General features: G+C 45.3%; 1 protein-coding gene across 1 annotated transcript; it reads right to left on the bottom strand.

The window, feature by feature from the left end:
- Positions 1 to 29967: 29967 nt before the first annotated feature.
- Positions 29968 to 68503, bottom strand: ZFAND4 (zinc finger AN1-type containing 4). Its single transcript, XM_065407814.1, has 9 exons — positions 68320 to 68503; positions 59205 to 59280; positions 59031 to 59098; positions 54279 to 54465; positions 44050 to 44197; positions 42054 to 43235; positions 41371 to 41425; positions 35899 to 36013; positions 29968 to 30824 (listed from the first exon to the last, which is right to left on the bottom strand). Exons 1-9 carry the CDS (start codon positions 68501 to 68503, stop codon positions 30689 to 30691), a joined length of 2151 nt encoding a protein of 716 aa, XP_065263886.1. The 3' UTR covers positions 29968 to 30688.
- Between the last annotated feature and the right edge of the window lie 3586 nt (positions 68504 to 72089).

The raw sequence follows: 72089 nt of genomic DNA, 5'->3' as shown, positions 1-72089 counted from the left end.
CCAAAAAAAAAAAAAAAAAGGCAAATACAGTACAGTACTGTGTTAAACAAACTACTACAAAAATAAAGGGAAAGCAGCAGTTTTCTTCTGCATAGTAAAGTTTCAAAGCTGTATTAAGTCAATGTTCAGTTGCAAACTTTTGAAAGAACAACCATAACGTTTTGTTCAGACTTACGAACATTAAGAGAGTTACGAACAACCTCCATTTCCAAGGTGTTCGTAACGCTGAGGTTCTACTGTACTAGACATTTTTCAAAACCCTTAAACTCCCACAAGCATAGACATGACAGAGCCAAATATTATGTCAGAAAAGTGTACCATGTTGAAAATGCCCCTTGCCCACTGTGCCTACTACAAGTAAATTATGTTATTAGCCAACCCCTTATATTGAGCTAAGTATCACTCATTCTCCCCATATAAAAGAGTATTCTGCAGTACTGGACCCAGAGGTATATACTTCCATAGTAACAACAAGGAGTCTGGTGGCACCTTAAAGACTAACAGATTTATTTGGGCATAAGCTTTTGTGAGTAAAAACCTCACTTCTTCAGATGCAGTATCACTACTTCCATAGTGATACTGCAATGTTTTACAAAAAACAACAAGGAGTTTGGTGGCACCTTAAAGACTAACAGATTTATTTGGGCATAAGCTTTCGTGGGTAAAAACCTCACTTCTTCAGATGCATCTGAAGCTTTCGTGGGTAAAAACCTCACTTCTTCAGATGCATCTGAAGAAGTGAGGTTTTTACCCACGAAAGCTTATGCCCAAATAAATCTGTTGGTCTTTAAGGTGCCACCAGACTCCTTGTTGTTTTTGTAGATACAGACTAACACGGCTACCCCCGGATACTTGCAATGTTTTAGATGATCACTTTAGAATTCTGTAATGTTTCTGTTTAGCAAGATTATTTTAGCAGCCCTTAATAAATTTGGTGTTTTAGTGTTATTTGCATTAATATCACCACATTTTTAATGGGCTTGACCAGTTTCGTCCCACCTTAAGGTGGGAGGTTGCTCTCGTAGGACATTGTGTGGCAGAATTGTGATGCAACTTCATGCACCAGAATGTGCAACATTGGATCATTTGGCTTCAAAGGACAGCTGTCATGAGCTCCCTGACAAAGTGCAGTGAGTTCTGAATACGCATGCACACACCATCTCCATCATCTCTGACTAATTATATAAAAATGCAGCACAGGAAAATTTAGGCCATATTGCAGTATGATCTATTAAGTTGAGAAGCCTCATCACTGAGGACATTTAAAACTGGACACAGCCCTTGTGAATATTCTGCTGGGAAGAATCATTCATTTCTCTCTCACTCGTTCTGTGTAGAGAAAGGACAAGATAAGTGCCTACGATTTTTTCTTCTCTAATTTCTCTGGGATTCAGCTCAGTTCCCCTCCTCCCTTCCACCTGCATTTCCTGTGCTGTGTGTTTTCCCATCTGTTCATTCTCCCATGTATGCATCCCTAGCAGTAGACTGAAAGTGACTAAAATGCTGTTTTCTGAAGCCCTCTGTGTCTTGCTGTGTGTGAGCCCATCAGAGAGCAGGATTCATGCCCTCTTGAACTGCTGCTCTGCTTCTTGTTGCTCAACATGGAGGAGATCAGCTTGGACCAGGGGCCCCGGAACAGGGGGGCCAAGGGGCCATGCCTCCCCCCACAGCTTTTTACCAGCCATAAGGGTGAGTGATGGGGTGGGTTGTTGGGGGGAAGAGGCGGCACGGGAGCAAGACCTCATGGGCAGAGGCAGTTTGGAAGCGGGGTCTTGGGAGAAGGAGCGGTGCGAGGGCGGAGGCTCAGGGGGATGGGCGGAGGCTTGGGGAGAAGGGGCGGGGCCTCAGAGTGGCGGGGCCATGGTTCGGGTACCTGTGGGCCCCCCCCCTTTTAGGGCGCGTCCGCTGCTCTTGGCTTGGTCTCTGGGAGGGGAAGGGGGAGAAGGGAACATGCAGGGGAGAAGAAAGGAATCTGTGTGGTGACAAGTAGGGAAAGGGCATGCCCTGCCTGGTCCAGATTCTGATTCATATAAAAATGGCTTCTGGTTCTGATAGGAAAAGAAAAATGACCCACCTTTACAGTAACTGACGTTCTTTGAGATGCGCTGTCCACATGGATTCCTCTCGGGCTGTCCACACACTCCGTCTTTAAACCACGATTTGAGGACTTCAGTAACTCAGACATAGGTTAGGGGTTTGTTACAGGAGTGGGTGGGTGAGATTCTGTGGCCTGCGTTGTGCAGGAGGTCAGACTAGATGATCATAATGGTCCCTTCTGACCTTAAAGTCTATGTGCTTGAGAGATCAGGGTACAGTATTTTGGCCAGCAGTGGCCGCTGAGACTGAATATCCTCATGTTCCCATACAAAGAACATAAAGGGTGGAGTGGGCCCAACTGCCATTCAGTTTCTTCACCAGTACAAAATCCAGGTGTTATAGGACACTGGAATAGTGGGGAATGAAGGCAGGGCATGGAATACATATGGACAGCACACCTGAAAGTACTCCAGTTACTGTAAAGGTAACTTTTCTTTTTTCTTTGAGTGCTTGTCCATATACATGTTCCACTTTTGGTGACGTACAAGCAGTCAACTGCTATAAGAGGGTGGATGTTAAAACAATCAGACTCTGATGCTTCTACCAAGGAATACTGTTTAGTAGAAGTATGGACTGAACTTCACATAGCAGCTTTGCAGCTGTCTGAAATGGGTACCCTTTAAAAGGAAGCCACAGAAGCTGACTGAGCTCTATTGGAATGTGCCCTGATCTGAGCTAGGGGGATCAAAACTAGCGATGATCATCTGTTACAGGATACAACCTGATCCCACTTGGATAGTGGGATTGTTGGCCCTTCGTTCCTTCAGCAAATGTTATCAACAATTCGGGGAAGTCCTGAAAGGTTTGGTCTTTTTCAAATGAAAGGCTAAGGCCCTGCAAATATCTAAGGCAGGGGTAGTCAATATGCAGACCACACAGGGCAAAGCCGGACAACCAGATGCTTTTGAATGGACCCCAAAATCTTTTTATTTACTTATCATTATTGTTGTTATTTTCTCTGGAGCCTGGACCTTGACTATACCTTGACCAAGAAATTTGAACCTTGACAAAAAAATAATTGACTACCCGTGATCTAAGATGTGCAGCCTAGCCTCTCCCGATTAGTATGTGATTTAGAAGAAAATGTTGGTAAATGAGTCATCTGGTTTAAATGGAAGGCCGTAACTACCTTGAGGAGGAAGTTGTGATGGGGTCTGAGCGATACCTCATATTTATGGACTACAGTATAGGGATGTCCCTCCATAAGAACCTGTACTTCACCCAGTTCTTCTAGCTGATGTAACTACTACCAAAGAAAGAGTTTTAATAGACAAGTGCAATAGAGAGCAGGTTAGTAGGCATTCACTGGGGCCCCCATTGAACCTGCCAGAAACACACTAATGTCCTAAGGGGTGTGTGTGTGTGTGGGGGGGATTCCTTTCACAGGAAAAACCTGGATAAGGCCCTTAAAGGCCACAGTGGGGTAGGAAACTACTCTGTACCTTTCAGTGGGAGGGTGGTATTCAGAAATGGCTGCCTGGTGCAACCTAATAGAACTATTATTAATAGGACTATAAGGTGGATAGAAAGCTGGCTCGATCGTCGGGCTCAACGGGTAGTGATCAACGGCTCCATGTCTAGTTGGCAGCTGGTTTCAAGTGGAGTGCCCCAGGGGTCGGTCCTGGGGCCGGTTTTGTTCAATATCTTCATTAATGATCTGGAGGATGGCGTGGACTGCACTCTCAGCAAGTTTGAAGATGACACTAAACTGGGAGGAGTGGTAGATACGCTGGAGGGTAGGGATAGGATACAGAGGGACCTAGACAAATTAGAGGATTGGGCCAAAAGAAACCTGATGAGGTTCAACAAGGACAAGTGCAGAGTCCTGCACTTAGGACGGAAGAATCCCATGCACTGTTACAGACTAGGGACCGAATGGCTAGGAAGCAGTTCTACAGAAAAGGACCTAGGGGTTACAGTGGATGAGAAGCTGGATATGAGTCAACAGTGTGCCCTTGTTGCCAAGAAGGCTAACAGCATTTTGGGCTGTATAAGTAGGGGCATTGCCAGCAGATCGAGGGACGTGATCATTCCCCTCTATTCAACATTGGTGAGGCCTCATCTGGAGTACTGTATCCAGTTTTGGGCCCCACACTACAAGAAGGATGTGGAAAAATTGGAAAGAGTCCAGCGGAGGGCAACCAAAATGATTAGGGGGCTGGAACACATGACTTATGAGGAGAGGCTGAGGGAACTGGGATTGTTTAGTCTGCAGAAGAGAAGAATGAGGGGGGATTTGATAGCTGCTTTCAACTACCTGAAAGGGGGTTCCAAAGAGGATGGATCTAGACTGTTCTCAGTGGTACCTGATGACAGAACAAGGAGTAATGGTCTCAAGTTGCAGTTGGGGAGGTTTAGGTTGGATATTAGGAAAAACCTTTTTCACTAGGAGGGTGATGAAGCACTGGAATGGGTTATCTAGAGAGGTGGTGGAATCTCCTTCCTTAGAGGTTTTTAAGGTCAGGCTTGACAAAGCCCTGGCTGGGATGATTTAGTTGGGAATTGGTCCTGCTTTGAGCAGGGGGTTGGACTAGATGACCTCCTGAGGTCCCTTCCAACCCTGATATTCTATGATTCTATGAACTCCCCAAACTCCTTAGAGAAAGGCAAGTAGTCCAAGATAGTGGGGATCTGGGCTTCAACAGGATGTAATTAATGTCCTTCACATCAAAGTCCAAATCTTTTCCACTTACCAGCTAAGTTTATCTGGTAGAATTTCTCCTACTTTGGATCAAATGTTGTGAACGTTGGAGGAGCATGATCTCTCTATGCCTGACATGCAGCCAGAAGCCAAGCATTGAAGTGGAGGGAGGCTGGATTTGAAAGTACAATGACCCTATTTTGTGTAATATTAAGTCTGGTAGTAGGGGTAAGGGTCTTGCAGGATGACTCGCTAGCAATATCAACTCTAGATACCAAAACTGCCTCATCCGGGTGGGAGCTATCATGACGACCCTGGCAGTTCTTGCCTGATCTTTCTGAGTACCCTCAGAATGACAAGTGTTGGTCGGTAAGCATACGTCAATCTTGAGGACAAGTGAATGAAAAATGTGTCTGATAGAGATCCTTGGCTTAGACCCCCTCTGGAGCGGAAACAGAGACACTTGCCATTCTTGTCTGTCACAAACATATCTATTGATGGATGACCCCATTCCTGAAAAACATGATGGATAACAGAGTCCTTGACTATCCACGCGTGGTCGGATGAAAAAGGTCCGCTAGAGATTCTGTAGACGTGGGAGATGAATTGCCATGAAATATACCAGGTGCCAGATGTTCCATTGTTCATCTGCCTCTTGATATGCCCCCCTGGACTGTTAATTCAAACATGTTGAATGAATAGTCCATGTTTGAATCAATGGTAGTAAAGTAGTACAAGCTTTGAGAACTACTTTGAGCTTCAATATGTTTGTACGTAGTCAAGACTCCTCCTGAGTCCATAGACCTTGTGCCTGATGATGGTCCAGGGGCACGCCCCATCCCAGAAGGGACACATCTGTGTCACAAGCCTTGGTTGGGAGGTATGGAGAAAAGCATACTCTCCTGCACACCTGGTTGGGGTTTTTCCAACAATTTAGTGATGTGAGAATATTGTGCGGGATTAGCAGAGGCATGTCCACATGGTGCCTATGCAGCATAGAATCACTGAACTGGAAGGGACCTTGAGAGGTCATCTAGTTCAGTCCCCTGCACTCATGGCAAGACTAACACCTGAAGGGTGTTTGTCTAACCTGCACTTAAAAAGCTCTAATGACGGAGATTCCACAACTTCCCTAGGCAATTTATTCCAGTGCTTAACCATCCTGACAGTTAAGTTTTTCCTAATGTCCAACCTAAACCGCCCTTGCTGCAATTTAAGTCCATTGTGCTTCTTGTCCTATCCTCAGAGGTTAAAGAGAACAATTTTGCTCCCTCGTCCTTGTAACAACCTTTTATATACTTGAAAACTGTTATGTCCCCTCTCTGTCTTCTCTTCTCCAACGAAACAAACCCAGTTTTTTCAATCTTCCCTCATAGATCATGTTTTCTAGACCTTTAATCATTTGTGTTGCTCTTCGCTGGACTTTCTACAATTTGTCCACATTTTTCCTGAAATGTGGTGCCCAGAACTGGACACAATACTCCAGTTGAGGCCTAATCAGCGCGGAGTAGAGCGGAAGAGTTACTTCTCTTGTCTTGCTTAAAACACTCCTGCTAATACATCCCAGAATAATGTTTGCTTTTTTTGTTGACTCATATTTAGTTTGTGATCCACTATGACTCCCAGATTTCTTTCCACAATACTCTTTCCTAGGCAGTCCTTTCCCATTTTGTATGTGTGCAACTGATTGTTCCTTCTTCAGTGGAGTACTTTGCATTTGTCCTTATTGAATTTCATCCTATTTACTTCAGACCATTTCTCCAGTTTGTTCAGATCATTTTTAATTTTAATCCTATCCTCCAAAGCACTTGCAACCCCTCCCAGCTTGGTATCATCCACAAACTTTATAAGTGTACGCTCTATACCATTATCTAAAAGATATTGAACAGAACCTGACTCAGAACTGATCCCTGTGGGAACCCACTGGATATGCCCTTCCAGATTGACTATGAACCACTGATAACTACCCTCTGGGAATGGTTTTCCAACCAGTTATGCACCCACCTTATAGTAGCTCCATCTAGGTTGTATGCTGACTTCAGCCAGCTCAGCATGCAGCGTAGGTGCAACCCGGCATGCTGCATAATGAACACGCAGGAGGCCAAGTGCCCAAGCAGACTTATACAACCCTTTACAGTAGTGTGAGGATGCTTTTGAACAGAGAAGACGCGTAACTGTTGTTAGCATAGGGGGCACGATTTAAAGGTTCTGGTGGCATGCAGCAGGGTTCCGGGCAGGGCATATAAACCCTGGCAGAAATCGGGGGTGGGGGGATGTGACCCCACATGCCTTCCCTTCCACACGTTGCCTCTGCTTTGGACATTGCCTCCAATCTCTCTTGAAGTAGATAAGCTTTTGCTGTCATGGAGTCTATTACTGCCCCTTTGACTTCTATCTATGTAGGTGTTAAATAGGACTTTTCTTCGTTAATCCTTAAACGGAGGACAAGAAAAATTTGGAGAATGCAATAAACTGACCTTCCCCCTGTTGAGACTATTTCTCTCAGATGAGCCAGTCATCCAGATATGGGTAAATTATTACTCCCTGTCTTCTCAGATGGAGTGCAATGACTGCTAGACCCTTGGTGATGAAGCCTCTTGGCATTGCAGAGAGACCAAAGGGCAGGTGGCTCTGTCCCACCCAGAATCTCATGTACTTCCTGTGTGCCAGATGTAGGAGATATGGAAATAGGTATTCTGTGGTGGAAGCCACAAACCAGTTCTGTGTCTCTAGAGATGGAATTATGGAGGCTAGGGTCACCATGCTGAACTTGAATTGGCAGATGAAAAGGTTGGTCCCCCTCAAATTCAGAACTGGGTGCCATTTCCTCCCCCACTTTTCTTCGGTATTAGGAAGAAATTGGAAAAGAAACCTATGCCCTTGTACTGAAGTGGAATGTCTCTTATTGCCCACTTCTTGATGTAACAGTGAGGGGGGTCCCTGAAAAAAGATGGGGAAGGGAATGGGAAGGGGCACAGTATGGAACTGAATGGAGTATCCAACTGAGATTCTCTATAGGAACCAGCAGTCTGTTATCAGATTCCATGATTCCTTAAAAAACTGAAGACAATGCCCAAATGGTGGTGTAGGAAGGGTCTAGATACAATAGATGGATCATAGTACAACTCCTGACCAATGTGTTTGGATGCAGATGCAAAGTGGGATGAAGTGATAGCCAAGGAAAAAAAGTCTCCTTTTTGGAAACTGCTACCTTTCTCTAAGGGGCTGCAAGGCTCTCTTGTGGGAGAATGTATGGGGTGATGATCTCTGTTTGGAATAAGTATGAGGTCTTCTTGGTTTTCTCTTAGGAGTGTATAAACCCCACAACAATGCAGTATGGCCCATGAATCCTTCAACAAGTAAAGAGCCTCATTGGTTTTCATGCTAAAATGATCTAGGCTCTCAAAAGGAAGCTCCTCCATGATTGTCTGCACTTCTCCCCAGATGCCAGAACTATGGAACCAGGTTGCCCTTCTCATAACAACTGGATGCAGTGTCAGCAGCATTCAGAGCCAGATGGAAGGATGTCCTAGTAATTAAGCCCTTCTGCAACTGAAGATTTAAAACTCCTCTCTTTTACTGAGGGCATTTATCAATAAAGTCCGAAGTTTTATTGTAGTTGAAAGAATCATAACGGACCAATAACACCTAAAAATTTGTAATTCAGAATTGTAGGCTGGCAGGCAAATAACTTTTACATCCAAACAAATAGAGCCATTTTGGTTCCTTTTCTCTCAGAGTCATTCTTAGCTGCAGCTGCTTTTCTCATTAGCTGCCGCAACAACCAAGCAAGCCAGGTACTGGATATGTGTACAGATACAACTCTTGGGTGGATGGCACCTGGAACCTTTTATGTTGCTGTTGTCTGCACATATGTTTGGCAGGCTCCTCACTGATGGAAGTGCCACACACCCAGGCATAGACACATGGAGAATGACCAAAGGTTTATGTGGGTCTCTTGTACGCCTTCTGTCAGTATCTGAAGGGAATCAGCTATACATCTGAGCAGGTCTTGAACACTCTTGTAGTCGTCTGGGAGAGATGGTGTAGAATGTACCACTACCACCACATCTGGGGACAAGGATGACATAGCCATAGGTTTTCTGGAGCCTCAGCCTGAGGCTGCTTCTCCCCAAAAAAGTCCTCATAGGTCTCAGATGCATGCACTGCAAGCTGATACCCCCTTGGTCTTGGCGTATAGTAGGGAGAAGGGTCTCACCCTAGCATGTGGTGTGGAGGTGTGATCCCTTAGCTGGTAAGGACCCCAGGGGTTTCATTAAGGCCATATTGGAATGTTATAAGGAAAAAACCTGAGGTCCACAGGGAAGAGTAAGGGCATATGCTACCCTTATGCTCCCTACGAGAGCCCTGAATGAAGCCCTTGATTCCCTCTCAGACTCATAAAATCCACACAGAGGGGCTCTTGAAGAGTAAGTACAAGACATTCCCCACTGGTGAGAGTCAGAAGATGGAAACGAGCATTCCAGATCTAAGGGAGGGGCTACTGAAGCAGGGCAATCAGCCCTGGGGAGGCACTTGGTGCCAGTGAAGCAGGGGATATCGGTACCATGGAAAGGATGTATAGGCCTGTGTACAGCACAGGAAATTCCAGCTCTTCTAACACCTGAAGATCCCTTGGCACTGCAAGCTTTCCTAGTACTGAGAGGGGCAGTGCTATAAACCTCAGCTGAGGTTTTCCCAGTCAAGGAAAAACAAACAAACATCGGGGTTGATGGTGCCAGCTGCCCAGTACTGGAACACATTTTGCTGAAGCAAGTAGCATCAAGGAAACCAATGTCCTGTGGGACTTGTCCTGTAATAGCCAGTGCCGAAGTGCTGGCTGCTGAGGTAACACCCGAAGCTCTGGTCTCAGTACTGGAGGGAGCTAGCTTTGAATCCTGAGACAGTACTGGAGTCCTGGTACTGCGCTCCCTCAGAGCTCCCATGGTATCCAGTTTGGGCAGTGGAATCTCCTTAGAATGCGAGTGATGAGGTGATGTGGACCATTTATTGGGAATCCCGTTGGGGATCTGCCCAACTTTTCCAGGGGAGTGATGCTTCTTTTTCTCTAAAGATTTTGTTTTAAGAGTCTTACTGGAATCCAAAACTGGAATGACCTTCAAAGATGGAACTCTCAAAGGCTCTTCTGGCCTGAGGTGGAACATGTCCGGGGGGTCTGCCCTGCCCTAGGTTGGAGGCCAACAGCATGAAGTGGTCTCTCAAACAATTTAAATTCACCTCCCTAGCTTGTAAAGTCCTTTTAGAAAAGGACTCGCACACCAAGCATCTGTGGGAAATATGGGCTTTCCCAAGATAAAACAGGCATCTGGTGAGCCCATCATTAATAAGTATCACCACCTGGCAAGAGGGACAATACTTAAAGCTGGGTGGGTTATGATGGTTTACCCCTAAGTCCCAGCACCGTGAAGAAGATCCCAGTCAGGGAAAAACTTCCCCCAAACTATTAACTAGTTAAAAAAAATTGCAATAGGTGCCTACCCCAACTAGCTAACATTAATATGTACACAGTTCAGCTAACCACCCCATCTCACACCAATATATACCCAGTGCAGCTATCTATTTAGCACTAAAGTGTGTGCAATTCACTATAGTGGATCAAGAAAAAAGGATGCCTCATGAGATGGACACTAAGGAACTCCATTTGGCCATCATGAGCAGTGAGAAGGCACTGAGTGGCGATTGGCCCATTCCACCCATTAGGTCCTCAGTTAGGAGCACAAGGCTATTCAGGATGCACGTGAGTAGACACTGGACTCTTATCCCAACTGCATGGTCATGTGTGCACCAAGAGTGGGCTACATATGCTCAAGCACTCAAAGAAGAACCACTACTTTTTGTTGTCCGTTGCTCAGATAATGACTGAGAAAAAACAGTTACCTCACCTTTGTAACTGTCGTTCTTCGAGATGTGTTGCTCATATCCATTCCAATTAGGTGTGCGCGCGCCGCGTGCACGATCGTCGGAAGATTTTTACCCTAGCAACTCTCAGTGGGTCGGCTGAGGCGCCCCCTGGAGTGGCGCCCTCATGGCGCCGGATATATGCCCCTGCCGACCCTGCGCCCCCTCAGTTCCTTCTTGCCGGCTACTCCGACTGCCGGGAAGGAGGGCGGGTTTGGAATGGATATGAGCAACACATCTCGAAGAACAACAGTTACAAAGGTGAGTAACCGTTTTTTCTTCGAGTGCTTGCTCATATCGATTCCAATTAGGTGACTCCCAAGCCTTACCTAGGCGGTGGGGTCGGAGTTAGATGTCGCGGAGTGAAGGACCGCTGAGCTAAATGCTGCATCATCCCTGGACTGCTGCACTATGGCATAGTGGGAAGCGAAAGTGTGCACGGACGACCAAGTCGCTGCCCTACAGATCTCCTGTATGGGCACATGAGCCAGAAAGGCAGAGGAAGAAACTTGGGCCCGAGTGGAATGGGCAATGAGTCGTGGAGCTGGGACACCAGCCAAGTCATAACAGGCATGGATGCATGAAGTAATCCAAGACGATATTCGCTGCGAAGAGACCGGAAGGCCTTTCATCCGGTCTGCCACCGCTACAAACAGTTGGGATGTCTTTCTGAATGGCTTTGTTCGCTCAATGTAGAAAGCAAGAGCCCTGCGAACGTCTAGGGAATGTAGCTGTTGTTCCCTTCGCGAAGCGTGCGGCTTTGGGAAGAAGACCGGAAGGAAGATGGCTTGGTTGACATGGAAGGCAGACACCACCTTAGGGAGGAAGGCGGGGTGTGGTCGCAGCTGTACCTTGTCCTTATGGAACACCGTATACGGTGGGTCCGATGTGAGGGCCCTAAGTTCTGAGACTTGTCTCGCCGATGTGATAGCGATGAGGAAAGCTGTTTTCCAGGAAAGGTACAGAAGCGAGCAGGTGGCCATTGGTTTGAAGGGGGCACCCATGAGTCTAGATAAGACTAGATTGAGGTCCCACGTAGGGGACGGCTGACGAATTTGTGGGTACAGACGTTCTAAGCCCTTGAGGAACCTGCTGACCATGGCACTGGAGAAGACTGAGCGCTCGTGCTCACCCGGGTGGAAGGCGGAGATCGCTGCTAGGTGGACTCTGATAGATGAGACAGCTAGGCCTTGCTGTTTCAAGGACCAGAGATAGTCCAGGATGGTAGGTATTGGTACCCCCGTAGGGACAGTGTTATTTAGGGCACACCAGCAGAAGCGCTTCCATTTGGCCATGTATGTGGACCTAGTGGAGGGCTTTCTGCTCCCCAAGAGTACTTGCTGCACCGAAGTGGAGCAACGCAGCTTGGATTGAGTCAGCCATGAAGCAGCCACGCAGTCAGGTGGAGGGACTGCAGGTCCGGATGACATAACCTGCTGTGTTCCTGAGTGATCAGGTCCGGCCACAATGGTAGAGCGATTGGTTCTGTCACCGACAGATCGAGGAGCGTGGTGTACCAGTGTTGTCTGGGCCACGTTGGAGCGATCAAGATTAAGCAGGCCTTGTCTCTGCATAACTTGAGGAGGACCTTGTGGACCAACGGAAACGGAGGGAAGGAATAGAGGAGGTGGTCTTTCCACGGTATCAGGAAGGCGTCTGACAGGGAGCCCGAGGAACGTCCCTGGAGAGAGCAGAACACTTGGCACTTCCAATTCTCGCGAGAGGCGAAAAGGTCTATGTGGGGAAATCCCCACCTCCGGAAAACAGAATGAATAACATCTGGACGTATCGACCACTTGTGGGCCAGGAAGGACCTACTGAGGCAATCTGCCAAGGTGTTCTGGACTCCTGGGAGAAAATATGCCACCAGGTCGATTGATTGGGCTATGCAAAATTCCCAGAGATGTATGGCTTCCTGACAGAGGAGGGACGACCGCGCTCCGCCTTGCTTGTTGATGTAAAACATGGCCGTTGTGTTGTCTGTGAAGATCGCGACACAACGGCCCTGCAGGTGTTCGCGGAATACCTGACACGCTAGGCGTACTGCTCTCAGTTCCCCGACGTTGATGTGCAGGGATATTTCTTGTGCAGACCAAAGGCCTTGTGTGCGAAGGTTCGCGAGGTGAGCGCCCCAGCCCAGAGAGGACGCGTCCGTGGTGAGGACTAGAGAGGGCTGTGGGGCATGGAATGGCATCCCCCCGCAAACAAGGTTGAGGTTTAGCCACCAACCCAGAGAGGACAAGACCTTCGTTGGCACCGTGAGTACTGTGTCCAAAGTGTCCCGGCCTGGGCGGTATACTGACAAGAGCCAGATCTGAAGCGGGCGGAGGCGTAGCCTGGCATGTTTGGTCACGAAGGTGCACGAGGCCATATGGCCCAGAAGACCGAGGAACATGCGTGCTGTTGAGGTCGGGAAGCTTCGGAGGGCGTGGATAATAGTCATCATGGACTGGAAGCGGGTCTGCGGTAGGCAGGCCCTGGCGAGATTCGAGTCCAGGACTGTCCCGATGAAGTCTATTCTTTGGGTTGGCTCCAAAGTGGACTTTTCGGCGCTGAGCAGCAGGCCCAGTTGCCTGAAGCAGGTCATGATGAAGCGAACGTGAGACCGCACCTGTAGCTCGGACCAACCCCGAATGAGCCAGTTGTCGAGATACGGAAACACTTGGATCTGATGTCTGCGGAGCCAGGCTGCTACGACAGCCATACATTTTGTGAAGACCCTTGGCGCTGTGGAGAGGCCGAAGGGGAGGACCGCAAATTGGAAATGCTGCTGTCTGACCACAAAGTGAAGGAACCGCCTGTGTGGTGGGTAGATCACTATGTGGAAGTACGCGTCCTTCATGTCGAGGGCGGCGTACCAATCTCCAGAATCCAGGGATGGGATAATAGTTCCCAGGGTAACCATGTGGAACTTCAACTTTACCATGAATTTGTTGAGTCTGCGTAGGTCCAGGATGGGCCGAAGCCCCCCCTTTGCCTTGGGGATTAGGAAGTAGCGGGAGTAAAAACCCCTGCCCCTCAAGTCTCTTGGTACCTCTTCCACCGCTCCAATAGACAGGAGCGCTTGTACCTCCTGCAAGAGGAGTTGCTCATGAGAAGGGTCCCTGAAGAGGGACGGGGGGGGAGGGTGGGAAGGGGAGGGCGAAATAAATTGAAGATGGTGTCCAGTTTCCACCGTGCGTAGGACCCAGCGATCTGACGTTATGCGGGACCATGCAGGGAGGAAACAGGAGAGGCGGTTGGAGAAAGTCAGGGAAGGATCCTGGGAGGAGACTGGTGCTCCGTCCTCGAGCGCAACTTCAAAAGTTTTGTCTGGGCCCCGCTGATGGTCTGGGGGGCCCTGATTCTGGCCTGCTTGCAGACCAGGTTGTCGCCTCCTATTGCCACGACCATGCCTTCTAGAGAAGTCTTGCCACAGTCGAGGGTTAGGGTAAGTGCGCTGCGGCTGGGGCCAGAAGGGCCTGCGTTGCGTCACTGGGGTATGCATGCCCAATGAGCGCATGGTGGCCCGGTTATCCTTCAGACTTTGCAGTCTGGGATCAGTCTTCTCTGAGAAGAGACCTTGGCCTTCAAAGGGCAGGTCCTGTATAATCTGCTGCAGTTCCGGAGGAAGGCCGGACACTTGCAGCCATGAAATGCGGCGCATAGCCACTCCCAAGGCTAGAGTTCTAGCTGCCGAGTCAGCTGCGTCTAAAGACGCCTGGAGTGATGTTCTTGCCACCTTCTTGCCCTCTTCGAGCAAGGCCCCAAACTCTTCCCTGGACTTCTGGGGAACCAACTCTTTGAATTTCCCCATCGAGTTCCAGGTGTTATAATTATAACGGCTCAGGAGGGCCTGCTGATTAGCTACCCTGAGCTGTAGGCCACCAGTTGAGTAAATCTTACGCCCGAACAGATCCAGGCGCCTAGCGTCCTTGGACTTAGGGGCGGGCGCTTGTTGGCCATGCCTCTCCCTCTCGTTTACAGACTGTACCACGAGGGAGCAAGGTTGGGGGTGCACATACAAGTACTCATAATCTTTGGATGGCACCATGTGTTTCCTTTCCACCCCTCTTGCTGTGGGAGGGATGGACGCCGGGGACTGCCAGATAGTATTGGCAGGCCCAGCTCAACCACGGTGTGTACCGGGGAGCTTATATGCACCGGACTCAACGGCGCTTGAGGCGCCGGACTCAACGGTGCCGGAGTTGGCGCCTTCGCAGTGCGGTCCGGCACAGCGTGCTGCTCCACTGAGGCCGCCGGCGGTGCTTGCACCTGTGGAGGAGCAGCAGGTGGTTTGTGCTGCTTCTTGGGCCGCGGAGACAGCGAGCGGTGCCGCTTCTGTACCGGTGCCGGAGACGTCCGGTGCCGAGGTACCTGGCTGGTGCCGGGTCGCTCCGGTGCTGGAGGCGCACTACGGACCGACGGTGTCTGGCCTGCGGGCGGTGCCACCGGGCTAAGTGCCGCTTCCATGAGGAGCTGTTTTAGACAGAAGTCCCGCTCCTTTTTTGTCCGAGGCTTAAAAGCCTTGCAAATGCGACACTTGTCAGGTTGATGAGCTTCCCCCAGGCACTTCAAACAGGAGTCGTGGGGGTCTCCAATGGGCATCGGCTTGAGACAGGCCGAGCAAGGCTTGAAACCCGGAGACTTGGGCATGAGCCCTGGTACCGGGGCGGAGGAACGGGGATAAACCCCGATTCCCCAACTTATGTACAACTATATACACTAATATACGATATACAAACTTACTAAGACTACTCTAAAAACTGCTAAACTAATAAACTACACTAAGAACTAACTATAAGACAACGAGAAAGCTAGGGATGCGGAGGTCAGCTATGCTGCTCTCCACAGTTCCAACGACCGTCACGGGCGGTAAGAAGGAACTAAGGGGGCGCTGGGTCGGCAGGGGCATATATCCAGCGCCATGAGGGCGCCACTCCAGGGGGGCGCCTCAGCCGACCCACCGAGAGTTGCTAGGGTAAAAATCTTCCGACGATCGTGCACGCGGCGCGCGCACACCTAATTGGAATCTATATGAGCAAGCACTCGAAGAAGAATGTGGGGGCTGTTTAGGTCCTCAACACTGCAGAATTTTTATCAGTAGACATCAGAGCCCTGGGACATTATTCTATCACCTCTAATAGACACTTAGCATTTCTGAAGCTCTTCCCATGTGAGGATACCAAAGCCCTTGCCTCTCACTAGTTCGTAAGGACTGAAGATCACTTGTAAGGTAGGATTTACCCACATTTCACAGTGTAAACTGAAGACCAGCAAGGGAAGATGATGCACTTCCAAAATCAGCCGGTGGCAGAGCATAACCCGACCACATCTTCATCTAGACTGGAAAAAGCACTGGAACCATCCTGCCCTGTCAGGACGTGGACTGGATGAGCTGTCACGTATGCCTGTATCATCTCTGTCTTCTATGACTTTGTGATTCCGACTATTTAGATTTGTGCAAGGTTAAATTACTCAGCAGCCTCTCCCTTCACAGCCATAACATGCTTAAACACCACAGGAGAGTCTAGCTCTGTTGTGACTTCCCCCTAATGGTCAAACTCTACAGTGGACTTCAATGATTTGCAGAGTACACCCCCAGCATAGCCAGACTGTGTGCAGCCTGCATGGTATTGCAGCTGAGCCTCAAAGTAGGCATCTTGTGGTCTTCCTGGTGGGCCAAGACAGAGTCTCCTGGCTGCACTGGTAAGAACTGTGCTGAACTGTCTCAGCTGGCTGTCTTCTTTGCAGAGCTTTGCCACATTCTGCCATCACAAAATCCCCGCTAACATTAATTTATATCTTGTACAAAAACAACAGATGGGTACAGTAGTCCTGAGCATTCCTGTGGCACTTTCCATCTGACAGTCTCTTTGCGGGAGTATTCACTAATGCTTAAAAGCCCTAACTGAGATCGGAGACCCATTGTACGAATACATAAGTGACCGTCCCTGACCTGAAGAGCTTACAATCTAAATAGACAAGATAGACATGGGGTGGGGGAAACTGAGTCAGAGAAAGGAGTCTTTATGTGGATATTGCAGAAGTAGAGGGTTTTTGAAAAGGGTGATGAGAATGAAGAAGGACCTGGAAAACCTCATATATGAGGAGAGACTGAAAAGACTGGGGTTGTTACCTTAGAAAAGAGATGAACGACAGGGAATGTGAAAAAAGTACCTAAAACAATGAATGGACTAGAGCAGGGAGATCCTGTCTCTTAACACAAGAACAAGGCAACATTCAGTGAAACTAAAAGGTGGGAAATACATTTCCACATGTGTAACTAAACTATGGAACTCATTGCCAAAGGAAGTCATTGAGGCCAAGAACTGGTCAAGATTCAAAAAGGGATCAGTAATAATTAACAACAAAAATTTTGGGAGGGACATTAAACCCTTTGGAGTTTAGTCTAATCTCTAAGGATCAGAGATCAGGATGAGACCTAATGTTGGGGGCAGATTATCCTACATCTGCGACTGGGGGGTTCTTATACCTTCCTCTAAACCAGGGGTAGGCAACCTATGGCACGCGTGCCAAAGGCGAGCTGATTTTCAGTGGCACTCACACTGCCCGGGTCCTGGCCACCGGTCCGGGGGGCTCTGCATTTTAATTTAATTTTAAATGAAGCTTCTTAAACATTTTAAAAACCTTATTTACTTTACATACAACAATAGTTTAGTTATATATTATAGATTTGTAGAAAGAGACCTTCTAAAAACGTTAAAATGTATTACTGACACGTGAAACCTTAAATTAGAGTGAATAAACGAAGACTCAGCACACCACTTCTGAAAGGTTGCCGACCTCTGCTCTAAACCATCTGGTGCTACCCATTGCTGGCAGATGGGATACTGGACTAGATGGACCTCAGATTTGATCCAGGCTGGCAATTCCTATGTCCCTATGGTGGTAACTTTCCCAAGGTGATGTGACTACTATGGCAAGGCTGAGAAGAAAACCCAGCTCTCAGTTCTGTGCCTCCATCTCGAGACCATCCTGCCGTTTCCAAGAATATTTTATGACTCCCCCAGGTCTCGCACAGCAATGATCACACTATGGGATTTCGCAAACAGTGTAGCCCAAATAAGATCACTGTGGCATTGAGGCATTATGATGAGGAGTTTGAGTATTTGACTGGAAGCTTAGACTGGGTCCATTTAAAATAAAGCCAAGATCCACTCTTTCATCAAACAATTTCAAAAACAGTTAAAAAGAATAAAGACAGCCTGAGCACATGTGCATGTGTTTTGTGGAGGGGAACAAGGAAGGAGAATTGCCCCTTTATTCTAAAATCATGGTGTTTTGTTTAAAAAAAGAGGAGGGGGGCAGAAGAAAAAAAAAAGGATGTTTGAAACCCTGGATTCTTCCTTTTAGTCACCTTTGCATCTGGCTTCCAACCCATTAACTCCCTAATCAAATCCCAAGCAGTTCAAATAGTTTTGGTGATTAGGTATTGTTTTAAATTTCTGATTCTATGCAGAGAGAGCATCTAATTACATCAAGTATTCATTGTGCAGTTGTGATTAGAGTGTATAATCCCAATGCAAGGGTGTGTAATAGTGCAATGCTGAGGCCTGGATTAAGGAGAGGATTAGAAAATAGATTTGAAAGATGGCCCAGGAGTATATTTTAAAATACTTTCCTTTCGTTGTAAAGCTCCTTTAGTCATAACACCATAGGTTCCAAGTCCAAAAGGGACTTGTTTTTCTAAAAGATCTGCTCGAGGAATGATTTGGGGCGAGAGCTCTGGCCTGTGTTAGGCAGGAGGTCAGACTATCTGATCACAACGGTCTCTTCTGGCCTTGGAATCTGTGGAGCTTATAGAAAAAACATCCAATCTTGATTTAAGAATGGTCAGTAATGGATAATCAACCACAACCTGTGGTAAATGGTTCCAGTGATTAATTACTGTCCCTGTTAACAATTTATGCCTTACTTCCAGTCTGACAGGTTTCAGAGTAGCAGCCGTGTTAGTCTGTATCCGCAAAAAGAACAGGAGTACTTGTGGCACCTTAGGCCTGGTCTACACTAGGAGTTTATGTCGAATTTAGCGCCGTTACATCGAATTAACCCTGCACCCGTCCACACCACGAAGCTATTTAGTTCGACATAGAGCTCTCTTAAATTCGACTTCTGTACTCCTCCCCAACGAGAGGAGTAGCGCTAAATTCGAAATGGCAATATCGAATTAGGCTAGGTGTGGATGGAAATCGACGCTAATAGCTCCGGGAGCTATCCCACAGTGCACCACTCTGTTGACGCTCTGGACAGCAGTTCGAGCTCGGATGCTCTGACCAGCCACACAGGAAAAGCCCCGGGAAAATTTGAATTCCTTTTCCTGTCTGGGCAGTTTGAATCTCATTTCCTGTTTGGACATCGTGGCGAGCTCAGCAGCACTGGCAACGATGCAGAGCTCTCCAGCAGAGGTGACCATGCAATCCCAGAATAGAAAGAGGGCCCCAGCATGGACTGATCGGGAAGTCTTGGATCTCATCGCTGTGTGGGGCGATGAGTCCGTGCTTTCCCAGCTGCGCTCCAAAAGAAGGAATGCAAAGATCTACGAGAAGATCTCTAAAGCCATGGCAGAGAGAGGATACAGCCGGGATGCAACGCAGTGCCGCGTGAAAATCAAGGAGCTGAGACAAGGCTACCAGAAGACCAAAGAGGCAAACGGACGCTCCGGATCCCAGCCCCACACATCCCGTTTCTACGAGGCACTGCATTCCATCCTAGGTGCGGCCGCCACCACTACCCCACCACTGACCGTGGACTCTGAGGATGGGATATTGTCCACAGCCGGTTCCCCGTCGGAAATGTTAGCGGACGGGGAAGATGAGGAAGGAGATGAGGAGGACGAGGCAGTCGACAGCGCTTGCACCGCTGATTTCCCCGACAGCCAGGAGCTCTTCATCACCCTTACCGAGATCCCCTACCAACCGTCCCCATCCGTTACCCCGGACACCGAATCAGGGGAAGGATCAAGCAGTAAGTGCTTTAAACATCTAAACATTTATTTTTAACAGAACAGGAATATTTATATTATTAACAATGGGGTTTTCATTCAGTCATTTAAACATATAAACTTTTATTTATAACACAACAGGAATATTTATAATATCAACAATTGGTTGTTCATGATTTCTTTGCCTTAGACAACTATTTAGTCCCAACTATGTAAAAAAAATCAAGTAATGTCCGGATTTTCATGATTAGGCAACCACAGGACGCTCCACTCTGTAGTCCCTTCCAGTACAGCTAAACCAAAATACAGTCTATATGTCCGGGAATTGACACAAAATCCTCATGGGAGATCTCAGCATAGCTCTCCTGGAGGTAGTGCTCAAGCCTGTGCATCAGGTTCCGTGGCGGGGCGATCTTGTTAGGTCCACCGTGGTAAGACACGTTCCCACGCCATGACTCTATCAAGTAGTCTGGGATCATCGCACGGCAGAGCATGGCGGCATACGGCCCTGGTTTCTGCATGCTCTCCCGGAGCATCCGTTCCCTGTCGCTCTCCGAGATCCTCATCAGCGTGATGTCGCACATGACGCCCTGCTTTGAATTAGGGAGGGGAATGTTAGTATTGGGACTGCTTTACAGCCACGCGGTGGAGGCGGCAGAGGGGCAGCATACAGGGATCTTTCCCTGGGACAGCCGCGAGGTGGTGGGACAGGGGCAGAGCTCATGCTTCCCTGATTGCTGCCAGCAGAGACTGGCATTGCTTTCAATGCGAAAGGAGCCCAGTGCTACTATTAAAGTTTTAAGCTGCCACAAGTCTACGGCTTACCATGTTTGCCTGCTACAAAAGTTCAGGTGTCCTGCCCCGCTTCTCAGATCGCAACTGCAAGACCCCAGGCACTGAAGGCGAGGGCCGAAAATTCGACCTTGTCCTGAGTGCGCATGTGAGAGGTGCAGTGCATGGTCTTGTTCACAGAGAAAGACTATGTTCTTTGTTCACAACTTCATTTATCTGTCTCAGGAATTCACTCCCTTTTTCCCATTCCCACAGACACATCTGCGACTGTCTCCCAACCCAGCCTGGCATCACACTCCCAGAGGCTAGCGCAGATTAGGAGGAGGAAGAAGACGACGCGTGAGGACATGTTCTCAGAACTAATGGACTGCTCAAGAGCCCAGGCAGCCCAGCAGACACAGTGGAGGGAGAACATGTCCCAAATGCACCGAGCAATCATGGAACGGGAGGAGAGGTGGCGTCAGGAAGACCAGCAGGCGACTCAAACGCTGCTTGGACTAATGAGGGAGCAAACGGACACGCTCCGGCGCCTTGTGGATGTTCTGCAAGACCGGAGGCAGGAGGACAGAGCCCCGCTGCAGTCTCTCTCTAACCGCCCTCCCCCGCCACCAAGTCCCACACCCCCCTCACCCAAAGTCCAAAGAAGGAGGGGCGGCAAGGGCCGTTAAAACTTTCAGTCAACCCCTGCAGACTGCTGTAGCACTAGAAGGCTCTCGTTCCCCAAAGTTTGAAAAGTCCTTTCCTACCCACCTCACACAAGCCCCCGTCCAAGTTCCCCCCCCCCCGTTTCATGTGTGGTTCATAATAAAATATTTGTTTCTTTTAAGTACTGTTTCCAAGATTTTCTTTTAGAGGAGAGTCTGTCTGAAGGGGGTGAAGGGGTTTGGTAATTGGACAGGACAATCACCTTTAGCAGGGTACAGAGGCGGGGGCAGGTCCAGCATCAGGACACATACACAGTGCAGTCACCAGTTACCATGGTCAGTCTGGAAGGTGGTTTTCATGTTCTGGGGGGCGGGGGGGTTGATCTGTGACTTTGTGGCGGGGGAGGGCAGTTAGAGATCTTATGCCGCGGTCCTTATCCTGGATCACAGAGCCATGCAGCAGGGGGTCTGTAACCCTCCGCCCCCTGCCAGAAAGTCACTTGGCCGACACATACACGCAGTCCCGCCCAGGACTGCTGGCAGGCTCCGTTGAAACAACCAGTCCACCACTGCGGAGCCTGTCATTCCCGGAGTTTAGAAGCATCATTTGCATCAGAACACTAAACCCGCCCCCCGCCACAGTCTGCGTCCCCGGTTTAAAACTTTCCCGCGAAAACAGTAATAAAGACAACGGTGTTCATTAACAAAACGGAACAGATTTTATTTTTTGGGAAGGTGGTGAAGGGGATATGTATCTTGGAAGGATAGTCCACAGTAACTGGGTAAAGAAACGGGGGCAGGTTCAGCATCTGTGTCCACAAACTTAACAGTCACTGGATACCCTGCTCAGTCAGGAACCTAGCTTTCAAAGCCTCCCGGATGCACAGCGCGTCCCGCTGGGATCTTCTAATTGCCCGGCTGTCCGGCTGGGCGTAATCAGCAGCCAGGCTATTTGCCTCAACCTCCCACCCCGCCATAAAGGTCTCCCCCTTGCTCTCACACAGATTGTGGAGCACACAGCAAGCAGCTATCACAATGGGGATATTGGTTTCGCTGAGATCACAGCGAGTGAGTAAGCTTCTCCATCTCCCCTTGAGACGGCCAAAGGCACACTCCACCACCATTCTGCACTTGCTCAAATGGTAGTTGAACAGTTCTTTTTCTGAGTCCAGTGCGCCAGTATAGGGCTTCATGAGCCAGGGCATTAGCAGATATACAGGGTCCCCGAGGATCACTGTAGGCATCTCCACATCCCCAAGACTTATTTTGTGGTCCGGGAAGTAAAGACCTTCCTGCAGCCGTCTAAACAGACCAGAGTTCCTGAACACGCGAGCGTCATGAACCTTGCCCGGCCATCTGACGTTGATGTTTGTAAAACGTCCCCTGTGGTCCACCAGTGCTTGCAGCACCATTGAAAAGTAGCCCTTTCTGTTAATGTACTGGCTGCCCTGGTGGTCCGGTCCCAGGATAGGGATGTGAGTCCCATCTATAGCCCCACCGCAGTTTGGGAATCCCATCGCGGCGAAGCCATCTATGATGACCTCCACGTTTCCCAGGGTCACTACCTTGGATAGCAGTACCTTGACGATTGCCTTGGCTACTTGCATGACAACAACCCCCACGGTAGACTTGCCCACGCCAAAGTGGTTCGCGACTGACCGGTAGCTGTCCGGCGTTGCAAGCTTCCAGAGGGCTATGGCCACTCGCTTCTGGACAGTCAGGGCTGCTCGCATCCGAGTGTCCTGGCGCTTCAGGGCAGGGGACAGCAACTCACAAAGTTCGAGGAAAGTTCCCTTCCGCATGCGAAAGTTTCGCAGCCACTGGGATTCATCCCAGACCTGAAGCACTATGCGGTCCCACCAGTCCGTGCTTGTTTCCAGGGCCCAGAATCGCCGTTCCACAATATCCACAAGACCCATTGCCACCGTGATGTCCTGGGCGCAGGGTCTCGTGGTTTCTGAGAGCTCTGTGCTACTCTCCGACTTCAGGCCCTCACGGCAGTGCCGTAGCCTCCTCTCCTGATTTCTCTGCATCTGCCTCTGGTAAAGGTGGATGAAAAGCTGCGAGGCGTTGAGAACGGCCACAACTGCAGCGATGGTTGCAGCGGGATCCATGCTCGCACTGCTGTGGCGTCCGCGCTGTCACTGATCAGAAAAGTGCGCGAACTGATTTCCCGCCGGCGCTTTCAGGGAGGGAGGGAGGGCGGGAGTGATGGACGGATGACGACAGGTACCCAAAAGCACCCTCGACACATTTTTTTACCCAGAAGGCATTTGGGGCTCGACCCAGAATTCCAATGGGCAGCGGGGACTGCGGGAACTGTGGGATAGCTGCCCACAGTGCACCGCTTCCAATGTCGACGCTTGCCTCGTTAGTGTGGACTCACAAAGTCTCACAAAGTCGAATTACTGTCCTTAGTGTGGACACACACGTTCGACTTTGTAATATCGATTCCACATATTCGATTTACGTGAAATCGAACTACTCTTGTAGTGTAGACATACCCTTAGAGACTAACAAATTTATTAGAGCATAAGCTTTCGTGGGCTAGAAGTGGGCTGTAGCCCACGAAAGCTTATGCTCTAATAAATTTGTTAGTCTCTAAGGTGCCACAAGTACTCCTGTTCTTTTTCCAGTCTGAATTAGTCTACCTTCAACTTCAGCTGTTAGATCGTGGTGTAACTTTTTCTTTTCAGCAGGACAACAGGAATAAGGATAATATTGTGATTAAAAGGCACTGAAGTAGATTTGGGTGACCTGGCCTCAATTCCCAGCTCTGCTAGTCTCCATGCAAAATTAACCTGTTCTCCAGCTATAAAATGGGGATAACAATACTTCCTTTATCTTGTCTGTTTAGATTGTAAACTCTTTGGTGCAGGGAGTGTCTCTTGTGTGTGCTTATACAGCACCTAGAGCAATGGAAGTGCTGGGCAACATTGTAATACTAATAGTTGTTAGATGGTGTCACGGAGTGTGGGGGAAGACAAGGCCCTACACCCCAGCTGCCTGCGATTCACCATGACTCTCAGCCAGCCAGTAAAACAGGTTTATTTAGATGACAGGAACACAGTCCAAGACAGGTCTTGCAGGTACAGACAAACAGGACCCCCTCAGTTAGGTCCATCGGGGGTGGGGGGGGAAGGGGAAGGGAGGCCAGAGCCCCTTTGGGAGACCAGAGCCCATCTGGGCTCCTCTCCATTTCCCCAGCCAGCTCCAAACTGAAACTCCCTCCACCCCTCACTCAGCCTCTCCCCCGGCTCCTCCCCCAGTCTTTGTCCAGTTTCCTGGGCAGAGGTGTCACCTGGCCTCCAACCCCCTTCCTGGGTTCTCATGTTATGTGCTCAGGTATCCTCCCTCAGGGAAAGTCTCCCATCCCCCATGCAGACAGTCCCAGCAAAACTCCCCTGCAACCTTCCCAGGTCAATACTCCCCACTCAGTATTCAAAGAACACATTAAGAACATTGTCACTTCGTCACAGATGGTGAGTAGAAGCAACTCATATTAAGGCAGCCTATCATTTTCCATTATAAAAATTCCTGCAATCATTTTTTTTTTTTTTTTTTTTAAAGAAACACACACCTCCACCGTTTGCAGAAGGACTTTGAAATTTGGAGGAATTGTCCTGATGTCAGGGAAGTGCCTTTTGCTGGCTTCATGTACATCTGTTCACATCTGACCGACTTATAAGCTATCAAAAATCACCATTTCCTAGGTGTAGTTGTAGGGTATAGCTCATTATTGGCAGCATGCAACCCTCCTCCCTGTTCTCTAGCAGTGCATATGCACCACTCCCTGCTGTCTCATTTCAGTAATTTCACACAGAGGGCAAACTCCAGATGGGCCACAGACAAATGGATCCTCCTCCTCCTAAAGCACTCCCCCATCAAAATACATTTTGGTTTAGGGAGAAGGGCACTACTCAGGGAACCAACAAACCAGGAGATTCACTTCTACTGACTGATGCTAATAATTTTGCCTTTTTCACACCCCTTATTATTAAGCGAGATCACATTCCCAGTAGGAGATTGTTCAGTTCCCAGCTTGTGCACTTATCTCTATCCAAATATCCATTTAGCTAGATTGCCAAGATACTTAGCGAGGGTGGGGTGTTAAGGTAAGAGACCACTTTAAGAAAACTGGTTACTGGAGTAGGACTTCACAGGAACACTCCTACAGACAACTGGGGGGTTCGAGGGAAGAGGGCTGGACCCACAGAAAGCTAGTGGAGAACCCTTTGTTGAACCCACTGTGGAAGAACTCCAAAACAGAGGGGATATCCTGCCTGAGATCCATGAGTCCTGCACCAAAAGGAAAAGACAGATCACACCCTATAGTAAGCCGAGGAATGAAAGAGCACGATGAAGATCTGCTCTCTGAAAATGGAGCAGTGAGCTACCTTAGCTAATAAGACTGGAATATGAGTAAAGGAATCTGCACTTCTCTGCTGAGGTGGTGCAGAAAAGCAAAGCCACTAGCTTTAAGTCAGGCCATACATAACAGCAACAGAGCCCGCACTGCTAGAAACAGACCGATCTGCACTGTCTGGAGGTGCACTTTGCTCTAGTTTATCCCTCCATCTGCTCTCATATGGGTGACATCACTGACATCTAGTGGCCTTTGCTGTCTCACAACCATCTAGATGATTTCCCACAGGACCAGGATAGGAAGATACTCAGTGCTTGGCTGTTGTAGTACAAACAGTGCTTAATTTGTAATGAAAGAGGTGTCGGGGCTCAAGCAATTAGGTGCCAGAGCTGAAGCAATTTTTTTTTTTTTTTTTTTTTTTTACTTTCGTAAGTGACACAGCAAGCCCAGAGAAGCCGGGGCTCTGAACTGCTGGGCTCAGCCCTGGAAAGCCCCGTCACAAATTAAGCACCAAGTACAATCCACATTATCAGACAAGCAATTACACCTTTTCTAGTGCAATGGGTACAGAAAGTACCTCTGATTGACTGTATAGAAATGTGCACAGACTTTCACTTCTTCAGTTCAGCATTGAGCAAACAGTGCTACAATTTATTTTTTAGAGACACATCACTCAAAAAGATGCATGCAATCAATCTTTGAGTCTTCCTGCCAAATGAACATTCTTTCCCAGGATTCAGGTTTACTCAAAACCGCATAACAGGTGCCAAACATATTCTAGAAACTGAAGCAAGAGGCTGCAGCTAAGAGAATTTTCCATTGTAAAAAGTGAAGAGTTATAATTCTGCGCCAGAAACAAATACTATCACCAATAGATCCCAGTGGTTCCTTCCTGCAGGGCACTCATTTCCCAAGACTCTGCCTAAGTTCGCCTCTTTGTGAAACGGATTACACTGACTTCTGTCACGTTTTTGGTTTCTGAGATCGTCTTTAAATTAGCCCTTAACAACACTAGAGAAGTTGCATTCAGTGTCCCTACTGCCCACACTCCAGCCAATTAAAGAGCACCTTACATCCACACACAAGGGCTTCATGCAATTATTGGAGGCAACAATTGGCATAATTCACCCTGAAGCTGAATTGCAGTAATCTAAGTTGGTGCAGGCTCGCTCATTCATGCCAGTGCACGCAATCAGCTCCCTCAGCCAGAAAAACCTCCTCCTTTGATCAGCTGAGTCTCCTCTGCTTCCCCACAATTTTCCCTTCAAACTTTACCATGATTCAGAATTACACCAACATCGATTGAGCTTAGACAGCCCAGCAGGCATCTAAACTGCCTCACTCATCACGGCACAAGCAGGTCTAAGCCACGAGTCACGTCCACAGCAGTCAGTGCTCTCCGTTATGAGGGTTGAGGATGCCAGGTAAGGAAACAAACCCTTTGCTTCTTTACAGTGGATAAAGGAGGTTGCGTGTGTGTGTTTTACATTAACAATTCAAGTCTTGTCTACTATTGAAGCCTATCACGGCAGGAGACAGAGCAATTCCATCCCAAGGGATAGAAAATGAGATAGGGATAGACTAGTTTTTACCACTAGTCTATCCCTAGAGCAGCGTTGGCATTCCTCATAGTTCTTAGGTAAAAACCTAAAGGAGGCAAAAATAAAAGGGGAGGGGCACAAGCCAAGGTCACCTGTAAACTGCCATTGTGTAAATGCTTTATAGTACAATCTAATTACATGATCAAATAGACTCAGATACAAAAGCTAACATTTCTCTACAACAGATGTGGAGCACTGTGTACTACTCGGTGTAGTCAAGTGCAAGTCACTTATATGAAAGTTTACATGGTAAACAATCCGTCATACATTCTAACACAGGAGGAATATAGACTTTTTGTAATTAACGGTTTTATCTGCTAATTGCACTTAAGGCTATGCTGCTGGTTTAAAAGAAGGGTGTATACAGAAGAGTGCTCACAATAAGGAGAATGTAAAACTTATTGTACAAGAAACCTACATCAATAAAGATACAACACTGGAAAAAATTACTAGAAGCTATAGGTATGTAAATCAGGAAAATGTACTATATTTGCTAAACAGTAAGATCATGCAATTAAGACTAGCATGATGCACAGGTACAAAGGGGAAGAGTGACAGTTGCAGATGCAAACTTAATGTGGGTATTTCCTGATGTGGTCACTTAGCTGTACAACTTTGTTTCCCGTAACGTAACTTTTTCCGGGATTGTATTAGTTTGATTACAATGCCTTTTAGTAGAAAATATAAAGTTTAAAAGACCAAAAGCACAATCCCTAGCAGAAGCCTTCAATGCCATGTTGATGTGTATTGAAATATTAGAGTTTTCAATATTAGGGCGACTTGGAGTCTGTATTTAATGGAAAGGGCAGAGCACCAAGGTGATGTGTTCACAGTGATTAGTGTTGCTACAAAGGGGGCAGCTGTATTTTATACTCGATGTTTTTACCAGAATGTGGCCATAACTGAGCCTTGAGGTGTCAAATGCATGGGTCACTATTGCCATTCTGTGCCTTCACCCCAACTGTGGCCTTCTGAACAGCCATAAATGGGATTGGGCTTTTTTTTTTTTTTTTTTTTTTTTATTATTATTATTAAAATAGCCATTGCTATTTAGGTATCCTGAAGGACCTGGAGGCTGCAGGTGCCCTCAATAAAGGGCAATGTTACAGAGAAAGCGAGCTCTTCAACTGCTTCTTCCCTCTTCCTACCAGGAACACCGTTTTCCTTGATTCAGCTTTAGTCACCATTGAACTACCACTCACAGCAGTAACACTACACAACCATTTAGGAAGTAAGGATACCACAGCCAGTCAGTCAGTGCGGGAATTTAGAAGAAGACAGAGTGGACAAGTTATCCAAGTCAGAACTTGGCTGCATGTCTGCCGAACACCCTGTCTTCAGAAGTGCCATGACATGGTAATGGCCAAACATGGCTGGGAGTGGAGTTTTAAAACATATTCATAATAGGGCTCCTCTATGTAGCTATGGGATTAACCTGCTTGCTTGCATTTATATATATAATCTTTTCTTATAGTTTAAGTATTTGGTTTATTGTAATAGGTTTATAGATTTATATTAAAGTAAGTTCGGTAGTAATGCAAGGAACCTACAGGCCATATTCTGTATGTTGAGCTAAGGCAAAGTTAGCATATCTATGCCTGGGATCTTTCACCTAGATAGATAGATAATGGTAGAATGGCATAGGGGGTTTCCAAGTCTGTATCCTCAAACTTAACAGGTACACCACAAGGAAAGAACCGAAAGAACCGGGAGAACAAAAATAACGTGAGTGTATGATCAAATGTCATTAATATGTATGTACATGTCATCAATACATACGAACATACTAGCCTATGGAGTAAGTGAACCCTAACATTTTTGTGGGTGAGAAATGAAGTTTGGGCATAGAAGGAGGGTTCAGACACCTGTGCCCTATAAAAGAGGGCCTTGCTAGAGAGCCTGTACTTATTTTTCTTAAAACTTTCTAAGTTCCAAGGGGACTAGGCTAAGCTTGGTTTCCCTATGCTTTTGTTCTTAGTTTTGTGTATTAGGTTTTGATTTTAAATTTAAGGTAGTTTAGTAAACTCTAAGCTAGCTTCAATAGCTCTTGGCTCTAGCTTCTTCTAAGCTTTGCACCTCTCACTGAAGAATTGAGGAACCTGAACGGCCTGAGGCAAGGCTGGTCCTGTGTCTCTCACCACCAAGTTATCAAGGAAGGGTATGAGTATATTAACCAAAGCTTTGTAGCATATAATACCATATGTATCTTTTGAATAGCAGTAATACAAATGTAACTTTGTAACTCTGATTATTTTACTATTTAATTACTGCTTCATTTATCTTAATAAAAAGTCTTGAAGGCTGTATCTGTCTCAGTATGAGCTTCCTGTCCTTTGTAAATTCTGTGGAGCCCCATTCAGGACAAGAACCTTTTTATCTTCTGTTCAGACAGATTGGTGAGCCTAAAACCCATACTATCCAAATTAATATTATTAACCTCCTAAATCAGGCAACATCTAGTAGCATTGTCCCCCGAACAGACAGGGATGCTTTAATACTTAATGAGTAGAAGAAGAAATGGTTTCAGTAGGTGGTGCTCTAACACTACTTTCTGCAGCACCTGTGTGTTCCTTGGAGGTCTCCCATACAAGTACCAAGCTGACCCAGTGTGATGTTGGCATAAGATGGTAAAGGCTGCCAACAATATTGCCTGGTGTGTTAAACATCTGCTGAAGATTGGTAACACCCAGATTTGCTTGGTTTGACTGGCTTGTTTGCAAGACAGAGAAACTTTCAATACGCTCAATTTTGGCCTAGCTATTCCCAGTAAAGGGGAGTTTTACCACTGATTTCAATGAGAACAGAGTTAGGGCAATGCTGTAAGCTTCTGAGAACCCTCCCTTCCCTTCCAGCACCCTGTAAAATATTAAAAGTTAGTATGAGTTTATGATAAGCGCATGCAAACCAGAATAAAATTTAATATTTATTAGAATTTCTTCTGGTAACAGCACTCAACATCTTAACAAACCAAGTTGTGAAGTTTTAAAAAATCTAGGATTACAAAAAAAGTTAAAATAAGTTGTTCCTTGTATTTAATGGCAACAAAGGGAATTCTCTATTTAAAAAAACTGCCATATAAAGAGTACTATTTTAAGAAATAGTGTGATTACCATGATATGTTATTTGCAGAATGGATACACAGTATATGAATGCCAAACTGAACGGAACAGAAGTGCAGAAAGTACCACACTCTTTGAAGCTCTGGACAGGTGGTTCGAAGTAAGGGGGAGACTTCCTAGTGAAATAACTTAAGATACCACACAATGGACAAAACACAAGGTAGAGTACAGAGACATTACATGACACCCTCATTAGAGCACCCCCTCAAGTCTGGTTATACAGTAAATATGAAACTTAGTAAAGTGCATCTTTTAAAGACTTGTCTAGTGAAATAGCATTTTCAGATATAAAACACTTAACACAAGACGTGCAAGAACAGTTAAAATCATAGTGTACGTTTTTTAAAACTACTTTTTAAACTTTTGATTCACTAAAGAATAAAGGTGTCAGCTACAGTAGTGTTCACATTATTCTTCAATCAGATGCATCCTCATGTGCTTTTGTTACTTGGCAAATCTTTAGATATGGAGCAGGGCAAAATAAATGCAGTCGAAGCAAATGCTGCTTCTCTCAATGTAATACAATTCCGCCATGGCAGCACAGCCACATGCAGCACAACCATAGTTAGATTTTGGGAAGCTTTGGTGCACTAACGACGGGATTAGTCTCCTGCAAGTACCTCCGCCCCGCGCTCTTGTAATCGTAGGTGCAGGTGTGAGTCTCTGCATAGCGATGAGTTGCACAGAAGTTGTTTCCACATCTGAAGAATGAAGAACACAAAACGTTAGGACTCACCTTCCGAGAGCCTGTTTCTCTGTGACACTCAGAAGGTGCCCTTTCCCTCCTTTTTGGAATTACTGCTCCTCCTCCTCCCCACCCCCCATTACTGGGTCACCACTACAGCTCTCTTCCATGGGGAGACAAGGAAAAGACTGCTTTGGGTATGAGCTGGCAGAAAGGTACCCAGCATTGCTCTGGCACTTAACGCCAATCATTCCAGCTTTATAGAACCCTCCCAGAATGTGAGCAGGTGAAATTCAGGAGTTTGATCATCTTATCAAATGACTTCAGCCAACACAGGGCTTCCCTGTGTTCTTCTCTGAAGTCAGGATACAGGCTCAGCCCAACAGTGCTAGTTTCTGCTTTGACACAGTGCCCCTTTCTTTCAGTGAACCCAAATCACTAGACAGGTACTCCATGAGCCGGGGGGGGGGGGGGGGGGGAGAGGAGGGGAAGGGGCAGAAATCAACCAACCATTATTTACCTCTTAAAATCCAGCCACAAATTGGGGGGAGGGATAGCTCAGTGGTTTGAGCATTGGCCTGCTAAACCCAGGGTTGTGAGTTCAATCCTTGAGGGGGCCACTTGGGGAATCTGGGGCAAAATCAGTACTTGGTCCTGCTAGTGAAGGCAGGGGGCTGGACTCGATGACCTTTCAAGGTCCCTTCCAGTTCTAGGAGATGGGATATCTCCATTAATTATTATTTAATTATTATTATTACCATTCCATCACAGACTGGGATGAACATGGAGGCACAACTACAATTCTGCTACACGAGACAAACGTTGCCTTTCCCCTGACAGCAGCAGCAGATACGAGTTAAGAACAGGGAATGTTTTTGCCTTAGAATTTGACAGCTTGACTAGCTAAAATTCCTAGCATGACAAAAGGAAAAAGGGCACACTGCAGTCTGCTGCTTGGGGAAAAAGGACTAAAGGTGTCTTCACAGCAGTTAGCTCGAGTTGGAACGTGAGCATTACCCTTACTTGACTCCCGTCCCCACACACAAATCTCTAGTTTGAGTAAAGTCAGCAGGAGGTAGCTAGCCCGTCAAGACACCCTGACATAAGCTCTCCCCAGCCACTGCTTGTGGCCCTTTGCCAAGGCAGTGGAAGTGTAACAGCCTGTCAAAACTAATGTAAAGTCCTAAGTACTTATTTCAGGAGGTTTCTGAGTTTGCGTCTGATAGTAATGTGTTCAGCTTTAAGACCTGATTAGGCTATATGCCTACTCTATTTAGTTATCTGGGTTCTTTGCAGAATGTTCCTGTAGAATTTTATGCTGATGTATTGATTTTATAGGTCGATTCCCTGGGTCTATAATTGGAAGTTCTCTTGTGTAATTACATTCCATACTTGGTTGTCGTTCCGTTGTAATAGAGGAACATTTGGATCTTTGTAGGTTCTCAGGAGTGGCAGACCCTGTTACTGGGTTGCAGATTTCCCCCATTTTGGGGGGGGCCTGCACAACATTACACTTTCAGGCTCAAGCAGACCACTTAATCCAGGGGGTGGCCAACCTGTGGCTCCGGAGCCACATGCAGCTTTTCAGAAGTTAATATGTGGCTCCTTGAATAGGCACTGACTTCGGGGCTTGAGCTACAGGCGCCAACTTTCCAATGTGATGGGGGGTGCTCACTGCTCAACCCCTGGCTCTGCCACAGATCCTGCCCCCACTCTACCCGTTCCTGCCCCCTTCCCTGAGCCTGCAGTGCCCTCGCTCCTCCCCCCCATAGCCTCCTACATGCCACGAAACAGCTGATGGGGGAGGGAGCAGGAGGTGCTGATCGGCTGGTCTGCCAGTGAGTGGGAGGCGCTGGGAGCGGGGGGGAGAAGGGGTTAATGGGGGACTGCTGACATACTACTATGGCTCTTTGGCAATGTACATTGGTAAATTCTGGCTCCTTCTCAGGCTCAGGTTGGCCACCCCTGACTTAATCTAATTCTACAGGAGTCTCAAGATATTCCCTCAATATAGAAGCGTGTAACTTCCAAAATCTTTACAAAGCCAACAGTGTTCAGAGAATCAGTTAGGAGGCAGTGCCTCATCCTTCTGTCAGTCCCCAGTGCCAGCAGCTGCAACTGAGATTTTCTGCCTCACTGAGAAAAGTTAGGTGAAAAATCCACACCCCTGACCGATCTAGCTTTGCCAACCCAATCCCCACTGTAGGCACAGCTATGCTGACAGAAGCATGCTTCCATTGACCTCGCTACTGTTGTTCAGGGAGCTGGTGTTCCTACACTGTTGGAAAAACCCCTTTTGTCGGTGCAGGCTGCAGCTACACTATGGGGTTATGCTGGCATACCTATGGCTCTCTAGCTATGCTAGCACAGTCTTTGTGGTGTAGACATACCCTTACATTAGCCTGATCTGGTGCAGGTGTTTCCTAGGGTTTCTCTTAAGACAACTTGAAGCTACTTAGAACTAGAGTCTAAAGAACAGATTCTCCTGGACCCAAGTTTGATATTTTGGCTGACAGAACTTCTTAATGGGAAGACAGAATGGAGGTGGGGAAGCCAAAAATTGAGATGCTATCATTGTATTAGGGCAGAGGTTCTCAAACTGTGGGTGGTCTGTGTGCTCCATTCAGATGGTCCACAGATAGTTCCCTCTAAGGTGTGCGCCTGGGCGGCCGCACATGAGAGAATGAAGGGCCACCCACCTAATTAGTGGAGCTGCACAGGCATGGCTCCACTAATTAGGTGCCTGGACCCTGGAGAAGATGCACATGTAAGGTGAGGTAGTGGCCTTGTGGGGGGAATAGGGGGTAGGTGGAGGGAGCAGTAGGGCAAGAAGAGGGGGTGGGGGGGAATTTGGGACGTGCAGGGCTGTGGTGGCCAGAGAATGAGGCGACTTTCCCCAGCTCCAAGGCTGCGGCTGCTGGGGAGCGATGACCCTCCTTCCCAGCCTCAGCTCTGTGGCTGCCGCGGCGGGAGAGACCCCCCCCACTCCTTCCCAGCCCCAGCTCAGGGGCTGCCGTGGCAGGGGAGAGAGGGTACATCCATTGCATTAGAAAGGTAAGACTATTGATATTAAAATATGAGTTGTGTGTTTTTATTTGTAGAATAAAAAAATGTTAATTATTAAGGTTTTTTTATATAGCGTTTTTATCCAAAGCGCTTTACAATAGTTAGCTAACGGTACAAACAACATTCGGAAAGATCATTAAGTGGTCCACCGAGACCCTCAGCAATTTTCAAGTGGTCCGCGGAAAAAAAAAGTTTGAGAACCACTGTATTAGGGAGTTAAAGTTAAAATTCTTTTAGAAGACCTAATACAGGACAACTCTAATAAATGGGGGGGGGGGGGGGGAAGAGAGAGAGAATCACACTTTGGGAAAATGACTCAAGATCTATATGCCAGTATTTCTCCCTTGACACCCAGTGAAGGTTCTTTTGGATTTACTGTCAATTTCTTAAATTCTTTGGCTGCTTTAACTGTTTTTCCTCCGCAGCATAGGGCAGGAGTCGCAGGCTGGAAGATTCTGTTGTGGGTGGGTCAGCTTTTGTGGCCTGCATCATGCGGGAGGTCAGACTAGATGACCATATTGGTCCCTTCTGACCTTAAAGTCTATGAGTCTATTAATACGAAGCCTGATTTGAGAGAGCATGACTGAATGCAAGATACATGGATGAAAAAAGGTAAAATTTTATCTAAAGACAAAAACATCCATAGCTTTACTGATGTGGCTAAGGCCACCCAGACACATTTGCCTTCCAATCTTTCTTACTTGGAATGGAAATAAAGCAGAGAAACCCAATCAAATAATGGCTCATACATAAGGTAGCTTATTTTTATGATTTGGATTACACCAATGCTCTTTTGGCACGTCCTGCATCAAATCCTCTGATTTTTACATTATGAGGAAGTTGCCTCGGAAACTAACATTTTGTTAGTTCTAGTACTGAATTTTTGATATTTTCTTCTGCTAATTCCCCCCAACCCCCTGTTCTTTTTTTGTGACATGCACCATTATCACCTTGACCATATCTATTTGCTTTGATTTAGCACATGGATTAATGGTAAAATTTGAGAGGGAATAAGTTTAACACATTTTTCTTTTTTCCTCAGTATGTTTAGATCACACAAAACAAACAAGGAGAGCCCAACCACCATTTTAAACTTTAGTGCTTTATCTTTCCCCACCTTTAGATTGTCTGACTTCATGAAAGCTAATTAAAAACGGAGGATAAATATAAGAATGTTCAGTGGCGACTGCTGTTTTACACAAAATAGAACACATTTAAAAACAGTACGTTGCTGAATACAAAGTAATAAAGAGGTGTTGCTAGCTAGCTGTTTTGGCTTACCCCAGGGTCGAATGTAACCCTAGAAGTCAATCAGAGACACAAGTTGGGGAGGTAATATCTTTTATTGGACCAACTTCTGATGGTGAGAGAAACAAGCTTTCGAGCTTACACAGAGCTCTTCAAGCGACCTCAAGAAGAGCTGTGTTTAAGCTCAAAAGCTCGTTCCTCTCCCCAACAGAAGTTGGGGAGGTAATATTTTTTATTGGACCAACTTGTCGCTCTAAATCCTGCGACTGACACAGCTATAACACCTCTGCATACAACTTTGAAGTCAATGGCAGATTTACACAGAAGTACCAACCAAAGCAGCGTATTCTCCAAGTTGCTACAAATATATGTTCTTAAGTTTCTCTCACTGATGATGGAATCTTAGACAAGTTCTTCTCACACTTGTCTGTATTCTCCCTACCATCATGCTCTCTTGGCTACACCTAGCGAGCCAAAGTCTCCTGTGAGCCCAGACCTCTTGACTGCAAGGGCACAGGATGGATACCCCAAGAACAGAGAATACATTCTCTATTTGAACCTCATTTATCACAGTTAAGTCATGAACAATTCTCTCAACTTGTTCTGAACACTAGTTGCCTTGTGGTTTACCCAGCTTTAGAATTACTGTACTTTCCAACACACACACACACACACACACACACACACACACACACACACACACACACACACACACACACACCCTTTTGTCTGATCACAGCCACACATTTTAACCATTTGTTATATACTCAGCCTACCTGCATTCATAGCTGGTTGCCAATCCAGTTTTCTTGCCACAGAGAAAGCAGTGCTTTGTAGTTTTCTTTTTTGTTTGCATTGAACCATTCACAGGTGGGAGATGGGTTGCTTCACCTGCTTTCAAAGGTAAAACACGTAATGAACAGATTTTATAGTTACATTTGCTGTTGAACACTTGTATTTCAAGAGATAATATTCAACTAGTCTCACAGCCAGAGAACATACTTTGCCTTTACATAGCACCTTTCAAATGGGGCTCCCAGTCTGTTTTAAAAGCATCAGTTAAGCCTCACAGCATCTTAGGAAAGTGGAGGTAGGCTATGGGTCCTGACATACAAGAGAGGTTAAGCAACTGGTCTAAGTTCACATTAATGAAGGGCAGAACCAAGCAGTGCAGCTCCAAGCCTGTCTCCCTGCTGCATTGTGTATGTTTTTATTTTGTGACTGGAACAGAATGCCTTGACCACTGGTGACTTTCCAGTGGAATCAGTGGACCATTAGGATGTACCCAGTATATAGCATATGCAGCAGCAAGTAAACTCAGAGATGTTTGCCCTTTAAATATCATAATGTAACAGGTGTCTGGATATGTTAAGTTAACATTTTAAAGTTTTGCAGACATATTGCAAGGTAACAGGAAAAGTAGGCATGAAATGACAAGATACTCATTTTCCCCTTCACCAGAGAGATCTGAACACTTTAGTCAGTCACCTTGTCCACGCACACCTACTGTATGATGCCATGTGGCAAGTGATGGTTAGCAATCAGGAGAGGAAAATACCAACCTATACAGAGGATTATAAATGCATTTCTGCTGCATCCATCACCATCGTATCTGGATGCTCACAGCACAAGCCATCACAGAAGTACTTTATGTACATCACAGATTAGTTTCTAATAGCCAGTCCTTTTCAGATGCAACTGGCAGTGGACCAAATTCAGCCCTAAGCTAAGCTGACATAGCTCCCAGTGTGTGAGTGGGAGTTGTGCCTGCTTACACAAGGGCTGAGTTTGTCCCACTGAAGCAATGGCTGCTTGGCATGGAAGACTTATTTCTAGATCTAGCTAGTTCACACTATCAGTTTCATCCTCTAAAACTGTGCTCAATTTACTGGGCTCCATTTTGGGGAGCCGGTTCTGTCCCCAGACACTTATCAGTGGTTTTCAGTTAGCCCAGTTTGGGAATGGTGTTGAGAGCAGTATATAATATTAAGAGTTTATTCAACAGGGTGGGTTTAAAAATATTTTCCCTACTGTGGACCATACAGATTCATAGATCCCAAGGCCAGAATGACCACTGTGATCATCTAGTCTGACCTCCTATATAGCACAGGCCAGAGAACTGCCCCAAAATAACTCAAAAAAGAGAGCGCCTCATGGACAAATGCCCTCCCATCTGCAATGAAATAATATCCTTGCTGCTTGTTCAGCAGCTGGAAATGAGAGAAGCCAACACCATGTGACTAGTCAGCCCTCCATGGACCATCAGTTATTTGCAGAGTACAGTTTGGGAACTGCCGTTTTCACGAGTGTCTTGCTCTTTCCAAGACGATTAACCTGGCTGACAAATTTACTGTAACATCAGCCACTGAAGAGTGAAGTCTGCAGCACAACACACTGCAGGAGACCATTAGCAATTCGTTTCCTAGGAAATCTCACAAGGCTCTGCACAGTGCAACACCAGCCTCTCTGCTTCTCAGAGGTCTGGAACTGTTTGCAAGACATGCTGTTTGTTGGCGTAACAGTGGTTTTCAACCTTTTTTTCATTTGCAGACCCCTACAAAATTTCAAATGGAGGTGCGGACCCCTTTGGAAATCTGAGATCGTCTGCGAACCTCCAGGGCTCCACAGACCACAGGCTGAAAACCACTGGCATACCGTGCACCAGGCTAGACCCTGTGCTGGTGTAAATTGGCATAAATAGCTCTAGTTAAGACAGTGTTGCTAGTTTATAGCTCCTGAGCACCTGGTTCACCATGCTGTGCCACAAATGCTTGAAAAATAAATGCCTGGTAATAACTTTGACACTGCCAGTCTCTGATAAGCCTGCTTAGATCTGATCTTCCAAGTGCATTCAATTGCATTTCCTCTGATTATTCAAATGCTGACACTTTGAACCACTTAAAATGCTTCAAAGCAGATGAAGGAGAACACTGTGTAAGAGCCTATTAAATATACCCAAGCACTTTGCAAACAAGATTGTTAAATCTTGAGTTAAAAGACAAACATATCAGAAGTCAAGCTACTTGGCAACCAATAATAGCTGGAGATTACAATACAGTACACACAGCTCATATGATGGATGTTCCAAGAGTTACAGAGTCAGCTAGTGTTCTCACAAAGTTATATGACCTACATGTACAAAGTCTACCATGTACCCCTCCCCCCCGCCCCAACTAAAGAAAACCTGATATATTTTATTTATTTAAGGCCCTTCCAGTCAAATACATTGTTCTGGCACAGATAACTGCACCAAGAGCGGTGCCATAGAAAAGAACAGACAAGCTTTGACAGTGCAAGCGCTATGGCAAGCATGTATATACAGCCATGTAGTAAGTCCAGATGGAGGAGAAACCTTAATATCCCACGTACCCTTATCGGCTGTACATGATCACAGAGGAGAAGGGAAGAAAACAGTACAAAGTTCTACAAAATACTCACCCCCCCCCCCCACACCCCCAACTCATTTTTTGGAGTGGACTACATAAGCAATAGCTTCCTTGACCCTGGTGAGTACCATTATAGCGCACACATACCCCCTTTGGACTGGAGATTGGAGCTAAGGACTTAGCTGGACATTAATGTAGCTTTGGATTAATCAACAACGCCACCAGCAGTGGAAGGAAGACAGTGTCCACTGCCTCTGCCAATAGGTCATCAACAGTTGTAACTGTGAAAGTCATATGATTCCCTTTTGAGGAACAAGACCTTCTAGTTGATTCATCACAAATATATCTTAAGATCTTAGATCTTATTGCTCATCACTTTTTCCAACGTTATGCTAGGTGGAGGAAAAGACTGTAGGACAACTGTGAAGGGTGTGAAGCAAAGGAGGAAAAGAATCAATCATGCTCAACTGATTTCTTAACTCTTAAATAAACAAGAATCACTGCTATTGTGAGTTCCTTGGACTTGCATGTAGGTTTAGGGATTGCCTGCAGGCTCTGAAAGTTAGGAAAACTAGAGATATTCTATCCAACCCCAACGCAGCAGTCCTAACTTCCTAAGATGTCTTGCCTGTACCAGAAACCTATGCAAGGCTTGAAGCCAGTAGAGGCCTTCCCAGGCACCTGCTATTGAAAAATGTTTAAGAGTTTTTAAAAGATGAATTTATTGAGCCAACACAAAAATAACTATTAAAGCTAGTCTGAAGACAAAATGAACACACTGATACTTTCCTTGAATAAGGAATTAAATATAGCCAAGAAGCTTATCTCCAGGACTGTGAGAAAGAATGGTATTCATCACTGAAGGGCTTACTCTGCAACATACTCCCTGAGATGCATAAATGACTCTTTAAGGAAAAAGGTTCACAGAGACAAAAGATCTGGTGAGGTCTTATCAGGCTGTGTGCTGGAGCAATCATTGCTTAAAGCAACAGTAGCTAGTAGCAGTATCCTTCTACCTCTGTCCCTAACAAATAGCTAGACTTGTTTCAGACGGCAGAGCTACTTACATACACTGAACTAGACCAGGTGCACACTGTTCTTGTTCTCTAACAATGGAACTACACAAATTGTTCAGAGAAACATCTGTTTACATACAACTGAGTTTTAATCACACACCAATGACCGTTTAACATTCAGATTATCAAAATATACTAATATTCAAAATGGAACCAAAAATAAGAACGTTACTCATGGGAACTTCTCCAGAGATAAATACTCCTCTTAAAGAATATCTAATGCGGTTTGATATCCAAATATAAGACACTTGCAAGTTACAATAATATTCTGAACACTAACATTTTACCACGATACCTACAACTGTACTTGCATGTAAAAAGACAGTATACACATGTAAAAGGTTCTGAATCATTTACAAGTACAGTGCATTAAAATTAGTCCTGCTCACTTGAAATTCTTTTGCAAGTGTTAAGAGTATATTAACTCTAAATGAAGTGTGCATCAACTAAGCTATTGTTAAAACTATCTTTAGGCAAACACACATTATATAAATCATTGGCAGTGTTAAGTAGAAAGGCTACAATTTAAATACAAAATACTGCAATAAACAAATCTTAATAAAAAAATTGGGATAAAACAAAGCAAACAGGCAATTTTTTTTTTTAAGAGCAGGTCTACACTACCAACTTACATTGGTTTAACCATATCGCTCAGGGGTGTGAAAAAGCCATACCCCTGAGCAACATAGTTATACCAACCTAACCCCCAGTGTAGTCAGCGTTATGCTTCTCCCATCGACATGGCTACCACCTCTCGGGAAGGTGGATTAACTATGCCGATGGGAGAAGCTCTCCTGTCGGCATAGTAGCGTCTTCGCTGAAGCGCTTTAGTGGCGCCACTGCAGCGTTTTAAGTGTAGACTTGCCCTAAGAAAAGTGAGTATTGGCAAGGAAAACATGGCAGCTAGGCATTAGGAAGCATACTGGAACAAGATGGCAGCAACAGGTAAGAGCTTATTTTATTAAATTAGAAATATAGATCAACATTTTCAAGCTTGGATCCCCAAAGTCAGGCATCTAAATCCATATCTAGGCATTAAACATGTGGCTTGATTTTCAGTAGTTACTGCACATTCACAGCTCCCCACTAACACAAGTAGTGTGATGTTTGCTCCAATGATAAACCAAACTCAGGACCTTACCTGTAACCCTCAACTCCCACCCTACCCTCGCCTGCTCCACGTTTCCTATTGCAAGGTCTTTCAGGACCCAGTCCTGCACACATAAGAGTAACTTCACTATGTGAGTAGTCCCACTGACTTTAATAGGTGCATAATTGTTTGCAGGATCAGCCCCTTTACATGATAAACTCTTCAGTGCAGAGAACATGTGTATTTTTGTGGATGATACAGAACACTTTGGCGCTTAGTGAACAAGAAAAATAATGCAGCTAAAACATAGCTATAGTACCACCTCCACGTTCTTATATAGCACTGATGGAAAGTGCTTTAAAAAGGAGGGCATCATCATTACCCCATTTTACAGATGGGGAAACTGAGGCACAGAGAGGGACATGGCTTGCCCAAGGTTATCCAACAGGGCAGTGACAGAGCCAGGAATACTCTCCTGGGTCCCAAATTCTACCCAAGGCCAGAATGAGATCCATGTATGAAAGTACAACTCAAAAAATTCAGGTTTAATACCATTCTGTAAAAATCTAGTACAGAGAAAGTGTTTCAAAGCTTTATGCTCTACAAAGGTATAATTCTTGCTCTTTGCGTGTTTGATAACTGGGAAGAGACTTAAACAGTCAACTTCAGCTCTTTAAACAAATTCACATTACTTACCTACTCTTTTCCCTGTAGCTGCAACATTTCCATTCATTCCAAGCCCATGGGCAGACTAAAAACAAGAATATTTTAAGTGGAATTACTGACAGATGGTAAACAAATAAAAGATTAAGCAATTTCATATCAGCTTGTCTGAAGCTCATGTTGTATCAGTCAATATACGTATGAAGGGAGCTATGAGAAGTATTTTGTATATGAAGTTCAAGTTAACATGGAACAAACCTTGTTTAAAATGACTGTGATTTAATAGTCTTTCCGTACTTTATACAGCATATTAGAAATGCGGTACAGCATATTAAAAGTCTGTGGTTAGGCACATACAGTGTCAGTTACAAGGTAGCCTTTAAAATGGCTCACAATTAATGAATAGCTGGAGGAGCCAAATGACATTTCTACACATACAGTATTTATCCAGCAGAGTTACAAGTAGTAAAGGAGTTTACATTCTGAACCAAAAGTACTTTAACATTACTGTAAATCTGTAGGAAAATTGCCTCTAGAAACCCATTAGCTAAACATGCAATCAAGGTGCCAAAGAAATCTAAGAAACAGTCTGTTTGAACTATTGATGGCGTGAGATGAGATTTATAGTCCCCCAGCTTGAAAAATAGGCATTTTTTGGCAGTCTTTACTAGAGACTATAGTAAAACCCCAATTGTTCAGGAAATACTGGTACTTACTAGGAAGTATTCAGCAGCTTCATCTGGGGGAGAGGCTTTCCTAAAGCTTTCTTCCTGAAAACACTGGAGGTTCGTAGGTAGTGCAATACCAGAAGTCCGAAACCTGCCTGTCCCGCAGGAATTCTGTAAACTTTCCCTGCTTGTGCTTCGGGCCAGCGAAGCTAGAAATTCTAAGTTATTTACAGAACCCACAGGTTCTTTGGATGCCTTGTTTGCCACCTCTGTGATGTCCCTAGCCTCCATTTTAGAAATGATATCGGGTCTTTTGCCAGGCGAGTCTACCTTCACACCACGAAATCTTGTAGTCCTTGGAAAAGAGGAGTCTGCTATATTGCGGACCTCCAAAGATCGGAGCAGATTTGGGGAGGCAGCAGGTCTCAAGTTACCGACCTCAAAGCATTTGGGTTGTGCCTGTGGTTTCAGAGAACTGTGATGTGCCATTTGGGCTGAATACCGAAGAGGTGACAAGAGTGTGTTCTTCTGAGGACTTAGTTCACGAGTGTTGAGAAGTCCAGCCTCCATTGTTGTAGCGCTCAGGATTTTTGTAATGGGTTTGCTATGCTGTTCTACAGCCTTAGACTCGTCATCCCCATCAGACAGTCCAAGCTCTGGGTTTACCTTCCCTATTCCATATAATTCACTATACTGTTCAGCAGTGTTTGCTTCTGCTAACAAAGCAAAAGCATCTGTTTCAGGTAGAAGCTTGTCTTCTGTTGCACACAGTTCTACGTTTGTTAGATGTGGATACAAGACAGGATCGTCTTCATTTGTGGATGTCACATTTTCTAAAGCTTTTTCGGAATTTATAGGCAGCGATGGGACAGGGGGAAGGAAGTTATTTGTAGGTAGTTTTGCATTTTCTAGTTCAACACGAGATATTTTCGGTGGTAGTCGAATGCTATTAACTGACTGAGACCGGGAGGTGCTCTCCCAGTTGTCATCTTCCGTAAGAAAGTCACTAGTAATGGATGGCATTGTTCTACCAGCAGTGGCCAAAGTAGCCAAAGCTGAAAGTGCATTCTGGGAAGACTCCGAGGGATATGAATTCCCAGGAGGAGGTAGGCAGGACTGTCCAATGTGGGGGAGAACTCTTAAAAACCGGTGACGAGCAGCTGCTGCTGAACTGCTAGATGGTCGAGGAGCTATAGGTGGACGAGGTTTCACCTTGACAGTCTTCTTAGGCTATTTCAAAGGGGAAAAAAAGACATTAATTGCGTTACAGTAGCATCTAGAGAATCCAACTGACACTAGGTCCCCATTGTGCTAGGGGCTGTACGTACACATAGCAAGAGATTGACCCTGCACAGAAGATAAAGGGGACTGAGACAGAGACTAAAGTGACTTACCTAAGTTCTACTGCAGAGGTGGGAACTGAACCCAGCCTAGTGCCTCAGTCTCTTGTTCATACTTTTTCTAATTAAAAAGGCATCGATACTTTTCAGCAGCTAATCATCTTGCTTACTGATTAAGGAAAGTGGGTGAGGTAATATCTTTTATTGGATCAACTTCTGTTGGTGGAAGGACAAGTTTTCAAGCTACACATTCTGTGTAGCTCAAAAGCTTGTCCAATTCACCAACGGAAGTTGGTCCAATAAAAGATATTACCTCACCCACCTTGTCTCTCTCATATCCTGGGACTGACACCACTTGCTTATTGACTGTACTTATGAACACCATAGCATTACTACAAAACAGCAGAATTAAGTATTAAATAGCCTTATGTAAGTGAAGCATTGAAAGGTGAAACAATCCATGATACAGCACTGAATTCTTTGAATGCTGAGGCAGTGGGTCCAGATTAAACTATTATTTGCATAATCGAAGACCACTTGCGCCTCAGCCCATCATGTAACAAAATGAATACCAAAAGATATGCCCTTTATGCCTACATTATCCAAGAGCACAACCAGAATGTATTTAATCAGCACTCTAGAAAGACCTGCAATGGGAAGGCATGAACCATTTTATTGTGGGGGTACGGAGATCACAACCTCACCTTTTTACTGAGATTCATGTTCTCCATCTTTGCCTTGAGCAGTTTCATTTTATTCATAGTAATTGAGTTCTCAATAATCTGTTGGCCAGAAGGAGATGCCTCTGTTTCTTCGTCGTCATCTGCGTATAAGTTATAAACTGAACCACCACTGAAAAGAGAAAAAAAATAAAGCTTTTGTGTTTTCACACTCTATAATCAAGGTACTTATCCAAAACCTATCAATTATTGTAATTATGCAGTTGTTTTGCACCCACTATATATTTTCCCTTAAGAGTCAACATCCAGTTCCATTAGTGTCTCCTGCTGGCATGGCCAAAGCTGTTAATTGTGTGACTCAGACAACAGGCTGATCATTTTTCCCATTAACCAGACACTGTCATGTATGGGAAGTCCAAATTTCTATCCATCCCAAGGGGTGCTTTCACCATAAATGAAAATGGAAGGGTCACCCATGTGGATTTGACATTCTAGGTCTGTTTTTTAAAATAAAAAACAAATAGGATCAGTTAGGGTTCTAAAGAATCTCATTTGGAAAAAGGAAACACTAATACCGCTAGACCTAACAAGAAAAAATACATCTAACACAGCCTGCCAATCAACGGCACTGATCACTGGAAATAATGTAACATCACACCATCTTCTAAAATACACAGATTTTAAATCTTATACCTAATTTTTTTCCTCTAGCAAGCATTATTTTATTAATACACCTCCAACATTTAACTGTGAAACACTGGGAACATTAAAAAGGTTATAGGGTTTGATTCATACAAGTGTCTTATCAAGTTTAACAGAAGTATTTTCTCTCCAAGAGAGACATGGAAAGAACTAACAGCCAGGAAGTAGTTATCGCGGTCAAACAGGTGTAATTATAACAAAGCATGCCAAATTTCATATTTGCGCGAGCCAGATGTGTCTCAATCATATGATCACAAATTAAAGCTGTCATCTTCCATGGTTTACAGAGGCACCTGGCCTTCCTCCCAAAAGACAGCAGCTAAGGGGTACCTGGAGCGTCTGTAAGGGTGCCATGGCCAAGCAGGAAACATCAATTTCCTGAATCACAAGATGCTCTACTGCTGACAAAACAGCTGACAATGAACGTTATGTTCTTAAGCATTTACTTGGCTGGCAAGCTGGAAAATGCTAATGTTCTTAGGGTTATTCTGAACCTTTTCACATCAAGCTCAACTGGAAGGACACAAATCAAGCTTTCCTTTCTTCCCTCCTCCACTCCCCCATGACCCACACAAAATCTGGCCTCATGAGCTTCCTGCTTGCTTACAGACAATCCATTTTTTTTATTTTTTTATTTTTTTAAAGTTGAATAAAGATTGGGCTGTCTTTAGGAGAAATGTCCTTGGCTAGTTTCTCCCAGAAAGTACTGTGGTTAAAACAGAGCAGGAAGAGGAGTATTTAGTTTGGTGCACCTAGCACAACTAGGCCCTAACCTGGTTAGGTGCTCTGCGTGTTCCTCAAACAATAAAAATAAAAAACAAACTCACTTGTTAGGAACAATGTTCATTTTTACTATTTTGATACACTAATTTGGACCGACAGCCCTAACAAGTTGTCCTAGGAAAACCCATTCAGCATAATGTATTTCTCTGAAAATAAAGCATTTAGCTAAACTCAGGTACATTCATATTTCAAATCATACATTAGAATACCATGGTCTTAACTGACAGGGAAATTCAGACTGCTAATTTTTAAGAATTAGAACACTTGGCAGATACTAGAAAGTATATAAACAGACAAATATGAAAGACTAAGTTCCTTCTTACAATTTCCTACCCTATGATGTCCATAGGCTTAGCCTTAAAATCTGATTTCCAAACGGAAAGGAAAGCGACAAGGGACTTAGAACCTATCCCAAGTTGATATACACCAGACTAGCAAAGGCAGGGTATCTAGAGATCATAGAAGCCAGATTTTTGGGCTCCACCCCTGCCCCAGATTCAATGTCCAGTGCTGCAGGCAGGTTGCAGCAAGCCAACAGATGGTCAGTTGTTGCTGGTTCTATCTTCTTACCGTCTTGTTTCAAAGTTGCACACGATACCACATGTGCTACTTACTGAAGCCGAGTGGTGTGCGTGAAGGGCACAGTGAGAGCTTTCTCTCATATTCCTGGCTTTCTCCTCCTCCCCTCCACTTACTACACATTTTTATCATCTCCTTCTATATAGTATATAGTAGTTTGGGAAAGCACACATTCAGCAGTAGTTGAGCTTTGAGGCAAGAGACATTAAATAATATTCTTATAACAACATGCGGATGGATACATGAAAACATCATGGCTGCCAGCCAAGTGAATATATGTGGCATCAGATATACAACTCCCACCCTGGATTCAAAAAGCCATAGAGCTCCTATCTGGTGAGCTAAATGCCTGAGGTATAAACACATGCACCGGTGCCGGAAGTTTTTCCCTCAGTAGTATCCATAGGGGACCAGCTCTGGCGTCCTCTGGAGTGGCATGTGTATGCGCCAGTATAAAGAGCGTTGCTGGCTCCCCCCTCCCTCAGTTCCTTCTTGCCGCAACACTGACAGAGGGGAAGGAGGATGGGTCATGGAATGGACATGAGTAACACATCTCAAAGAACAACAGTTACGAAAGGTAACCATCTTTTTAACTTTAAGGGCTTGCTCATGACCATTACATTGTAGGTGACTCCCAAGCAGTATCATCGAAGGCGGGTTCAGAGTTCAGGGACGCGTTGATTGCAATACAGCTCTGCCAAATCCAGCATCATCTCTGGCTTGCTGGGTGATGACGTAATGCGTTGTGAACGTGTGTACTGAAGACCACATCGGGGCCCTGCAGATGTCCTGGATAGGGACGTGTGCCAGGAAAGCTGCCGAAGACACCTGAGTCCTAGTTGAGTGAGCCTTCACTATCTGTGGAGGCCCAACCTGCGCCATCTCGTAACAAGTACGGATTCAGGCGGTGATCCAATTCAAAATCCTCTGAGAGGACACCGGAAGGCCCTTCATCCTGTCAGCTATTGCGATAAAGAGCTCAGTCAATCTGCGAAAGGGCTTCGTGCGCTCCAGGTAGAACGCCAGGGTGCGCCTGACATCTAGAGTGTGTAGCCACCTCTCCTCATTGGTCATGTGAGGCTTTGGACAGAACACCAAGAGGAAGATATCCTGGTTGACATGGAAGCGTGACACCACTTTTGGCAGAAAGGCTGGATGAGGCTGCAGCTGGACCTTGTCCTTATAGAATATCGTGTATGGGGGCTCCGAAGTGATGGCTTTAATTTCGGAGACACGTCTCGCCAAGGTAATAGCTACAAGGAATGCAACCTTCCACGATGAGTGGGAAAGGGAACAAGAAGCCATAGGCTCAAAGGGCGGACAAGTGAGCCTAGAGAGGACCAGGTTGAGGTCCCATCGGGGAACCGGGTCCCAGACCGGAGGAAAGAGTCTTTCAAGGCCTTTCAGGAACCTGATTGACATCTCATGCAAGAACACCAATCTACCCTGGATGCAAGGATGGAAGGCCATTATGGCAGCCAGGTGCACCTTGATCAAAGAGAAGCGAGGCCCTGGTGCTTTAAGTGAAGCAGGTAATCCAGGATGGACTGCAGAGACGACTGGGTTGGGGAGATATTCCACTCCAATGCCCAAGCAGGAGAAACGCTTCCACTTTGTCAGGCAAGTTGCTCCAATGGAGGGCTTTCTGCTCTCCAAGAGAGCCTGCTGTACCTGACTACAGTAGGCTTGTTTCTCTGGATTCAGCCACACAGCATCCAAGCTGTGAGGTGAAGAGGTTCGGTTCGGGTGCAGGAATCTACCACGATCCTGTGAGAGTAGGTCTGGGCGGCTGGGAAGTGGCCATGGGGCTGCTACAACCAGGTGATTGAGCATGCCGAACCAATGCTGGTAAGGCCATGCTGGGGCAATCATAATGAACTGTGCCTTGTCCCTCTTGATCTTTAGGAGGACTTTGCTGATGAGTGGAACTGGCGGGGAGGTGTACATCAGGTCTCCTGACCATGACAGAAGAAAGGCATTGGATAAGAGAGCCTCTGACGAGGCCTTGGAGAGAACAAAACTGATGACACTTTCTATTCTGTCTGGTGGCGAATGGGTCCACTCGGGGAGTTCCCCACTTCTGAAAGAGCATTCTGACAACCTACAAGTGAAGGGACCACTCGTGATGAGAGAAGGACCTGCTGAGGTGATCCACCAGCATGTTCCTGACGCCGGGGAGGTGTGAGGCTTCCAAGTGGATTGCATGCCAGATGCAGAAGTCCCACAGATGGACTTCCTGGCACAGAGCTGACAATCAAGCTCCCCTCTGCCTGTTGACATAGAACATGGAGGCTGCGTTGTCCGTCAACACCTGCACTGCCCGGAAAGTTGGGGATGGAAGACACTGCAAGCCAGGCAGATGGCTCTGAGCTCCCTAATGTTTATATGCAACGCAAGCTCCTTTCGAGACCATAACCCTTGAATCTGCAGTGTACCAAGATGCCCAAGGTCAGATGCATCTGAAATTAGGAAGACCGTGAGTCGCAGGCTCGCGAACGGTACACCTTCCACCACCTGAATCAGGTTGGACCACCAATGCAGAGAGGTAAGTATCCATGGAGGGATCGTGATGACCTTGTCTAGGTGATGTCTGGCCGGGGAGTGGACCAACGCCAGACACATCTGGAGGGGATGCACCCTGAGTCTCGCATGTCAGATAATGAACGTGCATGCTGCCATGTGCCCCAAGAGTCTAAGACAGACCTGGGCAGTGGTGTGAGGGTGTGCGGTGACGCTGGCAATCAGATCTGACATTGCCCTGAACCTGGCCTCTGGCAGGAACGCTCTGGCTCAGGTAGAGTCGAGCACCACTCCAATAAACTCTATCCGTTGGACCAGGATCACCGTTGATTTTTGTTAGTTTATCAACAGGCCCAGAGCTTGACAAGTGGCTCACAATGTCTCGACGTTGCGCTGGACCTGGACCCGGACCCTGGAGCAGCCCTTGATGAGCCAGTCATTGATGAATGGATAGATCTGGATACCCTGACATCTGAGGTAGGCCGCCACCACCGACATGCATTTAGTATACACCCTTGGCACCGTTGTTAGGCCAAAAAGGAGCACTGCGAATTGGTAGTGGGGGGTCCCAACTATGAAACGTAGGAACCATGTGTGTCTGTGAAATATCGATATGTGAAAGTAAGTGTCTTTCAGATCGAGGGGCAGCATACCAGTCTCCCAGATCCATGGAAGGAATGATGGAGGCCAAGGAGACCATGCAGAACTTCAACTTCTTGAGATACTGGTTGAGGCTCTGCAGGTCGAAGATAGGGTGTAGACCCCCCTTAGCTTTTAGGATAAAAAAATAGCGGAGTAAAATCCTTTCCCCCTCAAGTGCAGAGGGACTTCCTCCACGGCTCACACCTGCAGAAGGCTCTGTACCTCCTGAGTGAGCAGATGCTCATGAGAAGGGTCCCTGAAGAGGGACGGGGAGGAAGGGTGGAATAAAAATAAACTAGAGGTTATATCCCCCTGCTACTGTGCTGAGGACCCACTGGTCTGATGTGATAGAGGCACAGGCAGGGAGGAAAGGGGACAAACAAACAGTTGGAAAACAACAGGGAAGCAGGATCCAGGACACAGGCTGGAACGTCGCCCTCAAGCTTACCCTCAAAATGCCTGCTTGTTACTCAGCTGGTTACAGGTGGAGCGTGAGTGAGCAGAGGATGCCGGCGCTTATAACCCTTGCCAGCACTTATAGCCCTTGCCCTTCTTGCAGAAGGGCTCTGACCGAGGTCGGGTCCCGAACCTGTGGGGCTCTTGCAGCTTAAACTGCTTCCTCGTCGGCCTCAGCGTGTGAGGGCCCAGGGAGCGCAAGGTAGCTCTAAAGTTTTTCAGGTCATGTAATTTACTGTCTGTCTGTTCTGAAAACAGTGCCAGGCCATCGAATGGGAAGTCCTGGATGGATTGTTGAACCTCCATCGATAGACCCGTTGACTGCAACCAGGGCCTCTTAGAAATGGCCGAAGCCACAGTCCACCGCAACTGAGGCTGCTTGGAGGGCTGCCCTGGCCACAGCTCTGCCCTCATCGAGGATAGCCAGGAATTCCTTCCTGGGTTCCTCTGGCAGCGAATCTGTAAACTTGGGCATGGACTGCCAAATATTAAAATTGTAACAGCCAAGTAAGGCCTGATGGTTGACTACTCTCAGCTGGAGGCTGGACGTAGAATAAATTTTGCTACCAAAGAGATCAAGCCTCTTTGCCTCCTTGTTCTTAGGCATTGATCCCAGTTGGCCCTGTCTAGCGTGCTCATTGGCTGCTGACACAACCAGTGATCTTGGGGCAGGGGGGATATAAAGATACTCATACCCCTTACCGGGGATGTAGTATTTTCTTTCCACCCACTTGGAGATAGCCTCTCCTCCCTGTCCCCTATCTGCCACAGGGCCTTAGTAACTTTCACCACTCCCTTGTGCACCAGCAATGCCACCTTGGAGGGGGCTGCTGCCCTTGGCACATCGAACAGGGAGTCCAAGGGTTCTGCCAGTTCCTCAGCTTCCAGCCCCAGGTTTGAGGCAACCCTCTTCAAAAGCTCCTGGTAGGCCCCGCTATCACCTCATTGGGCGAAGATGAGGAGGCGGCGGCAGGTCTGCCAACTCCGCCAATTCTGCTAGGAGAGCCTCGGCCAAGGCTGGCTGGCCCTAGGGAGCCTGCTCTGACTCCGCGTCCGAGTCAGGGGGTAGGCAGGAGACTGTTGCTGACTGTCTTTCAGATGCCCCCGAGACCGACCTATGCCCCTGCAACCGGTGGGGAAACCCCCAGGGGTTCCATAGATGCCAGGGGTCAGGCCACTGACTCTGGGGCCATGCTGCCACTGGTGGCCCAGAGGGGAATGCCGATGCCCTCGGTGAGTGGCCTTGGCCTACAGGCAGGGTCTCCCCTCCTTGCTGTCCGAGCCCGAAGGAGAGACTTATCTGGGGGATGAGGACAGTACCGAGGCCGCTTACCTACCCTGATCCCGTCAGCTCTGGCCGTGGACCTCCACTGAGGACCTGTACAGGGGTGATGGCTCTCGGTGTTGCGACCCTGGTGACCGGCCGCAGCGTTTGGTGGATTGGCAACAATACCCCGATTGATGCCTCATGTTTAGAGAGCGGTGCCTCTCTGTAAATAGGGAGTGAGAAGACCGATGTGTCAGAGAATGTCGACATGCCCACAGTGAACCGTATCGGTGACGGGGCTCCAGGGACCAACATCTCAACCCTCCGGAAAGATGCCATGAGCTGGGAGAGTGGCTCAGGCACTCCCAGCACCGGGGCTCTGGGGACTGGTGCCGCGTCTCTGCGGGTCTGCGTCAGACCACTGGTGATCGACGCCTAGGACCTGAGAAACGGTGCCTAGAGTCCGGGGACAAACGCCGGGAACTCTGGCAGATAAGCCGACCCGCGTCCGGGGGCTGGTGGTGCTGTTCAGACAAGGGCTGACGGGGAACCCCCTGAGGCAAGGAGCAGTGCCGCACTGATGGAGTCCACTGGAAAGGTCCCAAGGCGGGTTTACTCCTTGAACAGGGCATCTCAGCAGCCGGCGTGGGTGGCACCAGAAAGGACAGTATGTCCTTAGCTGCCTGAAAGGCCTCCGGGATGGTCTTGAAGCAGGCTCGACAGCTCATCGGGAATCGGAGCCTGGCCTCCGTCCGGAGAGGAAGAGCTACCCCGCGCGGGGTCTGCTCCTCTGACTCTCTCCTTCCCTTCATGGGACTCAGAAGATTGCCCCCTCCCGGCCTTTCTTTGCTTTTTAGCCAGTACCGGGGATGGGGATCGGCGCTGGTCGCTGCCAGAGGCGCACTCCGCACTTAGGCCACAGTGCTAGGAGCAGAATCCGATCTCGTCGGCTTCGAGGCCGGTGCGAGGGCTGACTCCATAAGGAGCGCTCGAATACGAATGTTCCGCTCCTTTTTGGTCAGCGGCCTAAAGTTCGTGCAAATCCAACACTTGTCGCTCATGTGGGTTTCCCCTAAACATTTCAGGCAGCTTCTATGGGAATCATTGACTGGCATGGGGTTTTTGCAACAGTCACAAGGTTTGAAGCCCAGGGACCGTGGCATGCCTGTCCCTAGGCTGAGTCCCGTATGGGACTAATTAACTATTTCTAATTTAACACTAAGGGAACTATTAACTATGCAACTTTAAAAAACTATATACAACAAATTAGGAAATCTTGCTGAAGCACTGTCACTGGTGGTAAGGAACTGAGGGAGGGAGGAGCCGGTGGCATCCCTTATACCAGCGCATATGCGCGCCAGTCCAGAGGGTGCCAGAGCCGGTGCCCTACGGATACCACTGAAGGAAAAACTTCTGGCACCAGTGCATATGGCGAGCACACACACCTACAATGGAATGGACGTGAGCAAGCACTTGAAGAACCACCCTTGATTTTGACAACCGACATGCAAGCACAAATGGAAGCAGAACAGACAGCTGAACTTTTAACTCAGCTACCAGAAGATTTTAAAGAATTGGAAATGTTTTACTAACAGATTCCTAAATTCTCTGATACTATTAAGTCTGAACAAAAATTAAGATTTTGTCATTATGTATTACACTGGCTTAGTGCATGTCATCATGTCTCAAGTTGCTGGCCTCTGCACTGGTAGCAGCCTACTACTGAATGTCAGCTAATAAAGTTAATTTTCCAGTTAAGGTGATAGAGACTTGTAGCTTTGGTGCTGATGGTCCCTAAGTTCTATCACAGCTGGCCACCTGTGATGGACCTGATGCCTCAACAGCGTTCATCTAAACAAAGCCTGACTGTAGCTGTCAACAGTACTATTTCAATACTGATCATTTCAGCAAAAAATCCAGCTGCTTGGGAACTGAAGGCAAAACTTGGGTAGGATCCTACCACTTCCAGTTGCCAATCTGACTTCTACACATGACTATGACTTCACTGCAGGATAGGTAAAGAAGAAAAGTTTGGGCTGGGAGAGGAGCAAATGTTTATAAAACTACACATGCAACTTTATATGGAGGGGAAAAAGTACTGAAGCAACATTTCTTTTGTATCTGTTTCCAAGTTTGCTCTCATCAGAGATGGAAATTCTGGATTGCTCTCGGAGGCCAAGTCAGCTTTGTTTCACTTTGTATTGAGAAAGAGAGAATATTAGTCAGCATTACTACATCCTCTGCAGTCTTGCTGCTTAGTTAGAACATCCAACTTAAACACTGTTATATTTTATATATTTAAATACTAATCATAGAACCATAGAGTTAGACGGGACCAGAAGGGTTATCTAGTCTTATCCCCTGCCAAGACGCAGGATTCATCGTGTCTAAACAATGCAAGACATACAGCTATCCAACAATCTTTTGAAAACTTCCAGTGAAGGAGCTTCAACAAACTCCCTAGGCAGTCTGGTCCATTGTCTTACTGTTCTTACAGTTAGGAAGCTTTTCCTGAGATTTAACCTAAATCTGCTATGCTGTAGTTTGAACCCATTGCCTCTTTGTCCTGCCCTCTGTGGCAAGAGAAAACAACATTTCTCCATCTTTTTATGACAGCCTTTCAAATATCTGAAGCTTGCTATCACGTCCCCCCCTTAGTCTCCTCTTTTCCAAACTGAACATACCCAGTTCCTTCAATCTTTGCTCACATGGCTTGCATTCCATCCATTTGATCGTCTTTGTTGCTTGTGTCTGGATCCTTTCCAGCTTCTCTACGTCCTTTCTATACACTGGTGACCAAAACTGGACACAGTACTCCAGCTGAGGCCTAACCAGCGCCGAGTAGAGCGGTACTGTCACCTCCTGTGACTTGCAAGCTATGCCTCTGTTAATGCATCCCAAAACTGCATTTGCTTTTTTTGCCACTCACACTGCTGACTCATGTTGAAGTTGTGATCCACCACAACTCCTAGATCCTTCTCCGCAGTGCTGCTGCCAAGCCAGTTATCCTCCATTCAGCGTTTATGCATTTGCTTTTAATTCCCAAAGTGTAGCACCTTGCCTTTGTTTAATTTTAATTTGTTGTCTACAGCTCAGTTCTCCAATCCCTTTGAATTTTAGCTCTATCCTCCAAAGTGTCTGCAACTCCCCCCCCCCCCAAGCTTTGTGTCATCTGCAAATTTGATCAGTAATAGTAATGCTTGTGGCAGTCTAAATATTCTTTGGACACAAGTTAAGGAATAACAGCTGAAAAGTTGTACAGCTTTCCCCCCGCTGAAACCAGACATCGAAACCCACTTTTTACCTTAAAGATTCAGATAATGGTGTTAAAGTGCCATCCCCCCTGTCTACAACACGGAAGAAATTCAACTGATCTCCTTCCCGGTACACCAAGAAGGTAACTTGTTTGTTGGATGGCCCCTTCTCCCAGACCTCATCTCGACTGGGGTCCATGTATTCAGCCATTTCCCTAATAGGGTCTTCCACAGGAACTATAGGAGAAAACAGAATGAAAAACAGTCTATTTCAACTTTGAAGTCTAATCCCTCAAAGAGGCTGAGGTAGAACACCTCAACCTGCATACTGTGTTTAAAGAAATCTACAGTGATGGTCTGAAAATGTCACTGATGGAACAGTCTTCAGGAAGAAAACAGTAATCTGCACAACTTGAACTGTTCAACCTAAAATGAGTTTTTTCAGCCAGCACTCAAACATAAAACACCTGCATAGATGTAGTTTGAACTCCCTGTGGTTCCAAGTCACTTGTGGGAGTGCATTCAAGAGTCTGAAGCACTCTAGTACTTAGCTCAAGTTCCCACACCTCTCCCTGTTATGTTTATATCTCCACCCTCTAGGGGACTTCAATGACTGCTGGCAGTTAGCCCAGAGGAGCCAATGGAGCCTCCCTGAGTTGACATGTCTAAATGCTGACAGCTATGAGCCTCTAGCTACCTGAGACAGGGTTTTATCACCCAGCTTCACAAGCACCTACATTCCTCCTGTCAGACATATTAAAATCCATATCACAGCTACCTTGCAGTCACTCACTGCTCTTTTAAAAGGAAATTATAGTCACAGGAAGTCCAGTAGCACCTGCTACAACATTTAGGAAAGCTATGGCATGAATGCTTTGACCACATCATTGTGTGCATTATAATAATAATAATAATAATATATGGAGATATACCTATCTCATAGAACTGGAAGGGACCCTGAAAGGTCATCGAGTCCAGCCCCCTGCCTTCACCAGCAGGACCAAGTACTGATTTTGCCCCAGATCCCTAAGTGGCCCCCTCAAGTATTGAACTCACAACCCTGGGTTTAGCAGGCCAATGCTCAAACCACTGAGCTATCCCCTCCCCCCAAACACTTGGGGACAGCTTTGAGGTAGGGTTATTTTTAAAGCTCAGGTGCCAGAAACAGTTGACTGGAATGGTACAAAGCGCAACCTAAAAATGAAGGTGTTTGTTATTATCCCCTATTCATCTGTCTGGCTCTCCTCCCCTTTCCATTACTAGCCCCTCCCTTTGTTGACTCCTCTTATTGAAGCAGACCCCACATCACCAGCAGCAGCTCCAAGCAGAATTCCACATATGGGAAAGGATGGAATGAGATAAATGAGCAGACCATGAGATCCCGCTTAGTTACTGAAGATCTGGCATCAGACCCTGCCTCTTCCTAACTGCCTACAACAGAAGAAGAGAGAAGTCCCGCACACACTGGTGGCTTTGGACAGAAAGCACACCTTTTCCCCCAGCACTGCCATACTTGCATAGGAGATGGGGAGCACGACACAAAAGGGAAAGGCAGACCAAACACAGAGGGGCCTTCAGATGTCCAAGGATGGGATAGAAAGACAGAGGAGAAAAAAAAGTTAGCTGGTTAAGGGTGGAGAATTCTACTAACTAGATTTATAAGTAAAATAAATTAACTAGAACCAATACCTAGAGAGACTGATAGGAAAACCTTAAATATAAACTTCCCCCTAAAATATTTAAATCTCATTTGAAAGTGAGCAGAGGAGATACAAAGACCAATGAAATCAGACCCACTTTGGGGTTTTAAACCTTGATTAATTTTACCATTCTAAAATGAGGAAGAGTGAGGTTAGATTTGATTACTCTAATCTGAATTAGAGAAAATAATCCCAACAGTGCTCACTATGTTTTAAGTATATTGAGCTGAATATTTTTTCTGGCAAAGAGATTAGTTTTTGAGGAATCCTAGCAGAAGCCTGTTAAGTGACTGAAATTTACAACAAACTGCTTTACAGTTTATTTAGAAGGGTGCGACCCATTCTACCTTCAGCTTTGCCAGAGTATGATTAGAGCAAGGAACACCTTTAGAAATAAAGACTAATGTAATTCTCCTATGAAAATAACTCAACCTACAAGCACGCAGTGAAAAGACCAGAGCAGAGTTTTGTAAAACAAGGCATTTTTACAGTTATGTACGATAGATTGTACTTACAGTGACATTGCAACTGAGGTTTCATTATATGAAAGCTCTGTCAGGCAGATTATTTTTAATTGCCTTTGAAAGTTGAACTCATTTAAGCCTGATTAGATGTGAATCCCCTACAAGATGTGTAGAGTTCTCTTCTACAGCGTGCTTTACAAGTGAAAATAGCAAAGGGATTTCCTCACTTTCAGCTTTCATGCCTCTGTGGGTTTTATCACATAACAATGCTTTACCTATCCCAGGCTAGGCTGCGGCCCCATCTGTATGTAGTAATAAGCAAAAGAGGTGTCAGCATGACATGCTTGGGTAACCACTGCTGCAGTTTAAGAGCTGCCATTCACAGGGCACGGAGATTCTGAAGTCATAAGAGAATGTTTGGTGCGATAATTCTCATGCTCAAACTACAATGCTCTTCGACCGCCAAGCTATTTCAGAATATTGCTGAAGGGGGCGTTTGCAAAAAGATCTGGGTGTCCTTGTATATATGCTTTGTGAGCATGAACTGTTTTCCAACCTTGAACCCCAGCTGTCATCTCTTTGGATGAGAGTCACCTAAAAATTGCATTGTCCAACTGTGCTAGGTTCAAAAAGTTTGAAAATTAAAAAGCAAAAACAAATCAGTCCAGGGATCAGCAACGTGTCCGTGGTAAAAATTTTGAGGTCCGTGGTAAATTTTCAAAAAATTGAATGAGTGAATGACATAAAACTCCCATTCCCATGTCCGACACCAAGTACAGTAATTTTGTCAAATGTCCATTGCACAACATGGTGGTGCTGACCCCTGAATCAGTCTATCACATTTCTAGTTCAGAATCAGTATAGAGGCAGTCCTGTGCACGTATTTTCATCAGCATTCAAAGTGCAGTCCATTCATGAAACTATTTGAAGTCGGTAGCTCTACTTTGCTGCCCTTCTCAAAACCCATTCTGCATTTTCAGCAATTAAACTTTATATCCTCCTTTTTGCTTCCCTTTTCGCTAGACTATTAAAAATTGAGAATAGTTTACATGCAAACAAATGATGTGTTGGGTCACGTGAAATGCAGAAGCTGGCAAGGCCACGTGTTGCCAAAATTACTGCCCTACTCTTTCCTTCATGACTAGGGACGCACTACAGAACTTCAGATTATTAGGTAAGGATGGACCTTATTAGGATGACTCCTCTAGAGTTCTGCGCTAATGTAACTCAGCCTGAAAAGTGGATAATAAAACAAAGAGTTAACTTATGTCGGGCTGAGGAAGAACTGCCACTGAAGTAAGCAATGAAGATAATAGAAACAAACAAATCTCAGGGCTCTGAAAAAACAAACCTCTTCATAGGGAAGCTAATGTGATCTCAGAACACAATGGCATGTATTGAAGCAAAGGCTCCCATAATGTCTACACTCCAAATAGCTCTGGATTCCTGATACTACTCTTCTCTTTCCCTTTCTTTCTTTTTTTTTTTTAAAGGTTTTTTTTTTAAAAAAGGCATACTGACTTGAAATATAGCCAATTTTATAAAGTGAGTTAGTAACATGTAGCACCCATGTCCAAGTTCGACAGACTATACACAAGTGTGCTAAATGAAAAAAAGTAAAAATAATAATCTTCTAATAACTTTGCTAATAATAATCTTAGTGTTATAAACATCAGAAGATACATTTTTAGGCAAACATGATTTTTAAGATGTGTCCCTTTACCAACGCATAATATATTTTCACATTTCACGTTACACAATTAGGACATGCAGAATTTAACCATTCCAACAGAATGGAAACTTAGCCATGATAGCAGAGATTTTTCAATGTTAGTTAGGAATTTGGGGATTTCAGTTGGCATCCAACTCCATAAAAGTCTCCTTTGGAAATCCCACCATAACGTGTACATATTATCTATTCCAACTTTTCCAGTTAAATTTATAGATTAATACTTTATTGTATCATTAAATTTATACTGTAAGACATGCAGTTCAGGATGTGTGAGGCAGCCAAGTCAATAGTTTTATTGCAATATTCACTTTTCAAAGTCTAATCCAACTTCACATCAAGAGTTTCCTTTAGGCCAGGGGTCGGCAACCTTTCAGAAGTGGTGTGCCGAATCTTCATTTATTCACTTTAATTTAAGGTTTTGCGTGCCAGTAATACATTTAAACATTTTTAGAAGGTCTCTTTCTATAAGTCTACAATATATAACTAAACTATTGTTGTATGTAAAGTAAATAAGGTTTCTAAAATGTTTAAGAAGCTTCATTTAAAATTAAATTAAAATGCAGAGCCCCCTGGACCAGTGGCCAGGACCCGGGCAGTGTGAGTGCCACTGAAAATCAGCTCGTGTGCCACCTTCGGCACATGTGCCATAGGTTGCCTACGCCTGCTTTAGGCTAATGGGTTTGGGCTAATGGCTTTTAAAAACACAAAATATGACAAATGAAAGATGGGTGAACAGACCCTTATATATTCCTCAAAAATCTTTCAATTCCTTTACAATCAAAGTCCATTCAGCCAAAAAGCTTGACTAAAATACAATGGTCTACAGTTATGAGCATTTGTGTAAGAGTCATTATTAGACTGTCTTGATTCTTCACATGAAACCAACACAAACAAACTTGTACCTACCTCTTCTAGTGTTAATAGGCCCACCTCGCATAGCCAGTACCAGCTTCAAAGTGCAACCTTCTGAAATGCTGCAAATAGTCAACAAAAAAGGTGAAGTTTTGTAGTACTCTCAGTTTTCAATAGTAATAGTTATTATATTTGGAACAGTTAGTTTTCGTTTTATCTTATACTCACTTGTAATCATTCAAGCAATAGTCATCCTCCAACTCCACATTATTCCAAATTAAGTGCTGCTGAGAGACAGGAATACCTTCAAAAAGACAACATTAAAAGTCAGTCAATTAGTATAAAGTCACTGTAGAATCTTCTTCAGAGAGACTAAAAACTGGTTGAGTTTTCCAGCCACACCACTTGCCAGACATTAGGCACGCATTTAAATACATTGCAAGGACTATAACTTAGACTAAAGAGCTACCACCCATAGTTAGGGTTTGTCTACACTGCAAGTTGAGGTGTATTGCAACTCAGGAAGGCACACCCATACTAGCACAGCTTAAGCTACAGCAAATGTGGCCTTACTCAAGGGCTTCCCAAATTCTGCTCCTCAACACTGCTTCTGTGGTATTTCAGTCATCCAGTTCCTACCCCCTGAATCTTGTGCACACACATTGGGTAAATCTATACTTATGGCAGTGTGTAGCGTACAGACACTGAATGCCCTGCTGCTTACACCCTTACTAGCTGTGTAGCCAGTGAGGTATTGCTTAGGTGAGTACAGACATGCCAGAACCCTAGGGTACACACACTACATGGCTTTCTACACACCCAAGCACAGTGCCTCCCACATCTTCACTTTTAGCAGTGTAGTATCCTGCTGCCTCCTTGCCAGCAGAGCCTTTCCCCACCACAGTGAAAGACTCCAGTGGCAGGGAAAAGCAGTGGGGTCCCTGCTGCTCAAGCCTTTCCCAACTGCCTCCCACCTGCCAGAGCCATTCACTGCCTTGTATAGCAACATGCCACAACGTGGACACAGCCTGCCCTTCACTGCTGTGTGTAGCAGCATGTATCCTTCATGCTGCCACCAGTGTAGACAAGGTCTTTGAGCCTTGGCAGCAAGTTAGAATAAGGCTTCTGGCTCTGACCAGTTACGGATACAAAAACTTGTCTGTCAGATCATCCCTTACCTTGGATAATAGCCAATGGCTACACTTCAGTGTTTTAGATAAAGATTGCCCACCCATGGCAGCCCTAGTTAGACCAGGCTTCACCAGTTTATAGTGTTTTTACTTCTGTGTCTGCTAAATCTGAAGTTTCAGATTCCGGTGCAGGATTCACGGCTATGCAAAATTTGCACTGCAAACACTCACAGGTCTGTTTTTTAAATTACAGAAACACTTTACTAGTCTTATGTCTGGTAAAGCTTGTTATTAAACCACACCAACATTTTAGGACAAATTTGACATGACAGCGTATTATTAAAAGGAAACAGGGTTGAAGTGCTGAGAAGCAGCAGTGTACATGAGGTCTGTGTTTTGCACTGGAAATTACAGGAAGTCATGTTTCACTTGCTGGCTAACTTTGTTTTCCCTCCATGTGTATGGACAACTCATTTATAGTTTGACACTCATTTAAAGCAAACTGTACAGAGTTCAGTAATGACCCTTTATACCTTCCTAAAAGGAGAGTGACAGTTTCCAGTCTTGATTTCTTGGGTAGACTCACAACCAGACACAAGTTTGAAAGGAAAAATATTTTTAATCTGCAAGTTATTTAAGATTGAAAGGTAGATAGCCAAAGGCACAAATCACAGTTAGCATGTTTATCGGTCTGCTGGGCCTTTGAATATTAACAAAGTGTCAGGTGGAAGCAATTCTGTCCAAATGACCCACACAAAGTACAGTACATTTTAAGACTTCATTAAAAACATTCTACAAATATAGTAAGTAGAATGAAACTACATGGAAACCACATACTGCCTGCCTGCAGGAGAAGTGGAAACACTAATCTTCACGCTGAGGCACAAGGGTCATGGCACTGGACGCAAAAAGCTAGCACTCTCTAATGCATGCAAATACCTCCCAAAACACAGCAGTGGAGAATCCTTAGCTTTTGCATCTCTGTTGCTCCTTTACATATTCCTTTCCTAGTGGCCTAGTAAGGTGGAAATGTAAAAAATCATACCCATTTTATGGTTTGCGCTCCTCCTGGCACTAGTAAGATTCCTCCATAGGACAATTAACACACTGAGAAAGGGTTACTTGGCCTTATGAATACATTCAGATAAGAATTTATGATGTTTATCCAAATGGCTCTTCATAGCCAAACATTAAAATTACATTGTAGTATGTACACTTCCCTTCATCCTCTGAAACACTGAAAATTGAGTTGTGCTGTGACAGAAGAAATATGGAAGAGGATGCTGTTCTTGCATACAACTGATAAAGTAAAAAGAGAGATGTAATTACTCCTTGGCAGGATCGAGTGATTTAAATCAGGCTGAGGCTGGGGCCTATGGGTGGAATTTTCAAAAACATCTAAGACGTAGAAACACAAGGGTCATGGACTTCAAACTGCAAATCCTGATGGAAGACTATATATGGGCTGGTGAAACATTTCAGCTTTCTTCACTTGAGGCAGTTCAATATACTGTATAGGAGGGTGATACTGATTAACAGCCTGACCATCATAAACTCAGACACCATATTGATAAGCAAATAGACCATGCTGTATTGGTAATGGGGCCATGGACTTGGTCTTTGTCAGCATACAGCAATGTTTTAAGTGTGAAACTTTTTAATAGGAAAAAATAGTAAAATCTGAAATTCTACTTGCAATTAGGAAGCTACAAAACATTCAATTTTAGCAATTTAAGACTATAGAACAGGAAATAAAGAACTAGCAGCATGTAAATGAGTAAAAATGATTTTTTAAATTGATTATTTTAATTCATCCTGCTTCATAGTCAAATTCAGCCATGGGAACATGATGAGTGTGCGTGTTCGTCAATGAAGGCAGATGTGGGTCAGAATCACTATGACCACAAAGAGGAATAACGGAGGGTTACTGTACATAAGCGTTCTCAATCTTTGTAGATCTGGATGAATGAGAAGTTACTAAGTGACCAGTAACATGAACTTTCTAATGATTAGCTCTCTTTATATATAATAGGGTATTTTGCAATTTAAACAGATAGAAGCGCAGTGTTCACAAGAAGCTGACAAAAAGTAGCACGTTTGCCAGGTACAGGCAATTTGTGAGAAATGGATCTTTTCCTTACTATATATTTTTGGCCTACAATAATATCACCAAACAAAAAACTTTATATTATGTTGTAGCTCACATAACGTTTGTTCTTAATAGCTTAATCCTAACATTTCAAATATTTGAAGCAGATCATAAGTTAGTTTCTATTGACCTTTGAATACCTAGTATGAAGGATAACAGAAAAATACAACTCCTGCATTTAACAGTGAAGAAGAGCAATTTTGCTTTTTTGGTGATAAAAGCCTCAAATATTTTATAGTTCATAAGAACCATTTCTACGCAGTTTCAGTAAAACAACAGATACTAAATACACCAAATTACTCCTGGTAATTCTAATGTCTGTATGCTCAATACTCTATTTACTTGTATATTCTAATACTCAAAAGTGAGGGTACAGAATAGTGTAATACACAATATGAGTTCTTTGTAATGTTTGCTTGATAACCTAGAGTACACTACATCAACTGAAAGACACAGTAAGTGACCAAGGATACAACTGGCATCAAATATGTATGATATCCAGTTATGACACCATAGGACCCCAAACTCACCACCTCCACAGATCTCATTATGGAACACTGCACAACGTCTGTGATAAACTGCAGTAAGATACAACTTCCATAACTTCATTTTCGAAGTGATCTTGCCCAGGTGTGTGTAATTTTAACACTATGTTGTTTAAGAGCAGGAAGAATGATTAATGTTGATAACCAAATGCCTTGTAAGATCTGTCTAGTAGTTTGAAAAATATAAGCTGCAAAATATTATGATACAGCACAATGGTTTGGAACAGTAACAACAGATCAGGGTAAGACACAAATACTAGTAAAACTGGGTTGAGCAGAGATGTCAGTGTGATAAAATGACAGAAAGGGTTCCATATATCATGTCAATGACTCTGGATATCAACAAGATGGCTTTTTTTTCTAGCTGCCACCCCTGTAAACTCACCCAGCAAACTGAAAGTCAAGCTGACTTTACTGATTTCCGCATCACCAAAATAAACTGTGAGGGAAGAATCTGGCCCATAGATTTACAAACCTTGCACACTGAGGCTACACAAGTATATCTGAGGAAAGACTTTGGCCCTCAAATTGGAATTTAGTCATCAATTATGTTTGATGCACATATGACAATAGAATCAAGCTCTCAAAATCATAGCACGGCAGTCAACACACCTAGCAAGAGTTGAGAACACAACAGAGCATGAACAGGGCACAAAAGAGCCAGTCGGTATCCGTTCACTGTTGCTACAGGGCCTACTGAACAATTCTGAAGCAGAGCTCACATTTTGGAGCAACTGTCAATTTTTTAAAAATAAATTATGAACTACAGGAAATGTCCCCATAAGGTTATGGGAGGGGTCACTTTTATCCCTTCAACATTAGAAGCTGCCAACATATCTTTACTTCAGCCAGAAAAAAAGGCACGAAATGACAGTAGTGCTGTGCCCATTTGAAATCTGACAAAGTCACATATGATAGAGCAACAAACGCCTTTTCTTCAGCTGGCTATTTAATAATTGGTCATATTTGAAGTCTGCAGCATGAGCAAAAGCAAGTTGGCAAAAACTAGTGAGTCTTCTGTAGTAAAATGGTTTTCAACTTAACAGTCCTGGTTACACAGTCTTTATTGTCTGAATTTGTCATGGTTTTGTCTGCCTTGAAGGGGTGATTTCCAATTACTTTGATAAACTAATAGATCATTTGTTACAAAATGTTCTTTTGCAACAAATGACCTAACTTGAATCCTACGGAATCAGACATGTTTTTTCACTCTTCTTAAGGTGACAGTACTTTTTTTGGTGGGGGATGCTGAAAAGAAAATAATTTTACTGTCTGCAATAACGGAAGCACAGACACACACACTTTTATGCGGTTTCCTATAAATCCTACATTTAAAATGCAAATAAAGTAGTATCCGTTTCTGTAGATTCATATACAAGGAAAGCTGCATTAGGTGTTCTTTTGCAGGATTGTAGTTTACCTTCTATGAGGAGACAAATCTGCATACAGACTCGGAATATAAAACTGCCAATGATCATGAGGATCACACAGAGCCCCCTCGTCCTATGAAGCATGTGACCCTGCTACTGGGCAGTTCTAATCAGTACCGAGCAAGTAGGGCTCAGCTATGTCTCAAGGTTGCATCAGCTCAGCTGGCCAACTGGAGCTCAGGGGAGAGGGTGATAGCAAATTCAGGTCTTACCTCTCTCCAAACATCTACTGCCACTCCAAGTGACAACCTGCTCTGCAAGAGCCAGGGGAGCAATCCAGGTCTTCTCCCCGCCTCTCTGCCCTCAAAAGCATAATTTACATTGCTATACAGAACACTATCATTTTCTCCCCTCTTGGAGCCAGCCTGTCAGACACAGCCCTTGAAGTTCAATCCCATTCTGTCTCACTACATCTTCCAGGTTTCCTTAGTGTACCTGCTTTAACATGCCAGAAACATCTCCTCCACCCCACAACATGTGGATCAGGAAACAGGTTTGTATTTAGTATTGTAACTAAATAGTCTGTTCCCTTTTTTTATTCCACCTTGCATTTTATCACCCCAAATATTCATCTGAAGGTCAATCTATACAACTGGAACTTTCATCATATATTTGCGAAACCCTTCCCCAGGCATGACTATCTGCTGGAAGAAGTCCTTGCAGGATATTAATTGACTTTTTAATATTTACTGTCCCTGATTGAAGATGTTGAGTTGGTAAAGCAATCTTTGCTTTGCCTAGGAGACCCTATCTACACTGGGGAAATGTTTCCAAAAAATGCAAGCCAGTTTTAAACCCTCTTACAGCAAGAGGAGTAGACAAGATTCCAGCAGCCAGAACTACTTTCTACAGCTGATATAAACCCCAACGTAGGCAGTCCCACCATTTGCAGTGGTGAAGCTTGCCTCTGCAAGAAATCAGAGTAAGCTGCAGAGTTCAATCCACTCCCACTGCTTGCTTTTCAACTGAAATCAATTCTGTGACATCACAATAGGTTGCTGTAAAAGTAACTACCAGTTGATTATGACTTTAAGTGGTAAGGAATAAGACTGATGCTGTTTACAAGTAATGCACTTGTGATACAGAATATGAAGAGAACTGGAGGAAACATATTTCTAAAAAGAACATTTATAAAAGGTAGAACCAAAAAAGAGAAAAAATGTTCTGTATTTTGCCTTAAGGAAAGACAACTATGGGCTGAGGGGTGACTTTACAAATGTAAAAGGTTCACTTGCGGGGCCATTAGAGAGACTTGGGTAGGGAATCACTCTCAGTCCAACAGCAACAGAAGAGAACCAATTATTCCAGTCTCCTCAGTGTGTTTTTAGTAAAAGAATTCATATTTACGATTTCATTGTATTGCAGTCCAAAATCTTACCACTTTATGATCACTTTGCTTGCGTTAGTCTGATCTAGATCTACAGAGCGATTTATTGTCACGTCCATGATCAATCAATATGCTGTTTTTTTACATACCCTAGCATTCTACCTTAATATACGATTCCTGCAGGAAGCGAAACTGATGCGGTGGAGGTTGCTGCTGATAGTAGTCCTATTCTGAGGAAGACTGACTAGGACAGCATTTAAATTCTTATGCCATTGCTATCAGAGACAAATGAGGCTCTCTCTTTCACTACAGCATCTCCAAAGTCTCATTCAATGGAACTGTTCTGGGTGAAGCAAGAATCCAGGTTGTCACTGTCTTGAAGATAATCAAGTGTGTTTTGCTAGGGCAAGTTTGAATCTTTGCTTACAAGTTTCCTGTGATTTGCATGGGACAGACTGCATGCATGGGAACAGATCTGCGGCTGAAAGGCATGACCACCACATCAGCTCTGGTTGAGTTTCAAGCAGTTACAAACACAAACTGAGGGTTTAGATGTGCTAGAGGAACTTTGGGCTCTTACCTGTTATCAAAGTTTACCTGTGCTCTTCATACCTGGTAAAATCAGCAGAGAGGTGTTGGGGCTGTTCTCGGTGAGATATCCAGCTTTCTTAAAGCAGACATCAACTATTTCCACGTCCCTAAACCTGCCCAAGAAGGTCAGATTATGAAATAGGGAGTAGGAAAGTGGCTTTGGCAGTATTTGAAATATTCATATTTACTTGGTCCCCATCTGTCTGTTTTCAGGCCTGGTTACAGCGTAGACAATGCACTGGTGTCTCTTGATAATACAGCAACGGACAAAAGAATAGTTCTCTTTGCTAGTTTTTAATTCTGCTAGCAGCATTTGTTATAGTTGACCATTGTTGAGTGCAGATCTTGTAAGGGAATTGTTAACGTCATTCTGGATTTCCCTCACAGAAATCCCAGATTCTGTATTTCCTTCTCAGAGATCCTGACCTACACAATAGTATGGGGTAATTACTTGCCTGTAACTTACATTTACAGTGTAAGATGGGATGTTTCACCATGGCATTCTATTTACATGTACAAGCTGATCAACTGCAAGTCAAGAAAAATTGCCTATCTGCCCCTACACAGCACACTGGGGAGGATCTTGGGGTCTTTTAGCCCCACTCTGGAACACTAAGCCATACAAGTGATTTTCAGAGATGAGCATTGGTGGACTTCTGTGTCTTCCACATTTTTGTGGAGTATATTTATCAGTAATTTAAAGCCTATACAATCAGACCCATTATTCAGAAATGTCAAGCAGTTTACCACTTTCCCACTCTGAGAAATGCAACTCGTAAATCATAAAGTTCTAGTAAGTGGCACTATTTGTAACTATAACACAACCTTTAGTGATAATCAAATTCTCATTGTGATCTTCCCACAAGTTAGATATGCCTAGCGTAATATGCCTATTCGCTAGCCTCCAGATTTTTTCTACAGGAAATTCAAGTTCCTCTTCCTCACCACATTCAAGGACTTCTACAGATTTCCATTTTCCTTACTCTTCCTTCTCCCTACCACCACCAGCTCTGCTCACCTTAATATGCTATTTCCTTCTTCCACTTACAGCTCCAGAACTTTTCCTTACATACTGCCTCCCCTTTTCCTCCTCTTCTTGGAGCAGCTCTCCTGCTCCTGTGCATTAAGCAACTGACTCCTGTCCCCCAAATCCTTTAACTCACTTGATATGGCTAGCATTCTGCCACACATATTTACTCTCCACCACCATACTCGGCCATGATGGGGAAAAACAAACAAACAACCTCATAACAACCTCTCCCTCCACTCATCATGCAACCCGTATCCCCACAGCCTCCACAAGATGTTAAAGAACTTATGAAGTCTAATTAAGGCCCTATCTACATGAAGGAAATTCACATCTGTATAACGACATTGGTGTAGTTACACTGGTAAAAACTCTTAATGTAGACATGCTAAACTGGCACAAAATGGGGCTTAGAGCAGCACAGCTGACTTTGGTACTGGTGCAAATCCTTCTGTATACTGGTGCAAAGCCATTGATTTAGTTGCACCAGTGCAAAGTTTCATGGAGGTAGATTTAATCCTTAGAGTTAGGCCTCCTGGGAATGGGGCCATACTTCACATGGTGCTTTAGATCTAATAGTTAACAATAAGTCCCCATTCACTGAATAAAGTTTTTACATACTGTAGAATAAGATCAGCATCAAAGGTGTTTTAACTTCAACACATGCAGCAACTTTGTCACTTTAAGAAAAAGCAGAGTCCACCTCCTGACTATACCTAGAAACAGTCAGTGAACTATAGGCAAGACAAATCAGCAGCTTCTTCACATTAAAACTCCAATGCTTTAAAACTCTAGTATGTGAACCAAAAAGTTGTGTCTAAGATAATCCTCTGACACAGTGAATAATATCTCCAAATAAGGAGAAATTGTTAAAGTTTTACTAGTGATAAACTGTGCCCTTATAATACCTTAGCAGGATGTACAAAAACAAGAAGGAATAAATTACAGGAAATGTCAGAAGTCTCTTTAAACCAGAGATTACTAAACCATTAGCTACAAACTAATTTATGGACAGCATCACCCAATTACATTAATTCCCTAGCTTGATCTTCAGCACAATTATAATTAAGGGTCATTTGCAAGTTGACTTTTCCTTTAAAATGATATACAATGTGCTGACTTTATAAAGGAGAGAGACAGGTACCTTCCAATCTTTGAATTTTAGCTTTCACAGAAATCACTGTTTCAAAGGGAGCCACTCGCAGCTCAAAGCACGTTCCTGTAAGTGTCTCAATGAAGAGCTCCATAGTTTCATAAAAAGGAAGTTTGTAGTGAAACGGTCCCACGTTATCATCATTGAAGAAAGGAGGTTCTTTCTTGTTGGCCATTACAAAGGATTTACAAATTCCTTGTGTAAAGATTAGTTTGGAAACGTCGCAGACAACTGTGTTCCAGCTTTGAAAACTGGTAACGCGTATTGCTGTTCATGTTTCAAATGTTGCACCTACGGAGAACACAAGGGCAGTTTTAGCAATGGCAGGATGCGCTCTTTGACAAACTAATCGCTCGCTGTTGACTTTTAAACACAAGGAATCATTAAATAAAACGGTGGTTAAAACCCACAAGGCAGACAGCCAGGCGATGAAAGAGAAGTGTAATAAACAGTGCTAATTTAGCAGCACCACCGGAGACAAAGCTTTAGCTCCGGGAGAGGGACGGGGTCACAGCCCCTCCAAGAGGTGTACCTAGCACGTGCCTAGGAAGCGCCAATCCCCCGGGTGCCAGTGTTGACCCCTGCCCCAGCTGAGGAGGGCGGTGCTCGCTCCGCGCACGCGGAACCCCGAGCGGGCTCCTGGCAGCAGGACGAGATCCTGCCTTGAGGGGCGCCCGGGCAGATCGTCTTCTGGGCCCCGCGCCGCCCGGCTCCGTGGGGACTGCGGGGGCCCGCGGGCTGGGCCAGGCAGCGAGAGGCGCCTGCAAACAAAGAAGACAGCGATCGCTGCCGGGCGGCCCCGGGCCCTGCGCAGCGCCCCTGCTCCGGCAGCGAGCTCCCCGCCCCGCCAGGAGAGCGGCCCCGGGGTGTGTGTGTGTGTGTGTGGGGAGCTTGGGGGGGGTCTCACCTGCCGCTACCGCCGGGCCCGCGCGGGGGCCAGCGGGAGACGAGCGCCAGGCCCCGCCCACCGCTCCTCACGGGAACCTGCCGCCGGCCCTGGGCGCCCTCATGGAGGAGCCGCCGCCGGGAGAAGGGGACAGACAGGGAGGGGGAGCCACCCCCTCCGCCTGCGCCGCCGCCGTCGCTCGCTCCCTGAGTCGCCGCCGCGCCTACCTATCCTTTGTGACATCCCCTCCCTCCTAACTCCCACTGACCAATGAGACGGCCGTTCTTACAACTGCTGCCCAATCAGCTCGCCGCAGGGGCGGTGCTTCTGTAACCAGCAGGGGCGGATGTCCACCAGGCCTTAGCGCTTCCTTCCTTCTGCTTGTTGTGGTCGTTACGGGAGGGAGGGGAAGGAAGAGTAGGACCCGGATGCAGCCTCTCCATCGCTAACCGTAATCACGTGACGCCGTTCTAACTTGGCAGCCCCAGGGGCTGATGGGAAATGTAGTTTCAATGGTGCCAGGCTGGGTCGAGCAGCCGTTATATGAGAAATTGATCACTTCCACCTCTCCTCTCCCTTCCCCCCCCCCTTTCTGCAGGTAGTAATTAAGCAATGCCCATACCCAGCTGTTCAGGCAGAGGGCCCTTTGTCATCACACCCTGCTTCATAGGAGAACAGGTACTAGCTGTAACCACGCTACTATAGGGCACTGAACCCTTAGACAGAGGCAGTATCACCCACCCCACCTCTTCAAACAAAAATCAGCATGTGATTTACCAAAAAAAAAAGTTTAGCTCTTTAGTGGTTCAAGCTCTTCTTCACAGGCATGAAAGACTGAGATGGGGGGTGTTGGGACTTGTTTTATTTCAGGCCAAGCACATACTCTTTAATCATAAGAATGAAAGGGACCTTGAGAGGTCATCTAGTCCAGGCCCCCCTGCACTCATAACAGGACTAAGTATTATCTTTCATAGGCCACCCAACACCAGGACCTAGGGCTTTAAGAAAAACATACAAACATAAGTTACAAAGAAAAGGCACAGTAGTGCTAGTCTACCAGCTTTGGGTTGCATTTCATAATTAGAGAGCACGTAGAGCTTGGAAACAGCATTGGTCAATCCAGGGCCTCTCATCCCCTTCTCATTGTGGAATCTACTTTCTCCCATCTTTCAGTGTAGCATCACACTGAGCCATCATCATTAACCACAGAACAGGTGGAGCACAAAACCACTGGCCAAGCTTTCCCAGATGTGGCTTTACTAATGAGGATCGACTGTGAGCTAGACACACGCCATACAGGAGTAAGAGGAAAGTTCTCCCCTGGTGACCACCTTCACGCCTTGGCCGCTCTTCTAGGACTACTAATAAGAGGAATAATTAATGCTCTGAGTGAAGAGTGGGTTTTGTGCTGCATAAGCCTTGCTTCATAGGAAGTGGACCAGGACCCACTCAAATTCACTTCACACATGCTTGAACAGGCAGTAGCAACAACTTTCAACCAGTCGTAAATTGAATTCTAGTTAGCCTGGGACAATCTGTAGTCTGTAACCAACTGAGTTGGTTACACCTAGGAGTTCCAGCTCCCTACTGTACACAAAAGGTAGCTTTTAACCTGTCTAAAGATGTGCCATTTATTGCAAAATGGTTATTCTTAACAGCAGAGGTCAAAAGTTAGTGCTTTTCAGAGAAAGAGATAACATGAGCTTAACTCATACTACACTTCTGTTTGAAAATGTTGGTTCGTAAGACTAGCACATAAAGCAAGTAAAACCAGACGTATTTTGGTAACTGAGGGGTAAAGTAGGGGGCAATACACAACACCAAATATAAAGAGGGGAGGGTAATTTTGGGGGGGGGGAGGTGAGCGGGGGAAGGATAATCCCACTTTTCAGATCTTTGGTGTCTAAAGGCCAAGATTTTCATGTGACCAGTGAGCTTGGTTACCCAACTGGAGACACTTGACAGGAGCTTGAGTTTTAGAAAGTACTGGCCACCTAAAAAGCTAGAGACTTTTGAAATGTGCCTCAGGATGAATACCCACAACCACAAGTCACTTCTGAAAAATCAGGGTCCAACTACGCAACAAAACACTCATGTGCTATTGAGGAAAGCATGGGGTGTAAGAGCATTAGCGATTGGAAGAAATAGGTAAGGGGGCTCCATTATATGTTTGGTATATAGGAGATTGAGAGGCAAATAGGAGATGCATTTAGAGAAGGAACCCCGGTCTGGGCTCTTGTGGATAGGGGTGGCCTCTACATCACAACAGGGGTTTGTCTTATCTCCATCTCACTCAGAACAAAGATACCCTTATTTTGACCCCCATTGTTTGTTTGCAGAAGCAGGCAAATACCCATGTAGGAAGAATGAAAAATCCCCAAGCAACATGGTCCTCTAACAGGAGTCGTGGTGCTCACACCCCCAGGGGAATAAAAACTAGCATAAGCAAGAGGAGAATTGGGTCCCCAAAGTGTGACACAGGTGCTGTCTATTGATATTTTACATAGCATCTGTAACATACATGACCATATAAATATAGCACACTACACGTTGTACTTACGTTTTACAAAATATTCACCCACAAGTCACAAACTCTTAGCAAACTATTCAGAGAAGGTGGCTCTAGCTTATAATGTCTGTCAAAACCAGACATTTTGGAACTGGAAATTAACAGCCTTAAAATAAATTCATGCAAGATCAGCTATACCTCTGAGGCCCCTGGTACAGTGGCCTAGGCCTAGCACTGCCGAACCACGTCCGTTTTCAATAAGATAGTAAACAGCTCACCTCAACCAGGAGAGCCCAGAAACAACAATTGGTTTCTTGGCAGCACAGTTCACCAAAAGAACAAGGCAGGTGTAGTTAGCACCTGTTA

The sequence above is a fragment of the Emys orbicularis genome, chromosome 7, assembly GCF_028017835.1.
Source record: "Emys orbicularis isolate rEmyOrb1 chromosome 7, rEmyOrb1.hap1, whole genome shotgun sequence".
NCBI lineage: Eukaryota > Metazoa > Chordata > Testudines > Emydidae > Emys > Emys orbicularis.
The sequence above is the reverse complement of the archived record's forward strand: the minus strand, read 5'-3'. Positions and strand labels throughout refer to the sequence as shown.

Excerpts from the sequence above, each read along its gene's own strand:
- ZFAND4 (XM_065407814.1), bottom strand. The coding sequence starts at position 68,503 with ATGGCCAACAAGAAAGAACCTCCTTTCTTCAATGATGATAACGTGGGA. Across the intron at positions 54,466-59,030 it reads GCCTATTAACACTAGAAGAG|TTCCTGTGGAAGACCCTATT; the intron begins GTAGGTACAAGT and ends TTTCTCCTATAG. Across the intron at positions 41,426-42,053 it reads AAGCTGCTGAATACTTCCTA|TCTGCCCATGGGCTTGGAAT; the intron begins GTAAGTACCAGT and ends TCTTGTTTTTAG.